Source organism: Neofelis nebulosa, chromosome 8, assembly GCF_028018385.1.
Source record: "Neofelis nebulosa isolate mNeoNeb1 chromosome 8, mNeoNeb1.pri, whole genome shotgun sequence".
NCBI lineage: Eukaryota > Metazoa > Chordata > Mammalia > Carnivora > Felidae > Neofelis > Neofelis nebulosa.
Genome location: NC_080789.1, coordinates 18,693,037 through 18,765,125, shown reverse-complemented (window position 1 = coordinate 18,765,125; position 72,089 = coordinate 18,693,037). Strand labels below are relative to the sequence as shown.

The following is a 72,089-nucleotide window of genomic DNA, read 5'->3' as shown; positions in this document are numbered from 1 at the left end:
TGGTTCAAAGATTGCCCTATGGCCGTCTGGCCAATACATCTTCCAACACACACAGTTTACAAGCATTTTTCTTCCCAATATGTTGTCTTTGGTTGGTGCGACATTGTTTGAGTGCAGGGCTATTTGGGTCATAGTGGTTTTCTCCCCTGCACAGCAGTGGTGCTGAGCACAGCACTTTGACCATACATCTTCCATGTCATTTCCATCAAAGGCACATGATACTTCCCAGTGACCAATCAGGAGTGGTCCAGCATCCTAACAGAGGGCATATTGGCAAACCAAGCTTTCTTAATGACAGCCATTGTTTGAGGCCAACAAAAGGGAGGTCCTGAATATTAACATGTGGCCCTGTGTAAAGGTCACCGGTATGGCACATCCATCATATCTCACAACCGAGAAAGAGAACTTTCTAAGTTCTGTCAGAACCCACTGTTGTCCAAATAAATGTATTAGCCTGATGGCTGACACCAGCAAGGCAAGTGATTTTGAGTGATGATCTCCTCTTTTAACAAGTATCCTTCCACTTCTTTGAATCAGCAGAAGATAATTATGGTGAGAGATCACGTTAAAGAAATATACCTTGAGGCCATAGGGGGTTAGAATAACCAGGCAACCCAATTAAAATATTAATTTAATAACATGTAATCATTAAGACCGAATGGCATCTCCTCCTGACAGGCATAACCTTCCACACTGAAAAGAGAAATCACTTATTTTAACATCTCAGGGTCTTGAATGGTCTTCTTAATAGTAAACACCAACAAGTCCATGAAATTTCTATCAGTGAGATTTGATAAAGTTGGCACAAAAGAACTCAAAGGTCTGGGTCATTGACAACACTGAGTCTTGGTTAAAGGTGATCCAAAGTGAAGCGTGATGGCAGAATTGAATAAAGCTAATTGCATCACATGCATTTATTACTAAACCCAAGAGCACATTGCTAGCTTTCTTATTTGACAGTCTGGTCAGAATCAGTTTTATGTTCAATATTAGAAATATGGGGTTCTGGTTATTAAGCTCCATCTTAGGAAGGAACTGGAATTTATTTCAAGAGATCTGAAAACAGTGTAAGAGAAAAAAATAGTGAATAAGCATATATCTCTCAGCTCTGTCTCTCTGACCTTAATCATAATCATGGTGGGAGTCAGAAAGGAGAGACAAGAAAGGGAAAGAGAAAGACGACAGAGAGTTCTTTTTAGTTCCTTGGATACATCATACTTCTGACACTGTCTCCTGACATTCAGACATTTTTTTTCTATCTGGCATTTCTTCCACAGACCCTGTTTCTCTGACCAATTTCTACTTCTCTCTTTCTTTTTTTTCTTTCCCCTAACTTCTGAACTGCTTAGCTCCTTCTTCTTATGTTCTCATAGTTCCTTGGACTAGCTTTATAATAACAATCAACACCTGAAATTGCTTATTGAATTATCTTGTCTTCAAAATTACTCCAACCTTCGTAAGGAGAGAGACTGGATATGTCAATTTCATCACTGTAGGTGCTCCATAAAACTTGTACGTAAATAGCAACTTTCAATAATAAAATAGGATCAAACTCTCAACATACCACCTCTTGGCTCATAAGTTTCTGTTAAATAAAAGAAATTTTCATGCTCATTAAGGAAGGAAGGATTCAGCACTGGAGCAATTCTCCTTTATTGTACTGTAGACAAGACACCCACTAACTGCAATACAGCTTCACAAATTCATCAGAACAGGGATAAGCAGATAAGGAATAAAAGGAAGTCAACTTTTGAACTATATTTATATGGGGCATTTTCTAAGCAAAATAACTGTGTACATAATATATCAGGTACAAAGTTATGCAGAATCATGGTGTTTCAAAACACTCAGCCCCTTGCCTTGGCATTGAGTCCTCCTTTCCACCCCTGTACATTGACTCCACTTAGAATGTCTTCCATTTGGAATACTGTCTACCTGTCTACATCCTATTAGTCTTCGAGGCCCAGGAGGAGTACCACTCCTTTTATGAAGCCTTCGCTTGCTGTGCAGGCTCACAGTCCTTTGCCAATACTCAGAGAAAGTGGTTCTAGTTTTTCCTGTATTCTCACTGGACACTAACCTCTTCCTGTATTCTCACCGGACACGAGCACATTGTAATTCAAAGTCTTAGGTGAGTATGCCATTTTTAACCAAAAAAAGTTGTAAATTATTTCAGGAAAGAATCTGCATATTTATGCTTCTCTGAGTCCAGCCCAGTGCCTAGCATGTTGCACTCTGTGAGGGTTCAAGAGGTGTTTTCTAAATAAATGCATTAACATACAAAAGTCATTGTTCTAAGTATTTAAGCAAATTCATAAAGAAGAATTTCTGTTGACGATGCGTTATTAAATTTATTTAGTAATCATGTTTTATTCTGTCTGCTCACACACACACACACACACACACACACTTGCTTTAGGCCAATGATCCTAGGAGTCAAAGCAGTTTAAAGAAGAGCTTCCTTATTTTTAGAATATTCCCTTCTTAACTACAATGGGAAAATCATCCAAGTTGGTGCCACACTCCCTGCACATGGTTTTGTGCAACTGACTCAAGCTTGGACAATCAGATTCTCTCAACAGAGTTTTGTTCTTAGGACCTAAAAGACCACATCTCTACTCCTTCCCAAAGAGAGATACTCTGAAATATGAGCTGTGAGTTATTAGAGACCATGTTTTCATCCTCATTGAAGAAGCTACTCTGAGGAAACAAAGGCAACATGCAGGAAAAATGACAGGTACATGATGGAGGGTCCTCGAGACTCTCAGATTCCCTGGTTCAGATCATCCCTGAGGCTTCACCCCAAATTCCATTTACTTTAGAAAAATAAGATCAATGTAATTCAGATTGATATCCATGTCTACTCAAAATACCTTGAATAAAACTAGCCAGTATAACCATATCACATTAATTATAACTGCACTTCTTTTTAAGTTTGAACTGGTCTCCATCACAAGTGTCTCAATTCATAAGAAAGCTAATAAGCTCATCTGATATTTCTCTTAAATAAGTGGAATGCTTACAAAAAGATAGATAAGTTATGAAGACTTTTCATACTCATAAATATAGTAAAATTTATTACCATCTCTTAATAAATTCAAAAGATCAGAGTGATATTGACAAGGTACCAGGTAATGATCTGCATAATTTCCCACTTCCCATTGGAAATACTGCCATGATGCACTATAAGAAAATTAAATTTGCTCTGTTCCACTCGAGGATGACAAAGAAAGAGTTTTAGAGAAGCTGAGAGACGTGTGCAAGGTTGTCCAATTCTTCACTGGTAGAAGAACCTTCTAGGCTCCATTTAAAGTGCCAAACGCCATGTCTAGCAACCCACAGGTGCACCTATCCATCAGTTCTTCTCCATCAATTTTCTTCCCAATTCTGGCCTTTCTCCACCACATCACTCCTGAAGACTGTAGGTATTCCTGAGGCTGACTTCTACAACCTCCCTTTCTGACTTAGGGCAACCTCTAATCCTCTCTGCCTCTGCTTCTCATCAGAGGGAAAGAAATAGTTACTATGTTCATCCAACAAAAAGGAAATTAATGGTTGATTAGATGCCTGTTCAACACACTGAGGATGAAAACCAGTCTTCATGGTGAATTATTGAATTAGGGGGCCAACTTACAGTGAGTCTGTGTCTACACAAAGCCAAACATCCAGTCAATTCAGCCCCCCCAAAAAAAATGGTTTAGCGGCAGGAAAAAAATGAAATTAGTTGATCAGGACTGTGCAGACAAAATAAAATGAGAAACGAATGGCCCTACAATAGCATGGTAAACGCCCTGGCAGAAGTAAGAGTGAGACTGCTGAAGCTGTCAGAAAAATGAAAAGGTCTTATTGAACAAACAAAAATAGACTCCTTAATTTTGTGTGGAGTTTTACGTTCCTCTGTTTCCTCTGTTATTTCTATTTCATTTTCCACATTCCAGTTGAAGATGGAAATCAAGAAAAATCCAAGCCAGTATCCACAGATCTGAGTCACATATTAGTCCAGGATATTAAAAAGAAGCGCTTTCCTACAGTAAGTCTGGCATATGACATATCATGATGCAATCACTCAATGTGATTCCGTTTCATATCTGGTGAAGTAAATATTCCCTTCATTTTCGACCAGGCAAGAAGTATACTGAGATGTATATTATCTGTGGAGAATTCTGAATAACAAAACTCATTTGATGTTCCCACACTGATTTTCCCAAGTCATTTTTAATACCATGGCAACAATCTGACAATCCTCGGTAAAGCGCGTAACTGTTTTGGTTGACTCTTTAGGTAGTAATTGTTGACTACTCAGTGTTAGTGTTGTATGCGGGCTGGGCTTTTAGGAGATGTCATTTTAATGTCCTGTGTCACTTTTAGAATGATGTTCCATTACGAGGACTGTGTTATCACTGTGCTCTAGTATCTACATCCCCTAAGCTCCAAACAGGCTCTAAAACTGCATGAAGTTTTCATAACTATTTCATAACTATTGATTATCACGTAAGGTAGAAAGAGACATAACATATGAGTAATTTCTCCCTTCGTCAAGAATGAAATACAATGAATTAAAATGGTAGGTCTTAATTAATAACTTACTGCATTTAACTCTCCCCCAAACCCTAAAAGAATTAGCCCCAGGAGTTAGACAAAGGAAGCATTCTTCAAGACAAATTGGAAAGTACAGTTTTGTGGACTGAGTCCTGAACCCCAGGAATGAACGCCAGCAGCTGCAACATGAGCTATTTTCTGTTACCTTAAATACTGCTGGGCCATATGGAGCATTTCTGAAGACCTTCTATTTTAAAACGTTCTGTTCATATTTTATGCTTTTCCATATGTCTCATCCTTACTTAGAGTTTCTATTCATTTCCATAAAAATAAGATCTTTGTTTTACAAGAGTTCATTTTTCCCTCTCCCCTCATCCCTATTATAGCCACGAACCTCTACTTGGGTTATTACAGCCACTCTAGGACCCGCTGATTGTGGCAAGATGAATAGAGAATTATTTGAAAGAAAAACAGCAGTAGCAGATGATCCATGGGGCTGCGGAACTCCTGTTTCTTTGCTCCTTCCAACCGACCCAGGACAGAGGATAATAGACCTGACGCTGGTGGTGAACTGCTTCGAAATGAATAAAATGTTTACAGAAATCGTCGCCGGAACCCTGAAGGCAGAGCTGAAGGAAGAGATCATTTGGTTAACCGAAAATTAACCAAAATGCGCTCTCTGAAAAAACCGAGCTCCCTGTAGTTTGGGGTTGACTTCGAGCAATTATCCAAACAAAACAGTTGGCGCCTGTGCTGGCGACAAAATAGTGTTTGCATAAAGTAGAGGGAGAAGACAAATATGCATGAAAATTAAATTTAGGCCTCTGGGACTCCCCTTTTCGGGCCATAGAAGAGCTGATTACATGTTCACAGCTGGAATTGGTGTTGGCAGGCAGGCCTTATTCATGGACAGAGGGAGGGACTCCCTTTTTGAGCGCCGCTCCTGTGGCAAAGCAAGAATGGCAGCGTTAAAAGCATCTGATGTTTACAGACCTCAAGGCCCCATGGCCCTGAGCCCTTGAGATCTGGCATCAAGCTGGAGGGTTCTCCACTGAGGAATCAGCTGGCCGAAGAGCAGGCAGCTGCTGGGACACAGGCTCTGTCTTCCACACCTCCCATCACGCTCTCATGCACCCACACTGCTGTCGACAACTTCTCCATCCAGAAGGTAGCGACTACAGCCAAGAGAATAGCCAGCATTCTGGACAGCAGGAAAGCTGAGTCTTGCCACGCCAAGGTTGAAGGTCACAACATGATGCTGAAACCGTCTTGAGGCAGGGTCCTTTGGGCACGTGAGTGACCAGAAGTGGGTGTCCTGGCAGCATTTGACAATAGTTCTCTCAGCATGTCTGGTGGTAGATTGCACAAATGGCCCTAATTCTCCACCCTTCCTCTGCAGCGTGACTTTGCCCCATGTCAGGATAGAGTGTGTTTCCCCACCCCTTATTCTGGGCTGGTCATGTGACTCATTTTGCCCACAAGGATGTGGTTAAAGTTAGGAAAGGCTTCCTGTGCCAACTCAAAGCATGATGGATGAGCAGAAATTAGCCTGATGGAGGGGAAATGGACAATAGTGTCCTACGGCAAAAAAGAGCATGTTATGCTCAATAATGGTCTCTAACATTTATTGGGCGCTCATGATGTGCCAGGAACTGTTCAAAACATTTTCCTTGTATCAACTAATTTAATTCCCCACAACAACTTAATGAGGTAGGTGTAATTATTGCCCTCATTTTATTCAAATTAAGAAAACAAGGCCCAGGGTAGTTAAAAATCTTGGCCAACATCCCACAGATAGTAATTGACCGAGTTGGGATTCAAACCCGAGGCCATTTGGCTTCGGAGCCCATATTCTTTCACCATTATACTGTGGTGCTCTTGAAAAAACTGGAGAAAGATCAGCAAGACAAGAAGAGGTTGTCAAAGGCAAGAACCAAAACTTTGCCAATAGCCTCGCAACCAGGGTCCAGTGTCCATTCTTGTGCTCTTCAGTTTATTCTCGTTAGAGCCACCAGAAGGATCCTTTGAAAAGTTAAATCAGATCCTGTTTTCCTCACTAAAACCCTTCCAATCGCATCCCATTGCACTTATCTAAAAAATCAAAATGTCTTATCACAGTCACAAAGCCTTACACAATCTAGGCCCCTCTCATCTCTCTGCCCACATACCTTGCTACTCTCCATCTTTTCAACTCCATTCCAGCTTCTTGACCACTCCAAACTCGTTCCCACCCAGGTTCCATGCCTTTGCTGGTGCCTGTCCTTTAGAATGTTATTTCTCTAGACCTTGGTATTGGCTCAACCTCTTGTCTCCTCCAGGCTCTCTGCCCCCTCTGAGAGGTCTTCTTGAATCATTTCCTCTAAAATGGCATCTCTTAATAATAAATAAATATAAATAAATAAATAAATAAATAAATAAATAAATAAATAAAATGGCGTCTCTTATTTCTACTGCTTTCATTTTTTCTTCACAGGACTTACCAGTTCCTGAAATTATGTGATGAAATATTTATTTGTTCGCTTGTTTGTAGTCTGGCTGTCCCACCAGAATGTACATTCTGTAAAGTAGGATCCTTAGTGTTGTTTATTGCCTAGACCAATGCTGCCATATAAAAAACACTCAATACATTCTACAAATTATCCCAGAGCCTTGATGTTGCTTAAGATGGCAAAAGTCTCTAAAATTTGGAACACTAGCCAACACAAGTATGCTCAAAGCAGGACAGGTAGGAGTGTAAGAAATGGCTAAAGAAGTGGTCCTCAAACTCCAGGGAAAAACAATGCACTTTAGTGTCAGAATCGCTAACGTGGGAAGCTCCTAGATGAATCTTATTCAGGTGATATGTGGATAAGGTTGTCAGATTTAGCAAATAACCCATAGGATGCCTAGTTAACCGATAAGCAATGTATTGCAGGGGACATGCTTATACTAAAAATTAATCTGGAGGATAAACTGAGTGTCCTACATTCTATCTGAAAACATTATGTGTCACACTTAGAGAAAAACCCTGTGGTAAAGGAAGTGATGATATTCAGTCTGGAGAAAATAATTTTGATTGAGAAAGAGATATGATTCGTAAGGATGTTCAAATATCTGAGGAGAAAAAGATCTTTAGTCTCTGTGACTCTAGAGGATAGAACTAAGACCAGATGTTGGCACCATCTTTTCAGTAAGTACAGGTGGGCAATGGTGGAACGGATTGCCTCTCATGGCAGTGGTTTTCCACCTCCAGGAGTGTGCAAGCCATACTGTTGAAAGACTTGAATGAATGTTGATAAAAGGAGTCTGTTCTGGGTGAGTGTGGATTGGTTCCAAAGTCTGCTCCAACACTAAGAATTCAGTAGGCCAGAAGGGATGAGACCAGACAGACTTCCTCTGTATTAGACGGGACTCCATTCATTGAAAGTAACCAAAATCCAACACAAATGAGCTTAAGCAAAAAACTGGGTTTGTTATTTTGCACTGAAAAAAAAAAAAAAAAGGACATTCTTGATTCAGGAATGAGTGAATTCAGGAGTGTAGGAATTATGTCATCAGGATTCAGATCCATGTCTCAGCACTATTTTTCCCTGCATTGGCTTCCTTCTCAGGCAATCTCCTCTTTCATGGTGATAAAATGATCACCTGTGTTCCAGGCCAACATCCTAGCATGTCAGCAATCTAATCAGGAGAAAAGGATTCTTCTTCTTAGTAATTTCAGCAAAATTGCAAGGACATCATCTCATGGCCTGCTTTGGGTCAGATGCCAACCCTCAAACCAATATTACTGTGCCCAGGAGAATCAAGTGCTCTGATGAGACTCTTGAGGTCATGTGCTCATGAAATTGGGAGTAGGGTCAGCCCCACCCAAAATATAGGGACTGAAAGTGGGGGAGAAGGGTGATGTTACCAGAAAAAAAAAGGGTATTGGATGCTGGGCAGATAAAATACCAGAGAGTCCCATATTTCAAGTTCAGTCTACATCGGTGATATTAATAGCATGACACATGCTAACACCCTTTTATTAAAGTCATCCTGCTCCAGCTACGCCTTCACAATTTCAACAAGTTCTTCCTTCACACTAGGAAGATGCATCTCCCCACCTCCCCAAATCGGTCCCCTTCCCACTGTTCAGTTCCACTGAGTGAAAACAGTTCTTGAACAGGAAACATTTCAATTCTTTAGAAAGACAACCTTTCTAATAAATACAGGTGGACGATGGTGGTATAGGTTGCCTCTAAGGGCAGTGGTTTCCCACCTCCAGGGTTGTGCAAGTCATAGAGGAAGGCAGCCTGTTCTAGGTGAGGGTGGGTCTGTTTCACAGACCAGTCCAACACTAGGAACTCAGTACCTTGGAAGGAGAGAGAGAGAGAGATGGACCTCCTTTGTATTTCTTGAAAATTTCTGAATTGAAAATGATTGTTGAGCAGCTAGTACGTCCCTGCTACTGTGTCCCCAAACCAGGAAGACAAAAGTAACTAAAGCATGGTTCATGTACTTCAGACTATCCTGACCTAGTAAGGGAGAGAAAACAAAATGCAGAGATGACAAAATGATGTGATGAGTATAGTGAGGCAGATATGCATTCAAGGCTATGGCAGCACAGGAGATGGTACTTAGCACAAGGGGACCACACGGAGGGCTCTCATCTCTATGCTTTTCATAATATAGGGGCCATATGTTTGTGTGCGAGGATTTGCAACATCTTTTAGTTTGTCACCTTGCCATTTCAATGGTTACTAAGATAGTCCAAAAGAGACTAAATGATGAGCCATCGCATCGCTCTTTATAAAACATAAAGGCTTTTAGTTTGCTAATAAAAGCATACATATTCATTGTACAAAATTTGGCAAATAAAGAAAAGACATGGGAAAAGGGGAAAAATACATAACCACTATTAGCACTCTTATGCTATTTTTATCCAATCTTCCTCCTTTCTCTGTCTAAAAATAGACCATTGTAATATACATGTATTAATGTGGTATATATAAAATGTATAATGGATGTGTATGTCCATGGAGATATATATGACACCAATAGTAATATAGATGATTTTATATTCTATTTTTAACTTAACCCTCCATCATTAGACACTTCCAATGCCAATAAATTTCCTTTGAAGACTTTTTTATGACTCTATAATATTGCTGTATGATAATATCACCATTCCTTTTGGACAGTCTTTTTGACAGAAGCAATAAAAAGAAATTGTCAAGTGAAATGACTCATTTTGGCAGGCAAAGATGTCAAATTCAAAACAGCCTGAGATTTACAACTCCAAAAAATTTAAGAAAATTGAAGTGCCATAAACTTTAAGAGAGATAAAAATGTCATTGGACTTCCTTTGCTCATTTACCTCTCCAAGTATAGAAGCAGTTATGAAATATAATTAACAAATAACTCTCATGTGATTTCATAATGTCTTCCTTCACATTTAGACCAGCATCAAAGCATTCTTTATTATATTTATAGTGGTGGGTTGGGATGAATATCAGTTACTTTTAATACTCCATTGAAAAGAATTTAATGAGTCAATCTTATTCCAGATGGACCTATATACAGAGGCTGTGGTTCTTGACTTCACAGATGTCCATGTGTGTTAAATATAAGTAATGATTTTCAGATTATCTTATCTTATTTTGTAAATTCAAAAATGAGGAGGTAGTTCCATTGGAGGTAAAGGAATTGCACCCAGGAGGGCACAGGGAGTTCTAATAGGATTAGACCCATTAGTTTCAATAAATCCCTTGGTGTCAAAGTGTGGATAATCTGTAACCATTAACTTTAAACTGATGTAGTTGGCTGCTCAGGCCACAACATAGAAACACTATTTGGATCTGAATTTATTTCAGACAGTTGGCCAAGACAAGCATGATTCTGTGGGGAAGGATGAAGGCCATTTGTCCACTGTCACCACTGTTCCCAAATCCTCATCTTCTGCTTTGCAATTGTATTTTTTTGTGATCTTTCTGTGCTCTAACTCCCCATGGGGCTTTATTTCTCATCACCTGTATTACCTTGAACTACAGGCATCGGTGTCCTTACCTGATTCTTTTGTTTGCAAGGATTATTTATGTCTTCCTCATCTATTTTGTTTCGTTGCGTCTAAACTTAAGTGTAGGAGGAACTCAATGTCAAGGTCTTACCAGTCCTCTCTCTTTCTCCCTTTTTCAACACTGGACAGATTATCAGCTATAGGGATCACTGTACCCCAAAGCAGGAAAATAGGATTTATGCCTCCTGCCACACTCCTATTTTCTTCTATGCCTGCTCATGTGTGCAGCAGGCTCACTGGTGCCTCCATTACCCATGCTATAAGCACACCAGGCCAAACTGCCACATTCTCCCACCCGGGTTTACCGTTCATTGATCAAACTGAGGCTTTGGTCCTATTCTGGCTCCTGTGTCAATTGCCAATTTGACGGGGAGAGATTAGTGACTGCCTACCTCCAAACCTCTATCACCCCCACTCTATGGAAATACACAAAGGCAGACATGGCTTCAGTGAGAGTGCAATCAGCTTCCTGTACCACACACACACATCACCTCATGGAAAGGCCTTGACCCCATGCCACACTCACTCACAAAGAGGACTTACAACTTTCAAAGTTCACCTAACAAGGCACTGTTGTCATCTACTACATGCAAGGCATTGTGCTACATGTTGGTCTTAAACCGATAAATAAATGAAGCCCAATCTCTACCCTCCAGAGGCTCCAGCCTAGAGACAGCAAGATAACTAAATAATCACCACATGGTGTGACAAAGGCTGTCATGGAAGCCTGCACCAGTAGGATAGGAGCCTCTCATTGTAGCCCTGGAATACAGAGTCAGCAGACATTAATATTCCCATTTTACAGATGAGATAACTGAAGCTCAGAAACACTAAGCTCCCCAAAGTTAAATGACACAAGATCATTACGCAGAGCTAGAGAAAGCTCTGGTCCACTGCATTTGCACTACGGAATGGTACCTCTGTGGAATCATAGGACTTCATTTATCCTGGAAAGGAAAGGAAGCTAAGATGATTGAGGACATCATCCATTATTACCTAAGGCCTCTGTCAGATTGCTTCACCCCATGTTGATACTATGATTCTCTGAACCTCTCTTCTAGACCTTATGGCTCATGGGAAATTACCTAGCATATGATTTCAGGTTCTATTTATCAGTCAGGTTAAGGCTAGGGTATGCTGCAATAACAACCCTCAAGTCTCAGTGCTTCACAGAAAAAAATTTATTCTCGTTAATTCACAATTCATGTTCATTAGCAAGTTGGCTTCAGCTCTGCTCCACATCAGTGTCATTCTGGTGTCATGTAGAAGGAGCAGTCTCTATGTGGGATACTGCTTGTATCATAACACAGGGAAAAGAGGCCGTGGCTCTCACAGCTTCTGCTCAGAAGTGACACACTTCTGTTCATACTTCACTGGAACAATCACATAGCCAATCCTGACGTCAATGAGGCAGAGAAGCATGAACCTCCCACAATTCAGGACAGTAAATGTTTTAAACAACAACCTACTACCTGTATTCAGGACTGTAGGGGTGCAACTAAACCTAGCAACAGAAGACCTGGAGGTGAATACTAGCTTATTCATGAAAGGTGAACTGAAACAAAACTCTCCTAACCTTAATAATATCACACATAAAACAAAAATAACTATTGCCATCTATCTCAGGAACTTGATGTGAGAAGGAGGTGACAATGTGTAAGAAAGTTTCTGGTAAACTATCAAACACATTGCTCTTGTTCTAACATATTGCTTCAATTCATGTTCATATTCATGTTCCTACCTATAGACAAGGAGTTACAAACAGAAACATGTAAGTATGGGGCCCCCGGGGGGCTCAGTGGGTTAAGCGTCCGACTTTGGCTCAGGTCATGATCTCGCAGTTCATGAGTTCCAGTCCCTCGTCGGGCCCTGTGATGGGAACCTGGAGCTTGGAGCCTGCTTCAGATTCTGTGTCTCCCCGTCTCTGCCCCTTCCCTGCTCATGCTCGCGCTCTCTCTCTCTCTCAAACATTTAAAAAAAAATTTTTTTTAACGTTTATTTATTTTTGAGACAGAGAGAGACAAAGCATGAACGGGGGAGGGTCAGAGAGAGAGGGAGACACAGAATCCGAAACAGGCTCCAGGTTCTGAGCTGTCAGCACAGAGCCCGACGCGGGGCTCGAACTCACGGACCGCGAGATCATGACCTGAGCCGAAGTCGGCTGCTTAACCGACTGAGCCACCCAGGCGCCCCTCTCAAACATTTTTTAAAAAAAGAATAGAAACATGTAAGTTACTTGTTCTGAAAACAAAAACTAAAAAACCTTAATATCCTCCTAGTTACACTTTCTTTCCGGTATTGTTCTCTTTCTTCCTTTCTTTTCTTTTTTCTTTTCTTTTCTTTTTTCTTTTCTTTCCCTTTTCTTTTCTTTTCCTTTCCTTTCCTTCCCTCTCTTTCCCTTTCCTTCCGTCTCTTCTTTCTTTCCTTCTATTTTAAGCTGCTTTACAAGGAAAACCAGACATATCTATTGGCCAAATTTGGCCTGTAGAACCACTGCCATCAACTGTATATTTTTTATGGAAACAGAATCAGACTAATATATCCAATCCACAGCTTCAAGTAAAGTTACTTTTTTAATATTTATTTATTTATTTATTTTGAGAGAGAGAGAAAGAAAGAGAGAGCACAAGCATGCAAGGGGTAGAGAGAGGGAGAGAGAGAAATGAAAGCAGACTCCACACTGTCAGAGCAGAGCCCGATGTGGGGCTCAGTCTTACAAACCATGAGATCATGACCTGAGTCAAAATTAAGAGTCAGATGCTTAACTGACTGAGCCACCCAGGCATCCCCTCAACAGTTCTAACTTTCAGAAAATCCCTTATGACATTCATGATGTTCAAGTCCATTATCAAATAAGTACTATTTATCTTATAAAAAAGTATGGGCAACAACCAAGTATAATATATATAAGACTCACATCTGCTAACTAGTGGGTCTTTGTTAAAAAACAAGCAAATTGTCAACACGTAAGATGTAATATATGTTATATGACATAAGAGTTCATGATAACCCTGATGAAAGCATTAGCTACTTCAACAGCAAGGAAGTAATCACTCATTTCTTCATAAAATGTTTGAGCAATTGTTATATGGAAGGAGACTATGGAAGGCTATTTCTTCTTTATGTGTGGTGGAAATACAGCAATTCTCATACAATGTAGAAAGTATGAAGATAAGGTAAGCCCAGGGAGCCAAAGGGGAACATAGGAGGAGCATGTGGCCCAGTTCACTGATTGTAAAGGGGTGGAAGCCGTCACATTACAGAGGGAACTGCACTGTGAAAGATGGAAGGCAAGAGATAATGTAGGAGTGAAAAACAGGGCCGTGAGGGGAGCCCAGTATGGGAGTACACCGTGAAGAACAAGGATGCTGAGGAGGTGAGCAGGGCTAAGTCGTGTAGGGTCTTGGCAAATGCGTCACTAGCCTAGACATTTAGAATTAAATACATGAGTTGGAGGTAGAGATAGTTCTTGCCCACAGAGGAAGGCAGGTTAAGATACCATGTAGCAGGATAGGCTATGAGGCATGCAGTCCTATGGAGAGTTAGAATAGAGAAGGGTTCTGACTCCCCACAGTGGGGAGTACAGAAAAAGATGCTCAGCATTTGAGATGGGCTCTGGAAAATGGAGAGGATTTCAGTTAATAGAAATTGGGAGGGGAGAATTCTAGGAAAGACATACAGATACAGAAATTAAGAGAATGACAATGAAAGCAATTTGTGCAAAAGGCAGTATAAAGGAGAGGTAAAAGAAGAAAATGAAAATTCGTACCCTGTGGAGAAATTGTTTATCAAGCTCCTGAGAGCTAGGCTCTGGGCTTGGTACCATATGCAAGCTGACTCATTTAACTTTCACAATATTACCATTTCACTGATAACAGTACTGAAGCTTTCTTCAAAAGTTACTTTAAGGTCATAAAGTAAGTGGTGACCTCTCTGGCTCATTCACCACACCAATTTATTCCAGACGTAATAAGTCAGAATGGTGAAATCAGTGTTTTGGGGCAAATTCCCTGAGCAATGAAGTGCAAGGTGAATTTGAAGTGTGAGATGAAGGACAGTATGGGGAGGTTGCTGACATTTAAGAGTCCTTAACTATCAAAAATCTCTCCCCTCTCCCCGAAAAAAAAAGAGCCCAGGACCAGATGATTTTGGTCCTGGTGAACTCTACCAAACATTTAAAGAAGAGTCAATACCAGTACTCAAAATTTTCAAAACAACTTAAGAGGAGGGAACACTTCAAAACTCATTTTACAAGTCCAGCATACCCTTATACAAAACCAGACAAGGACACTACAAGAAAATGAAATCACAGGCCAATATCCCTGAAGAACATAGATGCAAAACCCTCAACGAAGTACTAGCAAACTGAAAGGATCATGAAGCATAGGAAACAAAAGCAAAAATAAACGAAGGAGACTACATTAAACTAAAAGCATCTGCACAGCAAAAGAAACAGTCAACGAAAGGCAATCTATGGAATAATAGAAAATATTTGCAAACCATGTATCCGATAAGGAGTTAACATTCAAAGTATAAAAGGGAATCCATACAACCCAACAGCACAAAAACAAACTGAAACAAACTGATTAAAAATTGAGCACAGGACCTGAATAATCATTTTTCCAAAGAAGACCTACAAATAGCCAACAGGTGCTCACGAAAAGGTGCTCAGTATTACTAATCGCCAGGGAGATGCAAATCAAAACCACAATGAGATACCATCCCACACCTGTTACAATGCCTATTCTCAAAAAGTCGTACGATCACAAACGTTGGCAAGGACGTAGAGACGAGGGAACCCCTCTACGCTGTTGGTGGGAATATATATTGGTACACTCATGGAAAACAATATACATGTTCTTCAAAACATTTAAAATGAGATACCATATGGTCCAGCCATCCCACTTCTGAGGATATTTCCAAAAAATGAAGATGGAGTGAAGATGTCTGAGAAGATACCTGCACTCCGATGCGCCCTGCAACCTTATTCAGAACGGCTAAGGTACGGATGCAACGTGTGCATTGGTGGATGAATGGATAATGAAAATGGGCTATGTATGTACAACCACCTTCTGTCTTAAAAAGAAGGAAGTCTGTCATCTGCAACAACATGGATACACCTGGCAGTGTGGAGAACATCATGCCGGGTAACATGAGCCAGACACAGAAAGGCAAATAATGTGCAATCTCACTCATATGTAGAATCTCAAAAGCTGAACTCATAGAAACAGAGTAGAAAAGCGCTTCCCAGGGGCCCGGGGCGGGGGGTAGAAGAAATGGGGAGGCCTTGGTCCAAGGGTACTAACTTTCAATTACAACATTAAAAGTTCTGGAGATTTCACGTACAGCATGGCCACTAGAGTGGATAATACTGCATTGCATCCTTGAAATTTGCTACAAGAGTATGATTTAAGTGTCCTCACCACACATACACACACAAAACCACAACTAGATAGATAGATAGATAAATAGATCGATCGATGATAGTTAGATACATAGATACAGAGATAGAAGCTATGTGAAATGATAGCTGTGTTAAGTAGCTAGATTTCGGTAATCATTTCACAGTGTATACATATATCAAAACAGCATCTTATACTGTAAGTATATATACGTATATATATATATATATATATATATATATATATATATACCTTAAATATATATAATTTTTGTCAATCATACCTCAATAAATCTGGGGGAACAAAGGAGGCCTTAACTGACTTCCCCAACTAAAAAAAGTCACTTGAGTTCTTATATTTGTCTGATTTTCTTTATTTCTTTTTTAATGTTTATTTATTTTTGAGAGAGTGCAAGCAGGGGAGAGGCAGAGAGGAGAGACAGAGGATCTGAAGTGGGCTCTGTGCTGATAGCAGCAAGCCTGACGTGGGGCTCGAACTCACGAACCATGAGATTCTGACCTGAGCCAAAGTCAGCCACTCAACCAACTGAGCCACCCAGGTGCCTCCCCTGTTTGATTTTCTAAATAGCACTCATCCCTATCTGAAAATATTTTACGTGCTTATCTTTCTAGTTCATGGAGCGTCCTTAAAGGCAGGACTCTGTGTGGCTGATTTGTCACTTATCCTCAGTAATGCCTGTCCCATGGTGGGCACTTGTGGTTTGAATTGTGTCCCCAGAAAGCAGATGTTGAAGTCCTAACCACTGGCACCTGGGAATGTGACTTTATTTGAAAAGAGTCTTTAGGGGTCCCTGGGTGGCTCAGTTGGTTAAGTGTCCGACTTTTGATTTCAGGTCATGTCATGATCTCACGGTTTGTGAGTTTAAGCCCCACATTGGGCACAGAGCCAGACTGGGATCCTCTCTCCCTCTCTCTCTGACCCTCCCCTGCTTATGCGTGCATGCACACTCTGTCTCACTCTCTCTCTAAAAATAAATTAATTACCTTAAAAGAAAGGAGTTGGGACACCTGGGTGGCTCAGTAGGTTAAACATCCAACTTCAGCTCAGGTCATGATCTCGCGGTCTGTGGGTTTGAGCCCCACATCGGGCTCTGTGCTGACAGCTAAGAGTCTGGAGCCTGCTTCATATTCTGTGTCTCCCTCTCTGCCCCTCCCCCTGTTCACACACACACACACACACACACACACACACACTCTCTCTCTCTCTCTCTCTCTCTCTCTCTCTCTCGAAAATAAATAAACATTAAAAAAAAAAACACAACTAAAACAAATGAGTCAGGGAGCCTGGGTGGCTCAGTTGGTTAAGCGTCCCACTCTTGGTTTCTGCTCAAGTCATGATCTCATGGGCATGAGATCAAGCATCACATTGGGCTCTTCACTGACAGCACAGAGCCTGCTTGGGATTCTCTCTCTCCCTCTCTCTCTGCCCCTCCTCCTCTGCTCATGAAAGTACATACTCTCTTGCTCTCTCTCTCAAAATGGATAAATAAAACTTAAAAAAAAAGTCTCTAGAGATGTAATCAAGATGTAAGTTAAGATGAGCTCACACTGGGGACGCCTGAGTGGCTCAGTCGGTTAGGCGGCCAACTTCAGCTCGGGTCATGGTCTCTCGGTCCGTGAGTTCGAGCCCCGTGTCGGGCTCTGTGCTGACAGCTCGGAGCCTGGAGCCTGTTTCGGATTCTGTGTTTCCGTGTCTCTAACCCTCCCCTGTTCATGCTCTGTCTCTGTCTCAAAAATAAATGAAACGTTAAAAAAAAAAATTAAAAAAAAAAAGATGAGCTCACACTGAAATAGGGAGGGCTTTTAATTTACAATGACCAGTGTCCTTCTAAGACAGGGAGAAGAGACCCAGAGACACACAGACAGAAGGTGGTTTGATGACAGAGGAAGATTAGAGCCACTCACCTGCAAATAAAGGAGTGAACACCTAGGACTGCTAGAGAGCACCAGACACCAGAGCCTGGTGCGAGCGCAATGCCCTGTGACACCTTGACCTCAAGCTTCCAGCCTCCAGAACTGTGAGGGAATGAACTTTGGGTAAGTCACCTGGTTTGGGCTACTTTTTTATTGCAGCCCTAGGAAATGAATACAGCACTTGACAACTGTCTTCGAAATGAATAGGGGCGCCTGGGTGGCTCAGTCAGTTAAGCATCCAGGTTAAGCATCTGACTTCTGCTCAGGTCATGATCTCATGGTTTGTGAGTTCAAGCCCCGCATCAGGCTCTATGCTGACAGCTCAGAGCCTGGAGCCTGCTTTGGAATCTATGACTCCTTCTCTCTCTGTCCCTTTCCTGCTCTCTCTCTGTCTCTCAATAAATAAATAAATGTTAAAAAAAAATTTTAATTTAAATGAATGAACTGTGAGGTGATACAAGTTGAAAGAATTGAGAGTTGAATGCAGGAATGGATGGAAAGAATGGGAAGGAGGTACATTGGAAGCATCAACAGGACTCGTTATGAAGGAACGAGTCTGAGTTTCTGTTTCAAAGTTGAAAAGTCATTCTTGAAAGGATTCACTCCAATTTGGGAAGATTCCCATTGTGGATCCTCAACTTCAAGAGTTTTAGATCTGTAGGCAGTATACCAGAATGGTTAAAAGTAAAACATTGAATGAGACAGGCCTAAGAAAAATCTGGGCTTGGTTTCTTATTGGCTGTGTGACTTTGGGTAGTTATTTGACATCTCTGAGCAGGCCCTGTTGTCTACCAGTGCTTCCTCTTACCTTTAAAAAGCAGACTCTGTTTCAGGAGATCTGGGTAAGAGGCTGCATTTCCAACAAGCTCCTGAGTGGTGATGCCCAAGCTGCTGGTCCTCAGACCATACTTTGAGCAGTGAGGGAGGGGCTAGAAAACATTTGTTTTTAAGGCAATCTCAAGGATGGATTCAGCAAGCAAAAGAAGCCCGAAATGAAAAATGACCTGGCTGAAAATATGTCAATACTTGAGCGAAGCAGAACCCTTGGCCAGCAACAGTGCATAAATCCACAATCTATGGCCCACGGACCAAATCTGGCCCACCTGTGTCCTGCAGATCTCAAATTGCTTCCTATCTTGACCTTCACAGAAAAATTTGCTGACCTTGGATTAAAAGGTCTGCTTCTGTTTTGAGAATCAAATAGTCAGGAAGCCACTCCAAACTGCATAACACGGAGCTTGAAGACAACAAAGAGAGGGATTTCGGATGGCAAGAAACGAAACCGTAAAATGCTTGTCTCATTGGGCCACAAAGGAAAAGTACACAAATTTGAGAACAGAGTAATGGCCTTTTGCCCAAACCTTACCAAAGGTTAAAAATAAATTTCGGAAACAGGGAAGAAACGTAAGGAAGAACAAAACCCATTTTTCCTTGTTCAGCTCTAAGCAGGTACACTGTGCTCTCACTGTAAGAACTCAGAACAACTTCCCAGATGAGTTGAAAAACTCCCAGTGTCCTCTTTCCCTATTATCTTGTTGTCTTAGAGCCAAACGTGCCATGCTAGACATTCAAAATGTTAAAAAGTCAAAAGAAAAAAACAAACAAACAAAAAGACCTATAATTCTTCCATTTCAAATCACCAAGTGATTTTGCTCACAAATTGTAAACCACTGTAGTTGACAATCAGGATGTGTCTCTGAGGAATTCGCTTGGGAAGTCAATCTCCAGAATTAAGACCAAGAATAATTCCTCATATTTAGGAGATAGCAGGGCTATAACTGAAAATAAGAATAGCAGTAAATACTTTCCTGGGGCCGTAACTTTGCTGCTCTAACCGCAAGTGTCTCTTAATTAAAATTTCAGTTGCTGAGTGAACAGTTTTAGGTAAAGCTGTTTTTACGCATGTAAATGCCCAGTTAATCTCTAACTGGCAACATCTTCTCCTTCTCCCGTCTGGTTTGTTTTGGACAATGTAAAATCCAGAAAGCACCCAAGCTGTGCCTGCACGATGTCCACATTACCCCTGGCTTTCCTGCTGCACTCGATCCTCAGGAGAGGGGAAAAAAAAAAAAAAAAATAGCCCACACTAACTCCTTTCAGGAGGTTTGAGTATCCCGAATCTAAACCAGCTCTTATCTTAACTTGCCTATGTGAGATTTACAAACGGGAAGAGAACAAATAAAGAGTAATTTAAATTTTAATTTAAAAAACCCTCTATTTTCTTATCCCTTATCAAACTGCCAGCATTTTTCCTGCTGACAATGAGCAAGTGTCATTGGCATAGGCCAGACCCTACCCACAACCAAGGAATCTCTTTCATCTAAAACCCTGATCCCTTTAATAAACAAAATACGAAAAGGCAGTCAAAATTACGCTGTGGCTTTATAAAAGAAGGCAGGGAAATCCTCTGAGTACAATCCCCTGCTTGTTATTTTCACATGCCATGTGACTCCAAGTCATTCTGAAGGATAAAGAGACAGGGGCTGCCACCAGATCCCAGCCATGATTTCCCCTCCGTTCCCAGCCCTGGTCCATCTGTTCTCCAGAGGCCACATGAATGGCATATGTCAAGAGAGTCAGAGCTGTGCAAACTGCCCAAAGAAATCGCTCGGCCAACTTCCCTTTGCTTCCACGGCTTCAGCAATTGTTGCTGGCCAACCACCATATGGCGAATAATGAGTTTTTCGACCCCACTCAAGAAAAATGTCCGCTTCATTGCCAAGCATTAGCAATATGTGTGTTAATGAACAGTGGGAGCTGAATGCCTATACATTAACAAAAGTTGGGTTTTTTTTTTCTTTTCCAGCTTCAAGCTCTGTCTCTTTTGCTCTGCTTCCTTTCAAGTAGGTGACAGTCTAGGAGCAAACTGTAATTTTTTTTTTTTTTTTTAATGAGACTCCACAACCCAATGGGAGAAGCCTAGATTTCAAAACCAAAAATCTTTCTTTTAATCAAATGGCTTTCTACTTTTTTAAAAAGTGACAAATGCAATCCATATAAAGATTGGGACGTCAAAGCCGAGTACCCGCATGCTTTTTGCCCTTGATGCATAAGAGGTTGAATGCCATTAGTGCTGTCTCAAGCAGGATGCACTTTTTGGCCTCTTTAAATAAACACCTACCTCCTTACTCCAACAGAAAATGCACTTGATGTTCTTTAGCGGGAAGATTTAAGAACCCAGTTAAGATTTCAAGTTCACTACCTCAAGAGTAAAAGCCTGAGTAGGCAGATAATTTCTCTCAAGAGAAAAAGATCTTTGTACAGTGAAAAATAAACATGCATTTAGTATAGATGCTGCAAGACAAAAATACCTAAGTTTGCACCCATTTTTGCATTTTCTAGAGCAACAACATGGATTTACCCCTGACAAGTTGTGTTTTTTTTCCTTTTGAATCTGACTGCTTTCTGACCTTGGCCTTCACATTCTCTGCATGCAAACATTACAAACCCTGAGAAAAAAGAAGATAGGCAATTGACATGTTCTCTAATGCAATTCTCAGAGTCCGGCTATAGGTCAGTGGTTCTCAAATATCTTCAGTTTGCAGACCATTGTACCATGGCAGAAGTTCCAAAAGATCCTCCCTCTTATTTGCAGGTAAAAAAAGAAAGGCCTTGCTGGAATAAATCACCAGAGGGGTACTGACTTAATGAGACAGTTGAGAGGAATCTCACAAGCAAACTGTGAATCAGTGCCAGACACAGTGAATGACTACTGTCATTCTCTTTTTATGTTTGTGATCTCTTAGAATAATATCTGCACCCTCTTCTAAACTATAAACTTATTGGAGACATAGATTGCTTCTTTTTGCTCATTGCTGTATTCTTAGTAGCTAGAGCTCAGTACCAGCTAGATGGTTGGGGTTACGATGGATACGTTTTCAATAAGCAATCGTTGAATAAACACTTTCAATATTTTAAATCATCTTTTTTTTTAATGTTTATTTATTTTTGAGAGAGAGAGGCAGAGCATGAGCAGGGGAGGGGCAGAGAGAGAAAGAGACACAGAATCTGAAGCAGGCTCCAGGTTCTGAGCTGTCAGCACAGAGCCCGAGGCAGGGTTTGAACCCACGAACCATGAGATCATGACCTGAGCCAAAGTCGGACACTTAACTGACTGAGCCACCCAGGCGCCCCAATACTTTAAATCATCTTGAATATGACACCAGACGAGTCTAGGACCCATGAGCATTTTATAGATCACAGTTGGAACTCTGCCAGTGGGCACGGTAAGTTGATACTGAACATTACATCTATTTAATGGTATCGTCCTTCTGACTGCCACTGGCCTATAATTATAGTCTTCCTGTGTTTCTGCTCTAAAACTCTAATTGTAAAAAAAATAAATAAATAAATAAAATAAAAAAAAATGCTCTATTTTGGTCAGAGAGCAGCTGATATAGTGTTTTCTATACATTTTTTGGCCAGAAAATCTAGGGTCAACAGCATAATTTGAAAGTCATATATCTCACGCTTCACTCCACACTTCACCTTTGACTAACTCCCTCTTGATTCCTCCAAGCCTCAGTTTCTCTATCTGTTGATAAAAGGTGGTAGGAAACAAATAAAATAATACCTCCTTTGTGGCATTTTGTGGATTAAAATGTAAGTTATGCAAACTACTTAGGGTGGTGCTGAACATATAGATTACAAAGCTTGGCTATTTTTGAGTTCACAATCAATGAATTTATTCTCAAAACATCAAATCTGTCTGATCCCAGAGTTTCTTATTTGAAGGAACCGCTAATAAATGCTAACTTGGAACATGAAAGGAGTTTATTATGGGTCTACTCTCTTATTTTGAGCCAAGCCTCCCCCCGCCCACCCCCGCCCGTAAGTTATCAACTCATAAAACACTAAAAATGCATCACTGGGGAAAGAAACAGCTTAAAGTAGCCCTCTTCATGGCTCACACAGGGCATTAGAAACAAGCCCCCTTCTGCTTCCATCTTGAAGAGAATTCGCAAAACCTTGGTCAGACAAAGGATTCTCAAATCTCTGACATCCTACCTTCATCCTGCTGGTGGGCATCAAACCTGGTTCAAAGTTCAGCCCTTGAGGGAAAGTTGGGGTGCTTCGCCAATGAAACTGCTCTTAATGGAAATACTTCTGCTGCATAACCAAAAACGTGATCCTGCAAAGTTACAGTGAAATGAGCTGGAAACTTATTAAAGCAGAGTTGCTGTTCTGATCGGTCTACAGCCGAGAAAGGTATTCAAGGAGAAACCAAAGCCAAAAGTGTCAAGTCCACTGTAACTGAGAAGATCACTGCTGGCAGACCTCCTCTGTCCTGGTGCTGTCTGCTCCTTTGTGCACAGCTGAAAAGTTTGTTCCGAGCCGGCAGCTTAGGAGTCCCTGGTGTAGGGCTGGGGACGAGGGTCTGGGACCATGCAGAGGAGCAGACAGGAAAGTGGGAGGGCCAGGGAATTTTAATGTAAGATGTGGTTTCTCCCTTGGACTGTGTCCCCCTAGCTGGGTCGCCTCTAGTAAGCCACACGCACCATGCCCCCGCCCCCGACCAGTCCAAGCCCAGTCTGTTCTTCCCTCTCCATGCTCATGCTACCCAGCCTCCCTAATCCATGGTTAAATGACTGCTGTGTAAAAATGATTCTCTGAATATTCCCCTGAGGAAGACTGCCCTGCTTCGAACGAGCTGATTGGGTACATGGGAGGTGACAATCGGGGTTAATACTACAGAGTTCGGAGTGGGTCCCGACCCACATGCGGTGAGCTGACCTGTGCTCTAAGGTCCCCTTGCCCTTCCCAACATGTGTCTTTACTTGGGCTCACTAGGTTACCCTGGAATTCTTACTCTTAAATACTCATGGTCTTGGGGCTAAGATATTGCCTCTAGAAGTTCTCCATTAGAAAGCCAACATTTTATTTGGAAGGGGATGCTGCATGGGTTCCTTCTCACTCTACTTCATCTCTGTGGACTTGCCATGGTAGCCATGCAAACTTCCTCTGCTTTCCTCAAACCCAGAACCTCATCCCCAGCCTGAGCCTTACCCCACCCAGTAGACTAAGCCTTCTACCATGAACCCCTTTATGGACTTCCTCTGTCTGCCTCTACCCAGTCCACTCTTTGTCCTCTCCTCCTTGTCAGGACACAGGTGAGCCTCTACCTGGCCTCTTCCTTTCATCCCCTGCTACCTCTCCCATCACCTCATTGTGTGGACTGTCCCCATTCCTGTTGGAAATCTCCATCTCTTCTGTACCTATAGACAACTCAGATCTTTTAGCTCTGATACTGCTATCTGACCTTTCTTTTTTCCTGTATTACCAAAACTTTTGGGGAAAGGGCGTCCTCTCCATTCCGAATGCCTCCATTTTCTCACCCCCAACTTAGTCCTTAATCCTTCTATTTGAATTCTGCCTCCACTCCTGACACTGTTCTCCTGATGTCCATCACCACACCACAGTCCCCCAGCCCAGCAACCACTTCTCTGTCCTCTTCCTTCTTGTCCACCAGGCAGCATTTCACTGTATTTTTTTTTTTGCAGCATTTTGCCATTTTGTATGTTTCTTGCTTCCACGACTGTCCTTTCTCTATAGACATTGCCTTCTCTGCTTCACCCTCCATATTTCTGATTTTCTCATTTTCTGTCTACTGGCTCTCCTTCCATCTCTGTCTAACCCTCCACCTGTCTAAAACATAAGCATCTCCTAAAGCAGCACTGTATGAGAACTTTCTGCACAGATGGAAATATTCTGTCCAATGCAGCAGCCACTAGCCAGATGTGGCTGATAATACAGGACATGTGGTTAGTGCAACTGAAGAACTAAATTTTACATCTTATTTTACTTAAGTTGCATTTAAATTGCTAGATGTTACTAGTGGCTAGTATCTTAAGCAGCACAGCCACAAAGTTCTGTCTCTTCTTTGGTATATCCTTCCTTAGAGACTTTACCCTCCCTTGTATCTTGCCCTATCTCTTCTCTTCAGAGGACAACCATACTCTCTAACAGGACAAAGAAACAGCCCCATGTTTCCTGGTTGCCTTTGAAAATCTATTAACAACTCTCTGACCAACACCTGGAACTCGACACTTCAGATTCTGTGTTTTACTGCTATACTGACGCACTTGAAACTGATGTCATCCTGGCAAAGTTCAGAGTAGCATCTGGCTTCTGTACAGCAAGCTGTTCTAATGAGGACTGAAGCAGTGTTTCCTGGTCACTTGGGATTGCTCTGTTGCATTTAATCTTTAGAATCCTGTCCTTCCAGATTGTACAGCTTCATAAAGCCCTTTCTCAAGGTAAGAGCTTCTTCATGTGTTTCTATTTTCTTCCAACACTTTACTCCTTTCAGTTTTCAGACCACAGCTTCACCTCGTTGCCTATAGTTCTTGGGTCCCTGGCACGTGTCCAAAAACAGAGGTGCTTGGTGGATCCTCTGGCTGATTCTCAGTTCATGAAGGCTGGTGATATATCCATTTGCAGACAGAGAGGTTGGAATGGGAAGCAGGGTGGCAGGAGTGGGGACCAGAGAGGAGGACAATGACAGGAGACATTGTGACTAACTGTTCAACACTTTTACCAAATTATTAGCTGAATCCAATTCTGTTAAGCCACCTAGTCTCAGGGCACGACCTTCTGTCTCTTTTACGGTAAAGATTGATATAAAAGCACGTTTTAAATTTTTTTTAATGTTTTATGTATTTTTAAGACAGAGAGAGACAGAGCATGAGCAGGGGAGGGGCAGAGAGAGGGAGACACAGAATCTGAAGCAGACTCCAGGCTCCGAGGTGTCAGCACAGAGCCCGACGTGGGGCTCGAACTCACAAACCTCAAGATTATGACCTGAGCCGAAGTCGGACGCTTAACCCACTGAGCCACCCAGGCGCCCCAGAAAAGCACATTTTTAGAAGAGCCATCTGGAATATTTGTTTGAATTAATTAATGTAAATATGCCCAAGTTTCATCATTTTCCTGATTTTTATTTTTATTTTTTTTTTATTTTTTTATTTTTATTTTTTTTTTTTAAATAGAACATTTATTTTTTTTTTTTCAACGTTTTTTATTATTTTTATTTTTGGGACAGAGAGAGACAGAGCATGAACGGGGGAGGGGCAGAGAGAGAGGGAGACACAGAATCGGAAACAGGCTCCAGGCTCGGAGCCATCAGCCCAGAGCCTGACGCGGGGCTCGAACTCACGGACCGCGAGATCGTGACCTGGCTGAAGTCGGACGCTCAACCGACTGCGCCACCCAGGCGCCCCATTTTCCTGATTTTTAAACTCCAAACAGATTACATTTAGAAGACTTCTCTTTTCTTAACTTTCACAATAAGAATAATTTAAGACATAAATATTTTTTTCCATTTTGGGTCTCTCAGGTAGGATGACATACTGAGATCCATATATTATTGGGTAAATTCAAATATACATAGTATTTGACTTTGCATTTCATCTTCGTGCTTCTCTAGCAAGGATATTTATTTCAGAACTGCAAGTGATATTCAAAAGATCTACTGCACTCAAATAATTCCATCGGAATTTAAGTAAAATAAACTATCATCACATTATAAAATGCATTGAACAGTGTTTCTTGGGAAGTGGAGAAGACTTCTTAAAAGCTGTTGGGAAAAAAATTTACAAGTAAATCAGAAAGCACAGTGACACTGGAGGGGTGACAGAGACGGAGGTGATCCTTGAGACTGTCCAGCTTACCACCTGCATAGAGCCCTGAGCCTTGGCACCCTGGTGGCACCCAATAGGGGAACCTTGGCAAACAATTTGAACAGTCAATTCACCCAAGAAGATCTGTGGATAACAAATTAGCATGTGAAAAGATTCTCAACATTAGTCATTAACATGCAAATCTAAGCCATTACTCACCTGTGTGAATGGGAATCAAAACCAGTGAACCCTTGGGTGAGATTATGGAGCAACTGGAACTTTCACCACTGCTGCTAGAACTTTACAAAGATCAACGTGAAGAAATAAAGTTAAACTACCAGACAATCGAACCATTCCCCTAATAGGTATTTACCCAGGAGAAATGAAAACATATGTCCACATGAAGGTTTGTGTACAAACGTTTGCACTAACTTTATTTGTAATAGTTCTGAACTGGAAACAACCCAATCCCTTTCAACAGGTGAATGAATAAACCGTGGGTACTACAAAACGCTACACTCCTGAGCAAGGATGAGGAACAAACCCCCGGTATGTGCGACACCATGGATGAGTCTCAAAATAATGACGCTGAAAGACAACAGGTCCTCTCCCCTGCAAAAAAACCAACCAACCAAACAAACAAACAAACAAACAAAAAAACACAGCACATACTGCTGTCATAAAATTCTAGAAAATGCAAACTAGCCTTTAGTGACAGAAAACAGACCAATGAGTGGTTGCCTGGGGAAGGAAAGCATGGAGGGATGGGAAGGAGGGATTACAAAAGAAAAATGAGGAAATTTGGGGGGTGATGGATATGTTCACTGTCATGAAGTGAGCTGGAGGTTTCACAGGTGTATACATAGGTCAAAATTTATTATATTTGTGTACCTTAAATATGTGCAGTTTATTTTATGCCAATTATGCCTTGATTAAAAGATTGCCTAGCTTAAGTCCGTTTTACATTTTAAAAAGAAAGAGAGAAAAGTTCCCGTAACTAGAGGGAATGTACTTTGGTGTTATAGGCCCATCATCTTTCAGTTTCTTCCTAGTCTATGATATTCACTACCTACCATGCTAGTATAATCAATACTTCAAATAAATAAATAGATGATGATGATAAAGAAGAAGAGGAAGAGGAGAAAGAATAAAAACTAGAAGAAAGAAAGAAAGAAAGAAAGAAAGAAAGAAAGAAAGAAAGAGAGGAAGAAAGAAAGAAAGAAAGAAAGAAAGAAAGAAAGAAAGAAAGAAAGAGAGAGAAAGAGAGAAAGAGAGGAAGGAAGGAAGGAAAGAAGGAAGGAAGGAAGGAAGGAAGGAAGGAAGGAAGGAAGGATGAAAGGAAGGGAGAAAGAAAAAAAGGAAGAAGATAAAGGAAGAAATGGCTGGCTGGCTGGCTGGACAGATGGATAAAACATCTACACCAAACTGATCAATTTGCAAGCATGTTTGCATTTCTACAGATCTCCCGGCTAGAAGGGTACTCGGTTGGATACCTCTGGCACATGATGAACCTCAAGACTCAGTCGATACTCAAAACACTTATGGGCCTTCTCAACCTTTTAACAGAAGAAAAAATCTCCTAAGACTGAAAAGCTTGTAAAGAGATCAAGCAGCAGTGTCACACTTCATCTCTCATCCCGTGTAGTCTGGGATTATAGAGATCTAGACAAGGAAGGATGCCTTACCGGATCCCATTACAAATGATGCTCAAATACAGAGGTGACAGAGAAAAATGAATATATATTGAGAACCTACTGTACTGGGCACCGAACTAGGTATTCTATATATACAATCTCCAGTCCTCAAATGTACCTGAGTATTATTACCTCATAATACATGCTCCTTAAGAAACTTGAGCGAAGTTAATCTGAAAACTTGTTAACTAGAAAACACCCTTGCTCTTTGAAGATAAAAAAAAATGCAAATTCAAAGACCACATACGCATTTTCCTCTATCTTTCTATAAAAACAAGCCCACTCTTGAACAAAACTCCACGATAGAGGCTACAGAATGCAGAGACAGCTGGATGAATTAAATTACAGAGATGACGTCAGTTTCTGAGGGTCAGCATTGATAGGAAAACTTCATTGTCCTGTTACCAGGTCTCTGCCACCCTTCCAGATGCCAGAAAGAAAATAACCAGACAAGCACCAGGGACAGATTCAAGGGCACTGCTTGAGAACACTTTGCCTGCTCCCCTGTTTACAACTCCTACTCTGCGTCCAGAGGGCAGAGAGCTTTAAAAACCTGTCAGAGATGTTGTAATATTGAAAAAAATAAAAGGAAAATACATAACTGTTAGAATTTTAGTACAAATCCAAATACAGTGATCCACTTTCAAAATTGCAATGTTTGTGGCCAACGTTATATAACAAAATGAAGTTCTAATGCTCATGAATGAAAGCAAAGCTCTTCTATATTCCAGCAGACACACAATGATTCCCCCAAATAACTTCCTGTAAAAAAAAGGAGATATTTAATATCTTCTTTTAATTTGTTTCCATATAGGCATTTGAAGCACAAAATCAATTCGAGTTGACTTCTTTTTACCCTGTGAGGGGTTGGGGGAAGATTCAGTGCCGCAAAATTAAAACTTTGCTTTAAAAAGGGAAAAATCAAAGATCTTTCTCAAATCAGACTGTGGACAAAGTTCTCCATTTGAAACAGAATATTTATAAAAGTCATCATGTAGTTGAACATCTTAACAGAAGCAGTAGGGTCAGCTAAGGAATACTTCCTGAGATGCGTTTTAACGGCATTTCAGAAACCAGAATTGTAGTAATGCTTGAATAGAATCATGGGGAGAAAGTCCAACATTTTTCTCCGGGGCTGCTAGTTTTAATGGTACAAACTTATTGAACTGGCACCACAATAAGCACTACCAATTAGTATATCTATGTGCCCTGAATGTACATATCCAGAAGGAAATGTTTTTATCTTTTTCATCTTTAAATCTGGACAAGAAGTAGTGGCCAAGTTCAAGCATGTTACCAGCTGATGTGACCACAATAGAGAAAGGCCATGCATCTGCAGCCTCTCCTTCAGTCAGTTAAGCGTCGGACTCTTGATATCAGCTCAGATCGTGATCCCAGGGTCATGAGATCAAACCCCACACTGGGCTCTGTGCTGAGTGTAGAGGCTGCTTAATATTCTGTTTCTCACCCTTCCTCTGCTCCTCCCCCGCTTGTACTCTCTCTCTCTTTCTCTCTCTAAAAAAACTAAATTGTTTTTCGGTGGTTTTCATCTTTGTTACACAAATAAATAGGGAAGGTGGAGCAGCCGGGTCTTGGATCAAAATAAAGAAATCTGCCGGACCTCATCCACAAAGGCGAAAATTAATCTAATCAAATATCCCCAAGCTGTGTTCTCATGGCACAAAGGGGGCCACTGCTGAAATGGTCGTGATGATGCCAGAGCGTGGCCAATGGACACTGAAGTCTTCCAGGAGTCTTCACTGTGTGTGACAACTCTGGGGGCTGATCAACAAAAGCACCAGTAGGTGGCAAGGCAGTCCTTGTCATCTCCTTGGGAAGGTCTCAGTTTTGCCTACCTGATTCCAATCAGTAACAAATATGTCACCCTCTGCTTTGCTGCCCGTACCCCTCCTGAGAGAAACAGGCCCACCACAGCCTTGTACCATGTGACCCACACTCACCCAGCGTGGGATAATCCTGGGCCAGATTGGACCAAACAGACCCTCCAGTCTCAGAAATCTGAAATCCAGACCCAGGGACTAAATCAACTGGCCAAAAAGTCTGGTAGACCTGGGGACAAGGGCACACTTGGGGCTGCCTGTGATAGTTCAAGTATAAGTGCAGCAGAGGAAGGTGGTCTACAGAAGCAGAGTGAAGCAGGTGTGCGTGGAGTAAGAAGGAGAGAGAGAGAGAGAGAGAGAGAGAGAAAGCGAGTGCACGTGAGCAACCCCGGAAAAGGGGATGAGAAAAGACAACAGAAATCACAACAGGGTGCGGGAAAGGGCATTTGCCTAGGAGAAAGCAGATGCCTTCCAACCCAGGATCTTCTGCTGTTCATGAGGTAGCTCCGTATAAATCATTTGACTTTGCTCAATTCTGGTTCCGTGCTGACAGTATAGCTCACAGCTAAGCTCTCTTCAGCAACTTTGGGGTCTGGCAAAGTTGGGTTTAAATCTGTGCATTGATCTTCACAAGCACTGTGACCTCAGTCACCTGACTTGTCCTCTTTGACTTCAAATACTTCACATGGAAAATTGAAATTTTACCCCTAATAAGGATTTGGGGAGGAATAAATAAAAGGTTACATGTAAAGCAGTTAGTAGAGTCAATGACATAAGGTATCCAAGAACTACCAGCTCTACAATAATAAGGAATTATTAACCTCTCTATGTATGTTTCCACTTCTACAAAATAAAAATAATAACGATATCTAACTCACAGCGTTGCTGTAAGAACACAGAAAGCACAGAGAAGAGCGCCTGGCATAAAGTGAAGGCTCATAAATTTTATTTGTCATTATTAGCATTGTTGACATTGTTGTTAATTACTACTGCTATTATTACTGTCATCCCAGTGCTTTGCAGAACCCGGCAGTGCTTTCAACATCACCATTTTTGCAGATTAAGCTGGTTCATCAGCAAATGATAGAATTATTCTTGCCTCCGTTCAGGACTTTGTAAATCTTGGATGCTTCATTAGGGCTATTCTTGCTGACACTCCTATTAAATATGCTGACACAGAGCAATAGTTTATGTTAATGTGGTTCTTGAATTCTATCCAGGCAAGCATTTCAAAGTTATTCATGAAAGGAAAAAAATGAATAAAAGCAACCTGTTTGTCCCATAAGGGAGAGATGCTTAATTCAATGATGGAAAGCCAACTGGGTATAGCATTGTTGAACCATTAAAAGAATGGGTAAAAATGGGGGCGCATGGGTGGCTCAGTTGGCTGAGCATCCGACTCTTGATTTCGGCTCAGATCATGATCTCAAGGTTCATGGGATTGAGTCCTGCATCAGGCTCTGTGCTGACAGCATGGAGCCTGCTTGGGATTCTCTCTGCCCTTCTCTCTCTCCTTCCTCCGCTTGTTCTCTCTCTCTCTCTCAAAATAAATATTTTTTTTAAAAAATATGAAAAAATGTTTGTTGGACAACACGATGAGGCATTAGAGAAAAATGATGTGATGGTAAATTAGGGCAGAATATATACAGCTTTACATTTTCTATGATTGAAGTTCTGGTAATACCTACACATATGGGGAAAGTCTAAATAAGTCTTTGAAACAATGATAAGTTTTGTCAAGTCAGGAGGATCTGAAAACTCACTGCTTTGGCCATACTTTCTGCAATGACTTTTTCATAATAATATAAATAATTATATTGTGATCTATTAATTAGATTCTTCCAACATTTAATGATGAAAAAGTCATAGAAAACAAGTCCTGTTGTTTTCAAATATAGAGGAAGCTTATGATAATCCTCCATAGTTTTTTTTTAATGTGTTGCTTTTTTTGAATTTTTTTTAACTTTACTATTTTGAGAGAGAGAGAGAGAGCACAAGCAGGAGAAGGGCAGAGAGAAGGAGAGACAGAATCCCAAGCAGACTCCATGCCATCACCACAGAGCCTGATGTGGGGCTTGAATCCACAAACTGTGAGATCATGACCTGCATTTAGATCAAGAGTTGGATGTTTAACTTAAATGTGCCACCCAGGTACCCATTCCTCCATAGTTTTGACAGTGATCACTTTCCTTAATTACACTCCATTAAATGTTAAATTAAAATTTGTCAAAGTTTAAATCTTTAAATAAATAATATGTTATTGCTGATGTAACTGTGGGCTAACTCACCTTAATTCATTGCAGCATATAACTGTGGTGCATGAGTGGATAAACATTATAAACACTAGCACTTAACTATATACAGTTAACCCTCGGACAACTTGGGGTTAAGAGCACCAGCCCTTGAGCAGTAACTTTTGACTCCCCAAAAACTTAAATGTTGATAGCTTACTGTTGGCCAGAAGTCTTACCAATAACATAAGCAGCCGATTAGCACATATTTTGTATGTTATATGTATTATATACTACATTCTTACAATAAAATAAACTAGTGCAAAGAAAATGTTATTAAGGAAATCATAAGGCAGAGAAAATATTTTTACAGTACTGTATATTATGTTTTTAAAAATCACATATAAGTGGACCTATGTGGTTTAAACTTATGTTGCTCAAGACTCAAATGTACAAAAGAGCTTTCTTTTTATAAATCATCTCAGTGCCATGCTAGAAAATGTTGAAACCAAGTAAGCCTCTAACAGATGTAGTTAGCAAAGAAGAATTTTCATTCCTTCTAGAAGCCTCCGTGTGACTTCAGGAGGCACTCCTACACAAATGCATCGGTTTCCAGTGGCTTGGCCATCCTGGGCAGAATCCCTCAGCAATTGACATGATTTCACTAAGTAGGCCTCCTGTGTCCAGATGCTCTGTGACATTGCTCCTGTGAGATCTGTTGTCATGTCAGGTAGAATCTTGGTAGAGTCACAGGTTGAAGCGAAGACTAGCTCACAAGGTATTTATGAATGAAGACAACTTTCACTACATAACGTCAAAAATGCATTCTTGGTTATCTGTGTAGTCTCATTCCAAGCCTTAATGGTGAGAGAAAGGGGCGAGAAGCTCAGTGTGAAAAATGAAGTGATTTACCAAGCCATGAGAAGTATGGAGGAGCTGTTGTCAGCCCATCTCAGAGCTGACATCACGGAGTCACAGATAGCCTGTGCCATGTAATTACCACTTTTGTGGATGCTATAAAATGAGGTTACACAGCAAAAGTTCCATCATCTCAACATTTCCGAGTAAAAATCCATTATTGGAAGAACAGTGTGAACTTCTGGCCATCATTCCCCGGTACAGCCTCTCCTCACATTTTATGAAAAGCTAAGCCTGTGAGACACTCTATGATGAATTCTAAGAGCATTTTTATGAAGAATGAGATGGAGGAAAGAGAGCAACTGCCAATGCCATAGCCTTACTTTGGAAGATTAACAAAGGAGCCCCAGCTAATGGGAAAATAGGAGGGAGATATTTCCCCCACCCAGTTGTCCACCCAGCCCAGCCCAGATAACAAGGGTCTGTGGGCCAGAAAAAAAATAAAAACAAATAGTCACCTCCATGTACTGCACACCGAGATTTTGAGGCAGGCCATGTATTTCTCTGATCCATGCCCTAACACCGTGCTTGAATCTATGAGGGACAGAGGAGAGTAGCAGATGCACAGCCTATCCCAAAAGATATAGATCCTATATGTCAAGTGTTAGGACAGAGGCTAGCTTCGTGGTAACGATGCTTGCTGGAGTTGTAATCCCTCTTACAATCTAGGAGTACCAGAAAAGCAGGCAGTGGGTGGGAGGTCCCACCTCACCTTGGGAAAGCAACACCAGGTGGAGGTGTGGTTAGGGGTAGGATGGAGGCTAAACCCTGGGAACAGGTCCAGCCCTGTACCATCAACCTACTTGTCAGCAGTAGGCCTGAAAAAGATTCTAACAGCTTCCGGGTGGATAATGAACAGAGGCAAATGGCACTTGTACATCATGTCTTCTAGAAAGCATCAAGGACCCCAGACGGCTGCTCACTCAAAGATGAAAAAATATGACTTTATATACTGCTGTATAAAATGGAAATGTAGTTACATACGGCAAAAAGAAGGCGAGAATGAATCATCCTGAAGGCTCACAAAAACACCTCCTGCAACCAATCATTTGGGGAATTTGAAAAAACAGAGCTTGGAGATGTAGACACAGACTGGTCTTCGTGGCCGGCGAGAGGCAGAGTCCTGCAAGCAGGACATCCTTTCACAAACTGGAACGTGAGACTGGAAGTCACCGAGAGACCTTGAGGAAGAGAGAGATGACATGAAGGGTTTCGAAGGCTCTATGGAGGCGGGCTTTCAGGGCTGGCTGGAAGACGTCTGCGCTTGCCCAGTTCAACGACGGAAGATGAGATGGTACATCGCTGTCAAACTGCTTGGACGGTCTTAGGCTCAGGGCAGGAAATGAACGTGAAGGGAGGCACCGTTGCGCTGGAGAGCGGAAGAGATTTCCAGAGAGGGGAGCTGCGAATTCGGAAGGAAAATAAAAGTGTCTGATGGAGAAAGATTAAGTAGGGTTTGAGTCAGGAAAAAAACAAATGAACAAACCAACAAAACAGAGCTCAGCATCCTTAATGGGAAGAACATAGCCTTACTGAATAAGATCAGAAACCTGCAAAAGACCAGGATGAGACGAAAGCACAGGAGCACTCGGTGACTAAAAAACAACAGGATGCCAGGCAAAGCTAGTAAGCAGAGACAAGACAGAGCAGGCTGAGATAAGGACCACTTCCAAGTAAATTAAGTGTCCAATAACAACATCAAGATCTTCTTGGGACGACTAAACGGAATCACCAACATTACAAAAACAAAACAAAACAAAACCCCCAAATTAATAGTAAGGAAAATGCAGCAGACGCTGTTGTGAAAACAGCTACAGCATGACACCAGGTTGTCTGCAAACAGAAGCCACCTTTCTTTCGGGTAGCCACACCTCTGAGAAGTAGCCTGACCCCGAGTTTGAGGAAAAATCTCTGTTAATGATAATCTCATTCTGTTCACCGTGATTGGCTTAGAGGAGGACACGTGACTTAGTTAAATGTGATGAGACCTGCAGGCAAGTCGGCTGGCGGCTCCGTAGAGGAGTTTGCTCGGGAAGATGACCGCACCCGGAAGACAGCTCTTCTTCTAGAAGGTAAGTCTGTCTTACTAGTGGGAGGGGAACTAATTTGAAAGCAGGCCCCCACACTGCGCTTGGCAGGCTTCTGCTGGTTGGATTTAAAAGAATTCTGGTATGGAGGACAAACAGGAAGCTCACGCCTTGTGAAATAAAAAAAGAACAAACCAGGGGCACCTGGGTAGCTCAGTCCGTTAAACATCCAACTTTGGCTCAGGTCAGGATCTCATGGCTCGTGAGTTCAAGCCCCGTGTCGGGCTTTGTGCTGACAGCTCAGAGCCTCGAACCTGCTTCGGATTCTGTGTCTCCCTCTCTCTCTGCCCCTCCCCTGCTTGCACACTCTCTTTCAAAAATAAATAAATATTTTAAAAAAATTTTAAAAGAACAAACCAAATAAGTATACTCCTTTAAAATTTTACTTGATAGTGTCCTAATAACCTGAAAAGTTAATCAAGACTAAGAATTAAAAATGAAAGGTGGGGCGCTGGGGTGGCTCAGTATGTTAAGCTTCCAACTTTGGCTCAGGTCATGATCTCACAGTTTGTGGGTTCAAGCCTGGTGTAGGGCTCTGTGTTGACAGCTCAGAGCCTGGAGCCTGCTTTGGATTTTCTGTGTCTCTTCTCTCTCTCTCTCTCTCTCTCTCTCTCCCCCTCTCTGCCCCTCCCCTGCCCATGCTCTGTCTGTCTGTCTCTCTCTGTCAAAAATGAATAAACTTTAAAAAAAATTAAAAATCAGAGTTAGCAGAAGGCTGAGGGTGAACACAGAAAACAAAATGTAAGCATAAAAATTGGTTTTAAATGATTATGGTAAATAATATGGTTCAAACACATCAGGGGAGCTATATAGTTGAATTAAAATCAATGTACTTATAATTAATTAAATGAAAGATTTACTTTAGTAGATAGTAATCCAAGTTCTAAATGACATAACTACAGACTGGGAAGTTAAGGGGCACTGGGAATAAGCATGGCTTGCTAAATTCCTTGCTTATGAAGGAAAAGTCAAAATACACTTTTTGCATACATTTTCCATCCTAGAAATACATATCGAAGAATATTTCATAAAATATTAAAGATTGCCGCTAACATAAGACCCTATTATAATCTGAGTGTTACAGTAGGAGGAAAAGGTACAGACAGATTAAAATCTTCCCTCAGGGGCATCTAGGGGGCTCAGTCGGTTAAGCGTCCGACTTCAGCTCAGGTCATAATCTCACAGTTTGTGAGTTTGAGCCCCGCATCAGGCTCTGTGCTGACAGTTCAGAGCCTGGAGCCTGCTTCAGATTCTGTGTCTCCCTCTCTCTCTGCCCCTCCCCTGCTCATGCTCTGTCTCTCTCTCTAAGATAAACATTAAAAAAATTGTTTTAAATTAAAAATAAATGAATAAAATCTTCCCTCAGAAGAAAGGATAAATGAATGTGCCATTCCTCTCAAGATGGGCAAGACCCCTCTCTGCCTATTGTCCCTTTCACTGAATTATTATCTGTGAAACCCTTGAATGTGTGCCAAATACTTCTTGCTGTGCCCTTACTAATACAACCAGTTATCACTTTTTCTGTGCCCTTAAAACACTAACTTTTCACTTCTTAAAAAATTATTTATTTATTTATTTATTTATTTATTTATTTATTTTGAGAGAGAGAGAGAGAGAGAGAGAGAGAAAGAGAGAGAGAGAGGCAGAGAGAATCCTAAGCAGGCTCCCCACTGTCAGCCTGGTGCAGGGCTCAAACTCACAAACCATGAGACCATGACCTGAGCAGAAATGAAGAGCCAGATGCTTAACTGACTGAGCCACCCAGGTGCCCCCAAATCTGTAAATTTTAAAAATTTACACCAGGCATTTAAGGGTAACAGATCATGGTGATTTTATCTTTAGTTTTCAGAAGTTGAATTTGGATGTGTCTTTATGTGGATTTCTTTGAGTTTATCTATTTGCAATTCTCATAGCTTCTTGAATGTGTGTGTTTACATTTTTCACCAAATTTAGCACATTTCCAGACATTATTGCTTCAAATTATTCTTCAGCCTCACTTCCTCCCCCCTTTCTGGGCTTCCAACAATAAACACTTTGGTACCTGTTCCACATAACCACTAGAACGTTCTTTTCTTTGCAGTCTGTTTTCTCTCTTCTGTTCAACTTGGATACATTCTATTGATCTTTCCGAAGACTTTATTTTTTTTTAAAGAGAGATGTGAGGAAATCCTATTAAAAATATACTTCCTAGGTCTTGCCCTAAAAATTAGTAACATACTTTTCTTCCCCAAGCTCTTCATGTAACTAGGTCCTCCTTATTTTTCTGATCCAGACTTAACTGTCACTTTTGCAGGGAGTTGTGCCAAGTTTACTCCTACTGTGTGTTTTTGCACAATCCCTAATTATGTTGCTTATACATTTTAGTGGCTTCATTTGCTGCATCCTCTCCTACAAAGCCAGTTCTGAAATGTCAAAGACCGTGTCTTGCTGGCTACTGGTTGGCACAGAGTGGGCACTCGGCAAATACGATTTTGAATCAAAAGTAAAGAGACCAGCTACCCCATATATGCACAAAGAGAGACAACGGGCATGCCCCCCGTATCTTAGTGAGGGCGCTGAAGCTGGACCAAGAAAAAGATGGCGCATGTACCCACCACCCGGAGATTCTAAGATGGGTAGCAGGTAGCTCCTAAAGGGGGAGCCCACCTGTGGCCCCCTCTTGCTTCGGTGTGCCTAGATGACTCAATAAAATAAATTTATAAAACATTTAAAAAATTTTTTTAAAAAGGGAGCACCTGGGTGGCTCAGTTGGTTAAGCTTTGGACTTCAGCTCAGGTCATGATCTCACCATTTGTGGGTTTGGGCCCTGCATCGGGCTCTGTGCTGACAGCTCAGAGCCTGGAACCTGCTTCAGATTCTGTGTCTCCCGCTCTCTCTCTCTGCCCTCCCCCACTCATGCGTGTGTGTGTGTGTGTGTGTGTGTGTGTGTGCGCACATGCGCGCTCTCTTTCTCTGTCTCTCTCAAAAATAAAAATAAACATTAAAAAAATTTTTTTAAAGAAATGTTCAGACGAAGCATAGAAATCTATCTACTGGATGAAGGCACCATTAAACAAGGCTTAAACGAACCAGCTCTAGGCAAGGAAGTACCACTGGTTAGGATCTCAGCTTGGGAGAATGCTGGATCTCAGCCTTCTCTCAGTTCCACCCCGCAGCAGTGGCATGAACTCCAGTCAGATACTGGACATTGCTGGTCCCAATTACTGTTTCAGAATATAGAAATAATACCATGGCACCTCATAAGGTCTCTGAGGATTAAATGAATACTTCAGGTATAGGCGTAAAACAACGTCTGGTACCACAGTCCCACTCATCGAAAATTAGTTGTTGTTCATTTAGACCTGGGCTGAATGATCTTATCCCAGAAAACAAGGCGGCTTGGGTTTATGAAAGTTAAATAGGTTAAAACAGAGTCGAGACCAGCATACACATTCCTAACCGAGCCCTTATCTAGTATCCTTCACCATGCACTACATGCCTTTAATTTAGTCATTGTTCTGTAATGTGCTACTCTTCACTCACAGCAAACTATGCAAAGTGTAGGGTCCAAAAGACACCCTGGGTTTTCCCCAAGGCACAGAGGTTGGTATACAAGCTCAAACAAGGGTTCTGCACACTGAGAAACTCAGAGAGCCTACCTTCTAGGCGGGTTGAACCGATGGACCAATGGCCAGCATAGAAAATGCCTCATAGAAAATGAGAAATTTACTCATAGAAAATGACTTTTGTTCCTTCAAAGTTCCATAGGATTTTTTTTTTCCATAGAATTTTAGAAAGCAAGGCGGTGGGGGAAAGGCAAGTACAAAGGCCAGGAGGCACCAGTGAGTGGAGGCGTCTGTGTTTTATTAATCCATGCGATTAATCCAGCATGCTAAGGAAGACTCTTTAGAGAATCAAAATTTGTGTGATTTTCATCCACACAGATTAGAAAACACTGTTGCATTCACTTGCCAGTGCCTCCTTTGCTTTGTGCTTGAGTTGTATTCTTCAGAGTCCGGTAGGAACAAAGGAGAGAGAGCATTTATATGAGGACTAGCAGCACAGGCACTTTGACAAATGTCCTTCTCTCCCTCCCTTTCTGCAAAACACTTCCTGAATTTCCCAAGAACTAATCCCTGGATTTGTATTTGCACCGTTTCCTCTCAAAAGCCAAATGACTGGAAATTGCCCCCAAATGCAGATTTCTGTCAACCCATGAAAAGTGGTTTTCACCAAGGGATGGGTGGATGGCAAGTCTCACCCCAAGCTCTTTGCAAGAAAGTGGTGAGAACCGTACACTTAAGGTTCCAGTGGGAGCCACCATTTCCTCACGAGGGCAAGTGACCTGAAAGAGTCCTGTCAGAATCGGAGAGTTTTCTCACAAGTTTTAGTAGGAGAGGAATGAGAGCCTCTGGATATGACAAAGAAAGAGCAAGAGAGCTTCAGGGACACAGACCTGCAAGACCCAATCAGCTTCATCCACCCTTAGTCGGCTATAATGTGATTCTGAGAACTGGCAGGAGATATGTCTCCTTATTTTGAAGCCATTTCCTCTCTTATGGGAAGAGCAGAAATGAGTCTTCCCCAGGAAGCTTCTGTGGTCTCCAACACAGGGGTCTCCAAACTTGGTGAGACTTTTCCAGACAGTGAATTGTGCTGAGGCTGATATCAGTGCCAACAGAATAGTGGAGCAGGGTAGTGATCACAGAAACCTTCCCAAAGCACACTTACGGATGTGGGAAGTGCTACCCTCTCAGTTCTGAAAAGAGAATGGTGGCTTCCCAGTGAAACTGGGTGAGTGTAGGAAAGCAAGATCCCAGCTTGTTCCCCCCATCCCAACCCCCATCTTCCCATGGTTCCCTTACTCTACTGCAAAGACTGAGGCCAGCAGCAGACCTCCCAGGTGACATGTTGAGATCACCTGGTGACTATCAATCAACGTACCTCATAGAAAAAAAAAAACAACAGAAAGTTTATGAGACTTCTGATTAGAAATAATTTTACACTCTCCTTATTTTTCTCAGGCCTCTCTCCCCAGTACCCAGCACAGTTGTTGACAGAGCATTCAATAAATATTTGTTGAATTGTATCATAGATCTTATTACCAGTCAGCTACCTTGTCTTTGGTAAATTCCTAATCATCCCATTAAATTATAAGCTCTTCAGTGACAACCATCCTAATGGATTTATCCATGTGTCCCCCAATATCTAGCAGAAAACCCAGAACATGGTAGGTTTTTAGTAGGTGGAGGGTCGAATCTGTGGTCTGTGACATAATCTGCTTATGTATAGTCTTGTTGTATGGGTCTCAGGACCACAATTTGTGTTTGTTGGTGCACACCTACATGAACGCACTCTCGTCTGCATTTATTACTATACTGGCATGTATGTCTGGCTCTGAAAGGAGCAGCACCAAGGAAAATGAGAAGTGGGGAGCCATAAACTTTGGCTGGTCATCGACCCTCCCATCTGAAAAATTTTTTAAAAATCACTTCTAGAACATTTTGCTGACTGACCATCTGAATTCCCATTGGTTGGCTGACAACATTTCAAAATGGAGAACAGATCACCAAGTCTCCTCCTCCTCCTGCTTTATAGCAGAGAAGACTGATCCAGAGAGTTTAGGAAGCTTGTGCAAGGTCACACAGCCAACGATGGAGCCAAGCCTGGATCACCAGAAGTCTCATTTCCTCCTTGAGCCTCAAGTCTCAGCAACCTACTTTGAGCTCTATGACTCTGGGAAAACTATTCTTGCCAGTGTTCCCAACACATCTAGTTATTAGATCAAATAAACATTCTTCGTGTGTTTCTTACTCGTCTTTCCTTAGTATTTGATGACAGATAGTTTCTCACTCCTTGTTGAAACCCATTGCCTCCTTTAAGCGTCATAACAATAATGCTAATGATTACTGGGTATGTACTATGGGCCAGACACTGTTCCGAAAACTCTAACTATATTGTGATATTTATCCCACACAATAAACCTTAGGAATAAACCTTAGGAGTTAAATATATTAGTATCCCCCCATTTTAACTTAGGAAAGTTAAAGAAAAGAGAGGTTAAGAAACTTGCCCAACATTACACAGCTAGTCATTGGTTACTCTGGAATTCAAACTCAAAAATCTAAATATCAATTGGGTACTTCAAATCGCCATGCCTCTTGTTGGCTTCTGCTTCTTCCTCACCGTTCTAGATCTTGCCTTCTCAATTCCCCTCCCGTGCATACTCCTTAAATACTATTTCTTTGAGTTCTGATCTCAGCCCCCAGATTTTCTTCCCTTTCTTATTCAGGTCATCTGCTCCCAAGACTTCCTTACAACCTTCTCAGGACTTCACAATATTTTCCTCGAGTTCAGAGCTTTATTCTAAGTCACAAACAAATAAAACATCTATAAATACGCCCATTTGAATGTGTCTGTTCAGTTCCATTAGATAGAATGGTCTCCTTCGCTAACTTCTGCTCAGCTGATAAGAAAATAGGTTTAGCTTCCTTTTTCTCTTCATGCCACTTGGGTTTGGTTCATTTAGAGCAAAAATAGCACTCTACTTCCTTCTTGTTATTTAAGTAAATGTGCATTTGTTGCTTTTAACCAAAAGGTTAGGTGTGTTACAAGAGGCACATTCCATCTGTCTGCTGAAGGGAAGATCCTGGTTGCTTAGTAGGCCAATTGGGACTCCAAACACTCCTTCTTTGACCATTGCCACCATCCTGGGCCTGGCATCTGACATTGTGATCATAGCCCAGAAAGGAAAGTCCAAGGCTAATGTTCTATTGATAACGTTAGCTGGAGTGACAACTTCAAGTTTCGCATCATCCAGGAAGTTAGGCTGAACTCATTCATGGAAAGATGGAGGAGTTTCCTTCAGTAAGACAGACAAGCCTCGATGTACAAGTACTTTTCAACATTCTCTTTATGTCATGTTTTCTAAGGTTCCAATGGCCAGAATAAGTCATTTGGCCAAGCACAGATTCAAGGAGTGGAGAAATGAGCTTTACCTCTTGATAGGAGGATTGAAAAAAAGAAGCCATTTTAAAGAGGCATACTTTTGGGGGTGCAATGAATTATTGTAGCCATTTTTGTAATTTTGTGGGTTGTCCTTAGTCCACAAGAATAGAAACTTGAAAGATCCAGGGATGTGAGATTACTGGGGTTATTCAAGGAACAGTGCGTTGAGAGGCAAAATCTGGGAGAAGCCATTTCAAGGGTGAATGTGATTGATCTAGACTAATCAAGATGGCAATCTCCAAAATCTCCCAAACTTTGTGACTCTCTTTGTGTCTATGAGGGAAATAATCTTTACTCTCCTCCCTAAAATGAATCCTCACTAATTCTCCAACCAGGTAAGTGACAGAACCATCATCCAGTTGGCTCAAACCAAAGAAATAAGAATCACTCTGGATCCCCTTATCCTCATATCCTAACCATCAGCAGGATTATTGGTTTCATCCATCTACAACTTATTTCTAACTCCCACCCACCTGCTCCCATCTTACTGCCATAGTGGCCATCTGGTTCCCCTTCATCTTTCACTTGGACTTTTACTGTAGTCTCCTAATTGGTCTCCCTGCTTTCGCACTTGTTCCCTTTATAGTTAATTACCCAAATGACAACACGGAGATCATTTAAAAAAGGAAATCAGAAGGTGGTACAGCTCCACCCAAAATCTTCAATGGCCTCCCATTACATTTAGGATAATATCCAAAGCTCCTCACTGCGACCTAAAAAGCTCTTCACAATCTGCACTTTGCTTGCCTCTTAATCTCAGTTTATGCAACTCTCTTCTTTATTAACTATATTCTAGCCACAATGGTCTCTTTTTCTTTTTCCCCCCACGAACACGTGAAATATACAAATCGTGGGCAGAATGTAAACTCTTCATAGACAGCTTTCCTGACCTCCATATTTTAAATACCCCCAGCCCTCTGCCATGCCGGTTATTCTTATCCATTAATCCATTTTTCCTTATCTTTTTCTTATTTTTTTACATTTTTGGTATACAAGCTTTTTTCATGTGGGTTTTACTGAGGCGTGATTTATATAGAGTAGACCTCATTCTTTTTAGTGTCCAGCTGTATGAGTTTCATCAAACACATACACATTTGTAACCATTTTCACAGTTATGCACATGGCATTCTAGAAAAGGCAAAACTATAGGAACATTAAATAAATCAGTGGTTGTCTCAGACTGGGGTAGAGGAGAAGCTGATTGTGAAGAGGCATGAGGCAACTCACCCGTCTTGCTTCTTTGTTTACTTGGTAATTTCTGCCTTTCTGAAAAGACACATCCCAACAGGACGGAAACTTTGTATGTCTCCAGAAGCTAGCATGGGGCCAGTCACCAAATAGGTGCTCAATCTTCCTTTGTTGAAAGGCTTAATGAATACATAACCCTCCCCCACTTGGCCCTCTCCCTCAGTCTTCATCTGTAATCCATGGTCACGTCCTATGGATGTTACCTCTTAAATGTCTCTCTTGGTCACTCCCTTTCCTCTAACTCCCCTGCTGTGTTTCTGCTCTCCTTGTTTCTCACTTAGATGATTGTAGTCGCCTCAAAAATGGTTTTCCTGGCTGCAAGCTCGCCCCCTCAATCATTGCCTATGGCTGCTGCTAGGTACAATTGAATGACATCACCCCTTTGTTTAAGAAAGAAAAAAGAAATGTTTCCCCATTGCCTCGCAACCGCAACCGAACCAAACTAGCTCAACCCTCCTCTGCTCCCAGGTGCCTAACACTAACTGCCCTCCTTGCTACTTAGAGGGCTCTGCTCCTATCTAGATATGGTTCCCAGTACCAAAGGCTGCTGCTCATCTGTGCTGTTTACAGCCAAGTAAGCCCCTCATCTCTGCAGAGTCCCTGCTGTCTTCATATACCCCTCAAGGGGGTGCCCCTTCAATCCCAGCATGCCTGAAGACTTCATGTCCCCAAATTTAAGACAAATATCAACATGGCAAGGAATTTAGAGCTTTCAGAGCAAGCCATGTAATTGTTAACCATGATGTTTCTCAAAGGTATGGTTGCCCATCAAAACCATCCAATTCTAGTATACCAACTCTTGAAGCCACACACTTTTCAGAGACCAGTAGTGGCAATTATTTTCCATCCTTTCATTGTATTTTGAAAATAATTAAGAGGTTGGAATTGAATTACATCAGTTGGCTGGCACTAAGCCCAAATTACTCTCTATAAAACTAACAAAAGTGGACTGGGTCAAAAATCTAAATAATTTTTAATTTTATTTTATATTTTATTTTTTTATAAATTTTAATACATGCCATCAAGGCTCCAAAATATGAAATCCTAATTATTTCATTGGGATTGGGGAATTGGGGAGGGGAGAGAATGAGGGGGAATCACCAGGGTCCATCAAGGAGACTGGCTAAATTAAGGTATATTCTTCAAATATGTTACTCTGAAATTGTAAGAAAAAGAAAAAGTAAACTCTCAGTGTACTGCTATGTATAGAGCCCCCAAGTTATTATGTTAAGTGAAGGCAGCAAAGTCCAGACTGCTGCAGCTTACCTGCACGCTTTTATTTGCTCATATATACACGTTTATTTGCTTAGAGAAAATGTGGAAGGATTCCCAAGAAACCAGGAAAAGTGGCTTCCTGTGGGGGAAGGGGAATGAGGCAGACTGCAGCAAAGGGGAACAATACCTTTTTATATTTGGGGTTTTGAACCAGGTGAATATATGTCTGCCTTCCACTCAGTTTCCTAACATGTTGTTAAAAAAAAAAAAAAAAAGAGTTTGAGTGGGCATCACAGTGTGATTCTCAACAGATCTCATTCAAATTGCATTACTCCGGGTCTTTGAAACTATCATTAAATAAACAAAACCTTTCAAATAATCCTGGTATCTACACATAAGCAACAGACTTGTTGCTATATAAATACAAGTAAATAAATAAATACATTCTAAAATGATACATTGTCCAAATGAGAGTGTAACAATTATCAGCCTTATCAATTTCCCTAAAAACTTATTTTCTCTTAGGTAGGAAACTGGACATGTAAATTCATTTATCTTTTCAGGTCAGCGAAATGGTCCAAAGTTGTCATAATACTTCAGGTGGCCGCATTGTATAGAATATAATTAATGCATGTATGTATCATTTTGGCTTGACACAAAATGTCAAAGTAAAATGTCCTGTATCAATTTATTTGGGGGAAACTATGCCTCCCACTGTCCTCTCCACCCACCCACCCCTCACACACACATGTATTTTGTGTAATTAATGCAGCCGTCAAGGTTAAATGCCAAAGTACCAAAAGTTGACCGGTGTGCTCTATTCTCCCACAAACCTCATTGCTCCAGAAATGAACATGAGACTCAAGTCTGGCCAAGCAGAATCACTGGGTGGGAGGTGGGGATTGTTAAAGATGCAGAGCAAAAGAAGGTTTCTCTGCTTTTCAAATTAGAAGCTCTAAGGATTTTATAAGCCTGTAGCTGCCAGGACCCATTATTGCTATCCATTCTGAAAATAAACCCAAAGTGAGAATTATATCAAATGGAGATTTAAAAAAGAAAGAAAGAAAGAAAATTATGATAATATCAGTGAAGAGTGGATCCAGCCATGCTTTGAGCCAGTCCGTCCCGTGGATTTACCAACTTCATAAGCCAATGAATTCTTCATTGTTGCTATTTGAAACATTTCAAATGCTCCTCAACAAAGTCTTTATGCTTTTATTTGTACATATTCTAGAGTTTCTAAAGAAACTCTGGTCTTTCTTGGGATTGTTTCTTAATTTACCGGAAAATGCAGAAAACATAAACTTCTAAGTTTAAGAGATTCAGAGAAATTCTTCATGTGATCAGTGAATCTGAAGGAAGGTAAGCAAGTTCTCTCATGAGAAGTGCTGGGCTATAAGGTAGAGGGGAAATATACAAAATAAAATTAGGTCTCTGGTTCCTAAAATAATCCATGCCATCTGCCATTCTTACTTCCATAAGTAAGTGATATTTTAATTTTTTTTTTGCTTCTTTATCCTTTAAATAAGATGATCCTGAAAGCAATGAACTTCCATTACCTATACATGCACATCCTTCCCATATATTTTATTCATGCAGCTAATTAACTTACTTATCTGTCCATTCAACACATTTTTACTGAGTTATACTACATACTAGACATTATTCTAGAAACTGGTAATAGATGAAGTCTCTGTCCTCATAAAAGTGACATTCTAGTGGAGATGACATAAAAATAAATACATGTATAATATATCTGATGACAATTGTTTTATTGCTAAGAAGAAAAGCAAGACAAGGTAAGGGGGATGGAAAAATGTTAAGGATAGTGTACTAATTTATATACAGAAATAAGAGATGCTTTCTTGGACAAGGGGGCTTTAAAGCAAAGATTCGAAAGCAGAGACGGGGTAGCCATGTGATTTCTTGATGGGGGTAATTCCAACTACAGTCACAGGGCACAGGGAGACACAGGCCATAGGGAAGGAAAACAGAAGATTGAAGCAAAAGGAGGTTTCAGGTTGGGCTTTGCCATCTTGAAATAATATTATAAAAAATAAAAATGGAAAATAAAGAGGAGAAAGGTATCAGATAATTAACATGAATAAGGTCATAAATTAGGACAATCTGATTCAATTTTAAATAAAACAATTCAGCGAACATGTAGTCAGTTCTAACTTCCTATTAATGTTTGTGTGTGAGATTGGTTGCTTGGATATGATTGGGTATTATTGCTTGGATGCTGTATGTTTAAGGTGGTGTTAACCCAGTGGATCTATGAGTCCAAACCACTCTTGCATGAGGAATAGGATCTTACCTGAAAGGTGAAGTTTTCACCCCACACCCATACTCCCCCAGCCCATCCATTCCCTGAGGAAAAGGCTTGTATTGCAAGCCAGAACCTTTACACCGAGAAGGAGGATCTTAGGAAGAAATGAGTAAGAACTCTCCCTTGGCCATGACGACAAACCAAGGAGCAGGACAGACCTGCAGGGATGAAACTTAAGAGGACACATAATCTGTTAAAAGGTGGGAAGAGGGCCAGGAACCGAGTACCCCAGGCCAGCTGCCCCAGCAACTGGGTGTGAGAGATTAACTGAGGCAAGCTCAGAAACCTGTAGCTTATAAATTTCCTCCACTGCCAGCATTTTTTCTAGCAGTATTTGTTCCATCTTAAGTCAAGTCTTTCTGAAAATCATCTTAGATGAGCTAAGGGAAATGAAAGGGAAGGGCTTTCTACAGTTGTAGAGAGGCAGGGGTAGCTCAGGGGTGAAGTAAGAAACCTCGAGAGAACGTGAAATGAGAAGGAACTTTTCATAGCTGGGTGAGTACCTCTGACTACCTGAGAGCATCTCTCCGTGGACAAACCTTGGAGCTAAACGTTCAGAGCGGGGACTGCGAAACAGTGAAGGTCCATATGGAAACCTCACCTCCACTCCTCTCCACCCAGGGGAGCTGGGACAACTCACCCTCCCCACTCCTCCATTTCTACCTTTGCAAAATGGGCCTAATATTACCTCACAAACACCATCGTCCATGTTTTGCTGATGAAAAATGAACTTGCCAAGTCTGTGTAAGTGGTCAGCGTTAAAGACAGCATCAAATCTACTCTTTCCCACTCCCCAGCCCGTGTTCTTAACCCCGCACCCCATTGCTTCCCCATCTTATTGGCACAACCAGCAATTTAGACATCCAAACCAGAACCTAGAAGGTCACTGTGGCCTCCCCCAACTTTCTTGACCCGTAGATCCACTCATAACTGAATCCTGTCAGCCTCATCGCTTCTCGGCCTTTTGGCTAAGATCAAGCGTGAATCCTGTCAGCCTTACACTCTCAGTATCCTTCAGACCCATCCCCCCCTACAGTCCTGTCTTAGCTTCTCCACCCATTTCCTGCCTGTGGTTCACCTCACTGGGATTCCCTTTACACCTTCTCTTTCTACAATCCAACATAATAAATACAATAATAAACAAAGCACTCAACTTCTTAACTGTTCAATGGTTTCCCATCAACTAATTGATGATCAACTAAGTTTAGTATGCATAAATATCATCTGGAGAACATGTTAATGCAGATTTTGATCAGGGTGCCTGGGTGGCTCAGTCGGTTAAGCCTCTGACTCTTGATCTTAGCGCAGGTCATGATCACACAGTTTGTGAGATCAAGCCCCGCATCAGGCTCTGTGCTGACAGCTCAAAGTCTGCTTGGGATTCTCTTTCTCCCTCTCTCTCTGTCTCTGTCTCTGTCTCTGTCTCTCTCTCTCTCTCTCTCTCTCAAAATAAATAAACTTAAAAGTAAATAAGGTGCAGATTTTGATTCAAAAAGTTGAGAAGGGGGCCCAGGAATGTACATGGCTAACAGGTGTCACACAGGTGATTGGTACAATAATATGTGGATTCTTCTTACTCAAAGTGTGTCCATGGACCAGCATTATTAACATCATCTGGGAGCTTGTTAGAAATGGAGACTCTAGGGGCGCCTGGGTGGCTCAGTCGGTTAAGCGTCCGACTTCAGCTCAGGTCACGATCTCGCGGTCCGTGAGTTCGAGCCCCGCGTCAGGCTCTGGGCTGATGGCTCAGAGCCTGGAGCCTGCTTCCGATTCTGTGTCTCCCTCTCTCTCTGCCCCTCCCCAGTTCATGCTCTGTCTCTCTCTGTCCCAAAAATAAATAAACGTTAAAAAAAAAAAAAAAGAAAGAAAGAAATGGAGACTCTGTGGCCTGGCCTTAGAATCAGAATCTGAATTTTAACAAAGTTCCCAGCTGATTTGTATGCATGGTTTTTTTTTTTTTATGTTTTATTTTGTTTATTTTTGAGAGAGAGAGAAGGAGACAGAGGGGGAGGTGCAGAGAGAGGGGGGGAAAGAGGATCCGAAGTGAGCTCCACGCTGACAGCAGGGAGCCCAATGTGGGGCTTGAAACCACGAACCTTGAGATCACGATCTGAGCTGAAGTCAGACGCTCAACTGACTAAGCCATCTAGGCAGCCCTGATTTGTATGCATATTAAAGAAGTAGACTACACGTTGATCTAAAGAATCAAATATAAAATCTTTTCCATGGTATGAGAGGCCAGTCATGACCAGCATTCTTGCTGTGATCTAAGTTTGACACACTGGGGAAACTGAGGCACCAAAAGCAGTTGTCTTCTTCACCTTGGTCACCCCAGTGCATAGCACACTACCTGCGGCAAAAGACATGCTGCTTTATTGGTACACATGGAGTCAAAGTGAACTACATTAACGCATATTTTTAAACAGATTTTGAAGTACAGTATTACAGCCGTATTGTATCTTCGTCAAGGTCTGATTTAACTGGAGTGAAAAAGAATGGAGGGAGCAAAGAAGATCAGTGTCACGAGCCAGATACATTTTATTCCTTAAAACGCTGAACGTGTCGTCACTGGGCGGGGGAGGGGAGTACTCAGTTCCACCTCTGAAGTCCTTGCTATTCGCAGTTGATTTACTGCCTGAAGTCAAATCCATGCTCTATATATTAAGGCACAGCCCCCGCTTTTTTTGTGTTTTGTTTTGTTTAAGAAGAGCAAACTTTCCCCACAAAGATACAAGAACAGTCAATATTGATCTTCTTGACGGATGGTGCACCTCACGCCACAGGCCTCTCAAGCATCTGCTCATTACCACCCAGCCCTCCCCTTTGTGGGGGAGTAATGCCAAGTGGCCTCCTGTGCTATCGGCCGCAGATTGCAAATATTTAAAAGAAATAAATTTCTCTGAATGAAAAGCACCTTTCATTGTTCTCCAACCCCCTCTCCTCCCAAGTCATGTTGATTTTGGGGCAGTGCCTACTGCCAGCACCTGTACTGTTCAATTGTTTGCTTGCCAACATCACTGTGGTTTTCTTGCTTGGGCTTAGGAACCATTCTAAGTACAGTAGCCAATGACGGTGACTTTTCTTTCTCTCCCGGCAAAATCTATAGGGGAAGCATCAACTTCAGGACACCTAGCAGCAATTGTAATTAGAGACACGGGAAGAGAGGAACAGAAATTGGGGCTTCTCTGTCTGAGTATGTGTCCCCACATGATAATGAAAATGGACCACCGCTGCAGTCCGGAAAGAAAGGTTTGGATTTCCTCAATACCGTAGTATTTGGCAGAGAGTGCTTAAACTTGATTTTGGGAAATCCAAAACCTTCCTTTAACTGAACGTGAAGACCCACAGTAAGAAATAAGGATGGGATTTCAGCAAGAGGAAATTCGAATTGTGATTGAAAATAGCCACTTAGAATATTACCCCGGGGGTCTAAATATAAATATAGAATAAAAAGATTATTTCTTCTATGTGAAGCATTACCCACCATTTGGTGAAGTAGGATCATGCCCTGTGTGGTCTTAATCACTGCTCTTAATCTCTTCCCACTCAGCATTAGAGTAAAATGCACTGCAGCCAGTCACTGTGACGGGCCAACGCCGATGAAAAACTGAGTGTAAGGACAGTCTACGTTTAAAACTTTAGCCCTTTCTCTAGCCCAAAGCTGACTTCTCACTCAATGAGAGGGGTACAGCCTCCATTACCATCACCCCTGGGGAAGGCATTTGTTACTTTTCAGACTCTACATACTTTTTTTCTACTTCTAGGAACAAGTATTTAGGCATCCATGTGACTCCAAATTTTTTTTTTTAAGTTTATTTATTTATTTTGAGAGATAAAGAGAGCAAGCGGAGGCAGAAAGAGAGGGAGAGAGAAACCCAGCCCAATGCAGGGCTTGAACTCACAAACCATGAGATCATGACCTGAGCCAAAACCAAGAATGGGATGCTGAACCCACTGAGCCACCTGACTGAGCCACCCAGGCACCTCTACATGACTTCAAATCTTGATCCGTGTGGTTTACTTTGAGTGATTCCCCCCAGACTTCAGGGATAAAGCAAATGTCCACATCTGATTACAATAGCCCGTTACATTTTGTTGGCTGCAGGGATTGAAATTCAGAACCAGTGGGATATCATGAGGTTTTGTTGAGACTTCCAGTATCAAGGTTTGACAGTGGGACACTACAGACTCCGGGGCCACCACCGCCACCTTACCAATGAGGCAAGCACATGTTGGCTTTGAATTGCTTTTTGCATAGGACGGCTTGAGTTGGGTGAAGTGCACTCTCTTGACTGTTCTGCCTGGTGCCCAGGGACCTGTTTGTGATATGAGGATTCTGTGGTCATGGAATGGTTTATTTCACTCTTGGTAAAACTGATCAATTCTGATAAAGACAGTACTGATACTGATAAGGATGAGGCCCACTTTGCCTTAGTTGACATCATTCTCCAATTAGCTGGGCCCAAAAATCCTAGATCATTTCCTTAGCCCCCAAATGAAAAAGATGATATTTGCTACAAACCCTTACAACTAAAATAAAGGGGTATTTTTCTGTTGTCAATATATGGACTGAACCACAGTGTAAGGAGCTAAAACCAGCCTCCTTATGTGCAGTGAGGTAGGAAGATCTACATGGACTTGCATAACAAGTGTTTTGAATTATATGAAAAACATCAAGCCACTTTTAGTTTCTTGTAAGACCTTCACAAATTACAGAAATGTCCAGAGGAAACCTGAAAATACCATTGTATAAATTTAAATTTAAAATTAAATTCAGATTTACACAAAACAGATTTGTATGAAGAGTTAAATATTTTTAGAAAAATTGTCTGCAAAAATCAACTCTAGACATACTAAAATTTATATTTCAAAACAATTTATCATAAATGTGTCCCAATGTTGTCACCATCTCTAAAAATACTCTTAACAGCTTGAGTAACAGTTGCATCAGCATAAAAATTCTTCTGAAAATTAAAAATTATAAAAACTTATTTGCAATTTTGGCTATCCATTGATATTTAATAGTAAGGCACTACAAGCTATCTGCAAACTCTAGATTCACTTGTTGATTACCCAGCTTCACTGTTGCATCACAAGCAGTGAGCTTGACTTTCCCATGACAGATCCCTCAAGGTCAGAATGTGAAGGGCATTTCTCTGGTTTCTCCACAGAAGAATGCTCCAGGAAATATTTGTCTGGTTGATCGAATTCTGGGGATAGACCAGGAAAAAGGGTCTGAAGGTCCCACAGACTACCACCTAAAATTTCAAGAAACCCCTATTTGGAGAGTCCACCTCATCTCTGAGCCCACTGTCCCTGGGTTGAGAGCCACTCTACCTTAATTTTGCCAGAGAATAAATCCTTGTCTGATTCTGCAAGGGTGAGCAAAGGAAAAATGGAGTTCTGGATCCAGACTGCCACCAGCCCCTTGTTTTAAGCCCCTTGCTCCTTTCCTGCTTTAGACGCTATGTGAAACCTTCAAGTCCCAGGTTTCTTGGTGGTAGAATGAATTGATTCACCTCTCCTTGTAGGACCCCCATGTAGACTTGTGTTGGGAATCACTCCATTCTCTTAGGTCAGCGACCACATTTTAGCCAACTTCACAGCTTTCAAAAGAATTGTTCAAATTGTTCACTTGATGTTATCTCCTCTCTTTGTTTTTCTTTCTGGTGAGTGAATGCATTTTGTTTAAAAGCAGTGGTTCCCAATTATTTTCAAAATCACATAAGACAAAAACTAGATGGCATTTGTAGGGTACACTGGGGTAAATGGATAAGACTATTCAAGGCCAAGGCCAACTGGTCTGACTTTACTTGCTATCCCAGCCCTCATAACACTATCAAGAAGACTAAATAGATTAATATCTCTGCCCACGTGTGACCCATTTGCAGCATACCATCTGAGAGGCTTTGTTCTGTTGCTAATTCTGCGGCGTTTGGAGAGAGGGAGAGGAGATAAGTAGATGTGGTCAGTCTACCGTGTTTAACCAGCCACCCCTCACTGCTCAGTCTCCTATATTATCCAGGTTAGATGGTATTTTTCCCCCTGTGGTCATCCATTTCATAGTCCTGGAGGATCCATCTAGCTTTTCCAAATGGCATCTTCCTGATACTTCCTGCCAGGAGCGCCATAGGCACTTAGGATTGCTATCCCAGGAAGTAGTAAAAGCGATGCTTCTTACCCCAATACCTCCATCTAAAGCAAATACCTAGCTCCATGATAACTCTTAAATCACAGGAGCCTGAACTCCAGACAAATCCAATCCAGTCTGGTCCCTGGTAACTGGAGAAAGAGGGCATCTAGCCCAGCCAATGAAATAGAACTGCAATGAAGACAAAGGAAATAAACCAAAAGAAACTAACATACATACCATTTGGTGGGACAGTACAACAGAGTACTCAAGATCATGGGATTTGGAATTAATGGTATCTGTGTCGGAATCCTGCCTCCACCATCTACTGGATATGTGATCCTAGGAAAATTATTCTATCTTTCTAAGCTTCAATATCTTCCTCTGGAAAACAGATGGAAAAGTAATTCCTGCTGCCATGAATGTTTAGGTGATGAAGCAACTACAAAGCACCTATAGCACAGAGGTCATGAAGGAATGAGTGGGGAGAAAATATTAATGAGGGGTTGAAAGGAAAAGCATAATATTCACAAAGAAGAAAAGATAGGGTCTTGGAAAAAAATACCATTAAACGGAGAATGAAAGGGATCAAGGCCACAGTCTACAAACACGCTGATACTTAGGACCCCACCAGCCACAGAGAAGCAGGATATAGAGAGATATGCTATGTATAAAATAGGACATATGTGTATATATGTGCGTGGGATGTGTATGTGTGTACACATTTGTCAACAGCACTGAGGTCCTTCTATGCAATAGAAGTTCTGGGAATTAGCTTCCCGGTGCTGTTTTCCAGGAAACTAACAAAGTCATCATCTTCACTTAGTTACTGATTAGCCCTTCAAACAGGGTCAGGCATCCTTGCCTTCTTTTTACATGACCATAAATAAAAATACAACCGATCTCTCATTTTATCCTCAGATGCCAGCCCACACACTATTCTACGTAGCACAAAGGGCCCAACATGAATATTTAAAACTAATACATTGAGGGAGGTATGTGTATGTGTACAAGGCCAGACCATCACACACTTACAACTATGTGCCCTAACTTGTCAAACAAAACCTACTAAAGTGGAAGAAAATACATAAAAGGTCAACACCTCCTTGACAGCTATGGGTACATACATTATTAAGCCTAAAGGTGTCACATCTCAAGGAAACGTAAACTGAAGTTCCTTTCAGGTTCTCCTTAGGCTTGGCCCTAAGGAGCCAAGCGGGAAGCTAATTCCTAGAACTTCTATTGCATAGAAGGACCTCAGTGCTGTTTTAGATTGTACTCGGACAAAGGAATCATAATTCAATTATCCAAAGATTTATTACAAAACACTTTGCCCACACTGGATATTTTGATGTGTAAACATCAGAGTATTACACTCCCTGTATCCCAGGCTTCACATTTCAGATTTCATTAGCCAATAAAGCCAGGTTTATTGATAATAAAGTTAAGCCCTTCAAACCACTGACCATGGAAACCAGATTTTGAAATAATTCAGATTTGTGTTTCTGTTCTTTCTAATTAAGGGTAATATCGGGAAGCACAGACAGTGGGTAGCATTGTTCGAGCACCATGGATTTAAGCAAGAAAATCTGATTATCAGCTCATGTCAGAAGCCAAGCGATAATGCAGCTTAGCATTCGTTTGGGCTTTTTCTTTGGCCAAAAGATAATTACCGTTCGTGAGGCCTTACGTAAGTGTATCTAATATCTAAGGCCCTAAAATTTATGAATAGCAAAGACACACAATAGGCAAAGAAGAATTACTGTATTTATTATTTCTATGGCTTGTTCCACCATGATAATTTCATTATCTAGCAAAGTCAAACCTCGAAAATCAAAGTATAATTTCTTAAAGGACAAGAGTTAAATACGCTGGCAAGGTTTTTGGCCCAATTTCCTCTGGTGAAAGTTATTTCTAACAAATAAGAAGTAGACCAGCCAGAATTCTAATAGGAAGTTTACCAAAGGGGATTCAGAGTTACCTATTGAGGTCATTGCACAAACAGATGGTAAGCTTCTGCCGTGAGATATTTTTTTTTCTTTCGTAAGGTGTTATTTCTTAATCCTGTGCTGTTGAAAATAAATGCAATGCTTCCTACCAAACAATACCAAAAACCTGAAGACTGAAAAGCACTTCTTGGCAAAGCTGATCGTGTCAGAGTGAGCATTGCTGTAATACAAGCAAGCAACCTGAGCATATATCATGCAGAATAAATTTGGGGAACTCAGAGGGAAATAGTTATTTGAAATAGGGGTTAGAGGTTTGATATATAAACCCATATCTAATGAAGAGGATGAAAAGAAAATCAAGTTGTGAAATTTCGGAAATTTCAAAAATTTCTAAATTTCTAAAATTTCAGACAAGAATGTTGAGATCCTCCAAAACATGAAGAGTCACCTGCTTTTTAGAAGAAAAAGCATGCTTGTCCTTCTCTATAGATTTTTATTTTTTTAGGAGTAGCTTTTATTAATGATCTACTACTCATTATAAACCAGTAGCAACAAACATTTTATTGAGTACCTGGTATAGACCAGGCATTGCTTTAAATACTTTAGACATAGGAATTCATCAAATCCTTATGGCAACCCAATGAAGCCAGTACTTTCCTCTCCCCATTTCACAGAGGAGGAAAATGAATCACACAGAGGTGCAATAACTGCCCAAATGGCTCCCACTGTTCCAAACACACACATACAAGTATATCTAACAAAATGGCAATTTTAGTCATCTTCATAATTGGATTTGGTTTTAGATATTAAACTTCTAAACTTTAGCTCAAATAATTTTTCCCCTGGGGCTTCCAGAATTTATTCTGTGTGATTTATACCCAGGCTACTTGTATTACAGCAGTGCTCTCTCTGACACCATCCTGAAGCCAAAGCTTCCTTAGGACTGACTGGTCAGGGTAGTTCTGCGGGCTCAGGCCCTAACAATGAGCGCTCCGACCTGGGGCGGATCACTAAGCTCTCTGTTAAACAGAAGTCAAATGGGAACAATGGAAGTAGGAGAGGGGATGATAAGAAAACTTGACGGAAGGAGACAAGTGTCAGGAGACAAGTGTCGGTACCTGGGCCTGGCGGCCCTACAGCCTCCTGCTGCCAGACTCACAGATCCACCAGTAAGGAATCATTGGTGCTTCAGGCTGGGTCCACCCTGTGGACTTCCTATTTTCTTATGTTTGCTTTGATCACTTTTTGATTGATTCCCCATGCCTTAACTTTTCCTCTTGAATTTTTCTTATTTTTTTCTTTTTGCCTTACACTCTGGGAAATATTTTGCAACTTCTTCTTGCAGTCTTCTGTTAAACTACTTCCTTTTAGCCGGCATATATTTGATTCCATGAGCTCTTTCTACTTGCTCCGTGCTTCTTTTTCAAGGACAGAGCTGTTCTTATTTTATAGATTTCCTCAGCATTCCCCAGAAGGCGCTAATTAGGTATCTCCTAAAGTGAAAAGTTTCTTCTGGCTTCTCAATTATGTCAGTTTCTTCGAATGTCAATTTCTGTATTGGGTCTTCTTGGTCCTTTTTGTGCAATTGGCTTTCCTTAAATTCTGGTAGTTCTTGGTAAAGGCATACCTCACTTTATAGCATTTTGCTTTATTATGCTTCACAAATATTATATTTTTTACAAATTGAAGTTTTGTGGAAACTCTGCATACAACAATCTATGGGCACCATTTTTCCAACAGCATTTGCTCACTTCCTGTGTTTGTGTCACATTTTGGCAATTCTCATAATATTTCAAACTTTTTAATTATTCTTATGTTTGTTATAGTGATCTGTGACTGACGATTACAACTCACTGAAAGCTCAGATGGTTAGCATTTTGTAGCAATAAAGTATTAATTAAGGTATAAACATAGGGTTTTTTTTAGACATAATGCTTTTGCACACTTAACATAGTATAGTGTAAACATAACTTTTATATGCACTGTAAACAAAAAAATTCATTTGACTTTCTTTATTGTGATATTCACTTTATTACAGTGGTCTCGGACTGAACCCTCAATATCTGCAAGGTATGCCTATATTGTGAATAAAAGCCTAGTTGATGAATTTCCTTTCTGTTTATGCAAATGTGCTTCTCTTATTAGAGAATTCGGGGTTTCTTCCCATGACCATGAGCTTGGTAGAGGCAGCCAAGACATGTGAACTGACTGGCTTCACTTCTGGGTGGGTGGGTGGGCTGGCTGGGGCTCCTCCAAACAGAATGAGAGGGTTTCATTCTTTTTTTTTTTAAGTTTATTTATTTTTGAGAGAGAGAGAGAGAGTGAGAGAGAGAGCAAGTGTAGGAGGGGCAGAGAGAGAGGGAGACAGAGGATCAGAAGTAAGCACTGTGCTGACAGCAGACAGCCTAATGTGGGGTTCAAACCCATGAACCATGAGATCATGACCTGAGCCAAAGCCAGTCGCTTAACCAACGGAGTCACCCAGGTGCCCCAAGAGGGCTTCATGCTAAGACACCAGTTCTTATATGAAGAGTCCAGGTCCTCCCCCATTAAACCCTCAGGATTTTTTTTTTAGAAAAAAATATGCTTCAGTTTTATACTGGAGAGAAGACTCTGCCTGAAAAATCACCCCTGCCTTTTCATCACTCTCTACAGGTGCAGTGACCTACTTGATGGAGGAGTTTGGAGGAAAGAATTGAGCATGGTTGACTCCATTCACTCTCCTTCGTCTCTGGGGTCTACAGAAATCGGTTGACTCCAGTCTGCCTTTAGTCATGAGTGAAGCTTGTCAGGAAGTGTCTGTTGTCTCCCACCCTTCAGGGGAGTGCTGCCATTTCTGAGAGCTATCATCTTGGTTCAGGCAAGGCTGCCATTCTGGGGGTCTGAATAGAAAGCCCATTTTGGCCACACACCTAAATCACATTCCTAACCTATTTGATATTTCGATGTCTATCAGCCAGCTACTCTGTCTCTCCCTGGTTCAAAATTATGCAAAGAAAAAATGAGAGCTGTGTATTGATCCCAATATAAACATGTGTCTGGTTTGTTGTTGTTGTTGTTGTTGGTGGTGGTGGTGGTGGTGGTGGTGGTGGTGGTTTTGTTTTCTGGTCTATTCAGCATCAAACCAATTCTTCGCTATGTCAGGAGGCAGCACCCAGCAGAAATTGAAGAGACAGACCTTCCATCATCTCCTCAACCCTTGGCAAATATCTTTGTTTCTCAACCTATAGAAATGCCTTCATGCTGTTTTCCAAACTCAGCTTCTAGATCCACTTAGATGTTATGAACCCCTCAGGTCCTTTCTGCAATTTGAAAATATAAAGATTCTCCCTGATACACTCCCTAGAGCCATTGTGAGGAATTAAACCCTTAGTGGTTTAGCTACATCTTCCTTTTGGTCTGTGCACTGCTCCCCTTCCAATAAGTCTTGGCGCAATTATTTAAACTTAAGATAGGCATCAGAAGCAGTTTTCTCCACAATCTTACATATTTAAAGCCTTTAGAGGCAAGAAATATAGCTGTTGCTTGGGGCAGCGCCTCCTCTTAATATTGCTATTCCATTTACCAGAAATAAAATGGTATCACTAAAATACACATATTTTTTAAAATTATAAAAGTAATGAGTGCTCCCTCTAAAAATCTTAAACAGTATAGATGAGTATGACGATCCCTCTACTCTCAAGAAGTCATTAAAATTACAAAAATGTTCTTGGGTTGCTTTCAGAAAGTTTTGATGCATATAGAGTGCCATTATACACATACATTTTTTTTTTACACAAATGAGAGCACGATGGAACCCAGATAAATCTGTTTTGTCGTGGTCGATCCACTTCAGCATGGGTGCCACACTCAAAAGAAAGCAAGGCCAGGCCCTACATCCAAAAACTAGTAGGAAAGCAAGTTAAAATCTTCACATCAGTATTATAAACAATCAGTAAATAAAAGAAGTATTGCCTTGCATGGCAAATAGCAATGTGTTCTGAAATTGTGTCTCACATCTTCCCCTTTCTCCCTAAGGTCCTGCTCTTCACACCATGATAGCTTTCTCTTTCTCTCTCCCTCTCTCTCTCTCTCTCTCTCTCTCTATTTCTCTCTCCCTCCTTCCCACCCACCCCCTCTGCCTTTTCCCCTCTCTCACACCCTTTGTCCTCCCTACTCAAAACAAAATCAAAAAACAAAAAACAAAAACAGAAACTCTTCAAATTTTAATCCATGCTAGCTTTAGTTTTTCCCCCTTTCCTCCTTCCTCTCCTGAATATACTTTTATCCCTTCATAGCTTTAGCTCATTCCAAAATTGATAGTCTTCCTAGGATTCTTTTAGTTCTTCTCTAGAGCCAATACTGGATGAATCCAATGAAAAGTTGGACATGGCTAGTGGGCCCAAGCAGCAAAGGCACTTTTCTCTTCCAAAAGCCAGTGGAGAGGTCAAGGTTGTGAATACACACACACATCTTGCCCTTGTCCCCCTTGTCACGATATGATACTGTCTACAGTTTGCTTCTTCGACTTATGAATTCATCACAGGCATGTTTTCTCTTCAGCCCATGGTGTTCTGCCTCATTCTTTTTCAAAGGACATGGTATCATATAGTGTTGAGAATGCATTTAACCAGTCCCTGCTGGTAAATATATATGCTGTTTCTGATTTGAGACTACCTTAAGGAATACTGCAATGAATAATTGTTCACATATTTCTTGTTCACATATTTCTTGATACATGAGGGAGTGTAGATGTGCTCTTGACAACAATTTGACTTGTGTTTCTCTGGCTCCACTTCCTATGATGTAATAACAACTAATACTCATTCTTTAAATGAATGAGTGAATGAATTAATTAATTAATAAGTCAGCAAATAGCTAGGAATGTGATAATAAACCACAACCAAGGTAAATGACATACCAGTGGGCTTATACAATAGGATTTAATCTCTACTTAGCCATTCTTGAATGCAACTTTCTTCACCTGTAAAATGGGGACATGCTTTTAAATACTATTGAATGATTAGATTAAATGACATCAAAAAGCTGCTGAACCCAGGCCAATGTAAGCTATTATTGAACTAACATCATATGTCCACATAAAATGTTTAAGTGGAGTCTGGCTGCTGTGACCCTTTCATGGATACGGAAAATCACCAGAAGTGTTTGGTGCAGAAAGAGCTGCCTCAATCCCTGGAGGACATGTTCATGCCTCCAGGATTTTGAGTAGTATTCACAGCCCTGTTATGGCCATTGTTATGTCCTTTGATCTTCCAATGACAATTTCAAAAATTAATTTTTTTAGGTGCATAGTTTCTATTCTTAGAAGAAATCTATAATGACAGCTATAAAGTATTTTAAGCCTTAGGGAATTGATATGCCATCATAAGCAAAAACATATATTAAACCATTGCTTATATGCTAGCTGATATTTAAGCCATTGCGTTCTTGACCTTAGGGGATACAAAGAAGGCAACTAAATATTGTGGAAAGATCTTTGGAGCCACATAGACCTGAGTTCAAAGCCCAGCATTCAATCGTTCATTCAATCATTCATTCATTCAACAAAATTTAAGTGGTTTGAATGGCAGACACTTATCCTAACTTTTAAGTAAACAAATCTCTTTCATTGTCACTTAAAAGATATTTAAACCTTATCAAATGACTTAGCTTCCCAGGATGCCTGGGTGGCTCAGTCAGTTAAGGATCCAACTTCCGCTCAGGTCATGATCTCACAGTTCATGGGTTCGAGCCCGGCCTTGGGCTCTGTGCTGACAACTCAGAGCCTGGAGCCTGCTTTGGATCCTGTGTCTCCCTTTCTCTCTGCTCCTCCCCCACTCACGCTCTGTCTCTGTCTCTCTCTCTCTCAAAAATAAATAAACATTAAGAAAAAAGGTTTTTAAAAAATGACTTAGCGTCTCTTTTTCTAGGGTGCAATGTCAACTTTGTAAGTTTTTCATAAAAGTAACACATATCAAGTGTAAAGCACCGTGTAGTAAGTGTTGGTTTCTTCTATTCCTTCCCAATTAAGGGCTAAAGATTCAAGACAAGCCAAAAACATATTAACACCCTCACAGAACTTAATGAAGAAAATATTAGCACATAAGAAAATAAAGAGCAAAATAGTTACATCAAAACCAAGTCTGAGAATTTCAGAGATCCCAGAGCCTCAATTAGGCACATAGTGAATACTTAAAAATGTCTATCGATCGGGTGTACTAATCAAGAATTCAAATAATTAGAGTCTCACGTTTGACAAGAGGCAACATAGCACACTAGGAAAAGTTCTGGCACAACAATTCAAAGCTCCGGTTTGAGTCTACAAAGTGTGGTCCGCCAGCCGTGTTTCCTTGGACAAATCATGACCTTTTCCAGACTCGGTCTTCTCACTTGGAGAGCTAGAAGGTGAAGCTGCATCCTTTCTAAGGTACCAATAATTCCAGGTAAATAGTACTTGTCAAAACTTCAGAACACCACTTTGGAGTTTATTTGCTCAGTCTGAGGGTGAACTGCACGTGGGTCCTCCAACCTCCCAACACCTTCCAGATATGATTGGAAGGGCCCAGAGAAGTGGCCTTTATCATTATAGCTCTGTTTTGTTTTTTACTCTGAATTTTAAAGTATAGACCAGCGAGTTAAGAAACAAGTATCACTGAAAAAAAAATCCATTTTAAAATCTAAAGACTAAAACTTAACCAGTCACGTCATGTTTTTAGCAAACACACTTACCATTGTGTGGAATTTTATTGTCCCCCCTGGTGAATAGGAGCCTTTAAAAATGTATATGCCTAGAACTGAATACCGTGTCAAATCTATTGGCACTGCGTGTTTAAACACCTGCATCTCATCATTAGCCCTCCATAATATTGTTAAACAATAATTATACTTATGATGAGTAATGGATCCAAATACATCTTTCCTCGAGATGTACTCTTTCTTGTGTGATAAGTAACCCATTAACAGAACATGCAAACTACTCAGACGAAACAGGATTCATAAATACATCCAGATCATACTCAATAAAGTTTTTAAATGATTATAATGAACTGTAATGATGTCACCTTCTATATTAGAGAAACTTTGCCTTATTTTTCTTAGGATAATTGATGTCATCATTTCTGTTTACCGAGGTTCTAAATTTTACCTGTCTCAGATTTAAAAAAAAAAAAAGTTTTACCTTGAAATTTGACAAGTTTAGTTTTATTTTCCTCAAATGTGAAATGAAAATGAAAATTTGAGACAAAGGCTAAGCTTGGCTTTATTCAAAACCAACAGTGTTGGCTGATAGACGTGCAGAGCCCTCCCCAGGAAACAACCCACCTACTTCCCCAAACAGAAAGACGACAGCAACCCCCATCACAGTGATCAAAATGGGCCAGTCTCAAAAAACCAGCCTTCAATACATTAGTCTATAAGACTCGATATCAGTTAGCGTGAGTCAAAAAACAAAAGGACAACAGGTTTATTTATTTATTTTTTAACATTGATTTTGAGAGATACGTTGAACTCAATTCCCACAACAACATTCGAGGTCGGTGCTAATATCATCCCATCTTGCAGATGAGGAAGCTAAGACATAGGAAGGCAAGACCTACCTCACAGAGCAGAAAGCAGCAAAGCCAAGACTGACCCCAGGGTTTGCTTGTATAATCACCACCCTTCACCATTTTTTCCATTTGCCACCCAGTCTAGCAATAGCCATCTGAAAGCAGGTGTCAGCATCCTCAGCATCACATTGCTAAGGAACCTGGAATACAGGCAAGAGCTCGATGGTAATTCCAAACTCTACTCTGGAACTGAATTGGCCTTTTGGAAACCCATCTTGTCCTGCCCCCTGGTTATCTCTGGCTTATTTCATCCTTTCTCAACACTCTGAAACCCCAAAATCATCTGAACAATATGACATCCACCATTAGTGAGGGAGGCTGCCACTCACAGTCTTCCTGAAACTGTTGTTAATGTGGGCCCTTGATCCTCAGGCATAAAGTGTATCACGAAAGAGAGTTGACATGATCCCAATTATAGCAACCCATCCTGTACTATGGGATTGCTTAAAAGACACAGAGCTGACTGAAGTCACCCTCCCTCCCTCAAAAGCAACTCATCTTTGAAGTGGGTTGAACACCCTCAAGTAGGTACCCTGGAGTGTTGACTGAGGCTCCAGGTATTAGACCTGGGAGGATGTCTTGAGAGTCTGGACAGCTCCCTGGGAATGCTTCCTGCAGAAGCCCCCTCTCTTGGGGGGAAATCCACACCTGCTAGTTTGTCTGTCACCTCCAGAAGTCAGATGAACGGTCCTGTTAAAGGGAAATCATATCCTGCCACTCACAGCCCCCCAGCGGCTCCTCACCTCATTCAGAGTACAATCCCCAATGGCTTCTTACTGAACTTACTAGGACTGGTACCTGAACACACACATACAGACAATCTGAACAGGATCTGGCGCACACGTAATGGCTTTGACCAATTCAGTGTATTTTTTAGCATAAAAAGGGAGCCTACTAATAATTATCCTGAAACAACAGGCATAAACCTGGACTCTGCCGGGCAAAGAGTGAAGTCCCTGTTACCTCTCTTACTTCATCTACTACTCTCCCCTCGGGACTCTACCCCAGATGCTTTGCTATTCCCTCAATATCCTAGACTTGTTATTGTCTCAGGACTTTACACTTGTCATTCTTTCTGCCTGGAACATGCTTACTCTTTATGTAGTGACCTTCTTAACTTGACTGTCCAAGGACCTGTTTACCAGCTCCATTCTTTCTTTTTCCATGAGTGAAAACCACAGAACTGCCCTTGAGTTCCCCTCTTCTTTCTACCCAATGTTTATGCATTCATTCAACAAGCCACCCAATTAGTTCCTGACCTTGGGGCAATGTGTTGCATGTAAGTGTAATCATACAATAATTTTCACTCAGGGGATGCATGGGTGGCTCAGTCAGTTGAACACCCAACTCTTGATTTGGCTCAGGTCATGATCGTATGGTTCATGGGATCGAGCCCCACATTAAGCTCTGCACTGGCAGCATGGAGCCTATTTGGGATTCTCTTTCTCCCTCTCTCTCTGCCCCTCCCCTTACTCACCCTCTCTCTCTCTCTCTCTCTCTGTCTCAAAATAAATAAATTAAAACAAAAACTTTTCACTTAGCATAATGCTTCCAAGTTTCATCTGTGTGTTAGCATGTATCAAAACTTCATTCCTTTTAATGGTTGAATAATATTCCATTGTTTGTATACATCACAGTATGTTTATTCCTTTATCTGTTGATGATCCTGAGTTGCTTCTATGTTTTGGCTATTGTGAATGGGCTGCTTTGATTGTCACACACATATCTGTTTGAATCTCTGTTTTCAGTTCATTTGGACATATTCCCACAACAGCTATACCATTTTACATTCCTGCCAGCAATGCACAGGGGGTTCCAATTTTTTTGTATTCTTGCCAACATTTGATATTTTCTGTTTTTCTAATAATGGTCATCTAATGGGTATAAAGTAATATCTTACTGTGGTTTTGTTTTTGCATTTCCCTAATGGCTAATGGTGTTGAATATCTTTTTTATATGTTTATTAGCCATTTGTATAAGTTCTTCAGAGAAGTGTTTATTCAAGTCCTTTGCCGATTTTTTAATCAGATTATTTGTTTTTTGTAGTTGAGTTGTAGGAATTCTTTATATATTCTGGATATTAATCCCTTATCAGATAAAAATTTGCAAATATGTTCTCCTATTTTGTGGGTTGTCTTTTCATTCTCTTGATAGTGTCCTTTGATGCATAAAGTATTTAATCTGATGAAGTCCAACTCATTTTTTCTTTTGTCGCCTGTCATAATATCGTATTTAAGAAGTCATGGCCATAAATATGGCAATGAGGGTGAATAATGAGGATTTTTCCCTGTTTTATCCTAAGAGCTTTACCTTTTTAGCTCTTACGTTTAGGTCTTTGATCCACTCTGAGCTAATTTTTATATATTGTGTAAGGTCCAATTGCATTCTTTTGCATGTGAATATCCAGTTATTCTAGCACAATTTCTTGAAAAGACTGACCTTTCCACATTGAATGGTCTTAGCATACTTGTCAAATATCAATTGACCATATCTGGGAGGGTTTATTTCTGGGCTGTCAGTTCTATTCCTTTGGTCTTTATGTCTGTCTTTATGACAGTACCACACTGTTTAGATTATTGTAGCTTTGTAGTAAGTTTTGAAATCAAGAAGTGTGAGCTCTCCTAATTTGTACTTTTTCAACATTGTTTTGGCTATTTGGGGTCCCTTGAGATTCCATGGATTTTAGGATGACTTTTTTCTATTTCTTAAAAGAAAAAGTTGAGATTTTGATAGGGTCGCATTACATTTCTCGATCACTTTGGATAGTGGTATCATATTAGTAATGCTAAGCCTTTTGATCTATGAATGCAGATGCCTCTCCATTTATTTGGGTCTTCTTTAATTTCTTTCAGCATTTTTTAATAATTTTCAACATATAAAACCTAAGTTTCCTTGGTTAAACTTATTCCTAAGTATGTAAATGGATACATATGTAAATAGAATTGTTTTAATTTCCTTTTCAGATTGTTTATTGCTAGCGTGCAAAAACACCACCGGTTTTTTGGTTGATTTTGTGTCCTGCAGCCTGGCTGAAGTTGTTTATTAACCCTAACTTATTTGATCCTTTTTTTTTTTTAACGTACAACATAAACACCTTATTAACAATCACAGATCATCCCTGTGAGCCAAGTGGTCAACCCAGACATCCAGGACCCAGCCACAGGTTCGTGCAACCTCTGAGCTGCTCACTCTGGCTCCAAAAGGGTGAGCCCATATCCCTCACACATGGGGCCTTTCATGTTGCAGATGATGGAGTGTCTCCTGTCGTCCATGAACTGCATGTGCACCTGCGTGCACTGCCCCTGGAAGCCGGTCCTGCCACACATCCTTGGTGACCCAGGCCAACTTGATAGGCTGCACACGGCTCGTGACCCTGATGGCGGTGCAGCGGCAGTCGGGCAGAGAAAGCCCTAACTCTTTTGATCTTGAAATAAATCTGACTAACCGACACTGTCAAGGCACAGACACTGACAGCAGCAGCCAGACTCATGAGCTAGTAACATGCAAGGAAAGGGCAGGAAGCTCTTTCTCTTTCTGCTGCAAGTTAGAGTGTTGCATGGAAGTGACGGCAGTGCGGTCTGGGCATCTGGTTCTCAGCTGTGGAGGTGTGGAGGTGACAGCAGATTATCAGCTCAGTTCTGCAGTGGACTTGGAGTCACTGTTCCTGGAAGCTCACCCTTGGATCTGGTTCCGTAGCCCTCCTGAAGATCCTGTAAACCACCCAGTTTCATTTTGCTCACTCCCTTTTCTGATTAAGTGACCAGAGTTAGCTTTTCTTGAGTGCAAATAAGAATCCTATCTGATACACTATCAACAGTGGCCCATGCACCCATTCTCTGGTCCTACTTTTTCTCTATAGTACTTACCACTGTCTGACCTGTTGATGTACTATCTGACTTTCACACTGAAATGGAATCTCCATGAGGTCAAAGTCTTTTATTTTGTTCACTGCTAGCTGCCTAAAACCATGCCTGGTACATATTTCACTTAATGCAATTTGTTGGATGAATGAAACATCTAACTCTTGTCAACTCATTTAACACTGACAACAACTCAGGTCTGTTAAAAGGCAAAACTGAGGGTGTTCATTCGGTTTCTATGCCAATGATTCCACCCTGCAACGCAACTCGTACCCTATGAATCCAGGCAGAGACAATTCCTGGACACCAGCAGAGTCTCTAGTGGGACCTTCTCCAGGGATGCAGATAAGCTCCTTGTGTCATTTCTGTAGGGCACTGACTTGCCAGTTATCATCTGGGCCAATTACTATTGGTTTTGGGTCTAAGTGAATGGACATTCCTCTCTTTTTCTTTCAGACTTTCATAGTGGATATTAGAAAAGCCAAACATTTTGGGGCGCCTGGGTGGCGCAGTCGGTTAAGTGTCCGACTTCAGCCAGGTCACGATCTCGCGGTCCGTGAGTTCGAGCCCCGCGTCAGGCTCTGGGCTGATGGCTCGGGGCCTGGAGCCTGTTTCCGATTCTGTGTCTCCCTCTCTCTCTCTGCCCCTCCCCCGTTCATGCTCTGTCTCTCTCTGTCCCAAAAATAAAAATTAAAAAAAAAAAAAAAAAAAAAAGAAAAGCCAAACATTTCTAAAATCATCCAGGGGCCACACTTAAACGTCTGGAGAAGCACTTAGTTGAATATAAAAGGTGTCCCCAGACCATCTCAGTCACAGCAGGATTAATTTCCTGCCGAAATCACACAGGAGATAGAGAACAAGCTTGCTACCATGGCATGCTGAGATGAAGACACTCCACTTCTCAAATTACTCATTCACAGAAGATCTGAAAATGTCTTCCTGTGCAAATCTGACTCACACCTGCTGAGAAACTGATGCTTTTTTCTAGGTCACAAGTGTCATGACCTGCCCTACATTTACCTTACTTCTCGCAGCCCTCAGTTCATCCACGGCATACCTACTTCCTGGCTCATTACTAATACTTGCAATGGAAACGATGCATTCCAAGTTACTAACCTGTTTATGACCAACTCTCCTCCATGTTTTCCCATTTGAAACCACCACAGCTTGTATTCAAGCCTTGAATTGCACATAACTTTAAAATATGTGCTTAGCGTGCAATCACTGATTTGGCTAAATGTTGAAAATGTGGAATCACTTGAAACCATACTTTCCAGAAGGCAATGCAATTTTTTCCACAAGTACCAACAGTTGTATCCCAACAATGCTATGAGGAAAAGCAAGCATTGGAAGGATGGAGTTGGTGGGAAGCTCTTTGGATGGAATCCCCTTTCCATCCCCATGCCTTGAGGAGGGACGCAACAACTGAAGCTGACTCCAAATCCTGTAGAACAATCCCATCCAGTGTGGGGTTACATGCTGGGAAACAAGACCAGTGGAAGTGGTGGTACAGATGGGGGAGCTTGCAAAGCAAAGCAAGGTCATGCTAGAAACAACAGCTAAACACAGCAGTAGAAAATCAGGGACCAAGGCTCACCAGACTATCTCTAGCACCAGCAGAGTGCCCAGCTCATTCACTCATTTATTCGGCAAATACCAACTGAGCATCTAATATGTATCAGGCGTCCAACCAAAAGTAAGGAGATACAACCAAAAGTAAAACAAATAGCCTACACCCTGCCCTTACAAAGTTTACATTCTAGCACATAGCAGGCCTTGAATCAATATTTGTTGAATTAATCAGTTGAAGAAAATGGCTGTGTTAGCACTTCTCTTTTTTCTAGTATAATGTCTTCATCCACCACATTACAGGGTAAAAAAAAATGATGATCTCAAATGGGTTGTCAAGAAGTTGGCCAAAATATTTGAAATTTAGTAAGAAGACTTACTGAAGACTTTATATAAAGATTTTATATCCTGTTTTAACAATGACCCTTGTGTATAATATTTCTTGGCATATTAATTAAAAGTAGTATGAAATGATCATGATCAGACATGAAAAAATAATATTCGCTTTGACTTTGGTCCCATTTATTTTTAAATTTGATGGGATATGTATTTTATAATATATTTATAATATAGTTATAACATTCCAATGAATGGAGTAGAATATGTTACATAAATAAATATAAATATATTGGAAATGGGAACTTTTCTTTCATTGCTAAGAGTTTGCAATTAAAATTTGGACACAGTTATTTTATTTATTTTTTTTTTTTTTCAACATTTTTTATTTATTTTTTTGGGACAGAGAGAGACAGAGCATGAACGGGGGAGGGGCAGAGAGAGAGGGAGACACAGAATCGGAAACAGGCTCCAGGCTCCGAGCCATCGGCCCAGAGCCTGACGCGGGGCTCGAACTCACGGACCGCGAGATCGTGACCTGGCTGAAGTCGGACGCTTAACCGACTGCGCCACCCAGGCGCCCCGGACACAGTTATTTTAGATCCTTGGGCACAGACTAGCAGGTGAGTAATTTCAAGTCCATTCACCGAGGAGAGCACCAGCCCTGCATGTCCCTCCAGACCAGGCTCTGCTGGTTCTGAGGCAAGTGGGGCCAAGCCCTGAAAGAAGGGAGGGAGCAAAGTGCATTCCAGGTAGACAGAATAATAAGTGCAAAGGGACTAGGAGGGAAGTATCCATGAAGGGCTGAAGTCGTGAATGGCTGGAGAGAAAAGGGTAAGTGACAAGGTCAGAAGGGTAGTGGGTCCCAGACTGCATAGCGTCTTGGAGTCATAATAAAGACTTTGGATTTTATTGGAAGTGAAATCGAAGACCATTTGCCATTTGTGAACAGAAGATGATATGATCTGTTTATATTTTGGGAAACATTAATAAGTCCTTAAGTCCATCTTTGACCTGGAATATATTTTTACCACCATCTGTCTGATTTGTGAGTCTACATCTCAAATGACTCTGAACTGGGAAGGGACAGCAAAGACGTATAAATTTATCCCCTAAATGACAGTATCTATCACACTAAACATGGAGTTAATTCTATAACTTGATTTTTCCACTCAGCATTAGGTTATTGAGATTTATCCTTGATAATATATGTAGTTTTCATTCATTCCTCTAAGCTACTTGCAATAGTCTACTGTATAAATAGACCACAATGTATTTATCCATTCTCCTGTTAATGGACATGTATGTCCTTTCAATCTTCTATTATCAAAAATCCCAAGAGAATCCCAAACAAGCTTCATGTTCAGTACGGAGCCCTACACAGGGCTCGATCTCATGACCCTGGGGTAATGACCTGAGCCGAAATCAAGAGTCAGATGCTCAACTGACTGAGTCACCCAGGAACCCTCCAGATTTACTTTGCTATATAGTGTGAAGTAGGCATTTAATTTCACTTTTTTTGTGTAGGAATGGTAAGTTGTCCAGATCCATTAATTAGGTAGTACTTCCATTCTCCATTAGTCTCTAATGTCCCTTCTTTCACACATCAGATATATGCATTCTATTATATTCCATCAACTTATTCTTGAGCCAATAGTTCATTGTCTTATTGTAGCTTTATAAAAAATTTTGATATCTGGTCAGATAAGCTCCCATATCTTATTCTTTATAATTCTTTCTTCTCTTAGTCTTTTATCTTTCATGTAACTTGTAGGATCAGCTCTTTAACTTCATCAAAGTACCGTGATAATCTTTTCATTCATTAGCATAGCATCCCTTCCTGTATTCAGACCCTCCATTGTATATCCTTAAGTAATGCTTTGTACTTTCATCCTTGTATGTCTTACAAACATTTTGTTAGGTTTTTTCCAAAGTAATTTATACTTTTGGTTTTAATAATTTATAAGTTTTAGTAATATGAGTATAATTTTAGATTTTGAAGGTACATAATAGATATTATCTTTTTTTCCAAAAGAGTCTTACACCTCTTTTTTTTTTTCTTGTATTTCATTGCCGTGGGCCCCCAGGACATTTTTGAATAGAAGCAAAGATAGTAAACATTCTTGTTTTCCCTTACTTTTTTTTAATTAAATTTTTTTAACGTTTATTTATTTTTGAGAGAAAGAGACAGAGCCCGAGAGGGAGAGGGAGACACAGAATCAGAAGCAGGCTTCAGGCTCTGAGCTGTCAACACAGAGTCTGACAAGGGGCTCAAATTCACGATCAGTGAAATCATGACCTGAGCTGAAGTTGGATGCTTAACCAACTGAGCCACCCAGGAGCCCCTTGTTTTCCCTTACTTTAATGTAGATGTTTCCAAAAACACACCATTAAATCTAATTATTTTTTCTGTAGATTTTTATAGATTTTTTTCGAGTTAGGGAGGTTCCCTTCTATTTCCAGTATTCTAAAAAGATTTTTTTTCCTCTCATAAATTAATGCTGAAGTATCTACTGGGATGGTTCTATGACTTTACTCTGTAAATCTATTAATCTATATTTCACGAATTGATGCTTTGACATGAAACTATTCTTGCATCCCTAGAATAAATTCTACTTGGTATTTTATTGTATACATTGCTGAATATAATTTGGCTAGTTCTCAATTTAATATTCTTCATAAATGAGATTGAGCCATAGTTTATCCCATTTTATTTTAAATGTTTTGCTAACTTCAAAAATTAACTTAGGGGCTTTTTCTCTTTCTCCAAATAAGGATGATCTCACATTTGAAATTTTAATAAAACTCGGCTACAAAACTCTTAGCATGCTATTTTTGAGGGTATGGAAATTTATGAATATTGACTCAGTAGTGTGTTTTTAATTGTTGACACAAGTTATTTATATAGTATTGACTCTGGATTTTATAAGTCTCCATTGTATTTGTACTTATATCTGCCTTTTCATTCATAATATTGTTTCTCTTTTTTTTCTAGACCAGTCTTGCTTGGATTATCTCATTTATACACCCCTTCCAATAAATAACAGTCTTTTGGCTTTTTAAATTATCTTTAGTTGCATTTGTTTTCTATTTTGGTGATTTTTTCTTCTTACTTTGATTAGTTCCTTCTTTTCTGCTCCCTTTGAATTCATTTTGTTGTCTGAGTAACTCTTAAGTTGAATGCCTCACTCTTTAATTTTCAACCTCCATTCTTCTCTAATATGACATTTAAGGCATAAATCTATCCCCTAAGAACCACTTTAGCTACATCTCACGTTTTTAAAATTATTATCATCCAATCCTGAGTAGTTTCCTTCTTTTCCGTCATTATTTCTTCTTTGACCTATGAATCATTCCAACGTAATTATTTTTGGAAGCCATATTGTGGGTCATATTTTTATTATTTATTTCTGGGGCAGATACTGTTAGGCACCTACCCTCACATTCTTTCTCTGCTCTCCCTCTGTAATAGAGCACTAGTTTGAAGCCACAATGTGCCCAGTGAGTGGACATTCCCTCACCTCTCTTGCAGTGAGGTCTGACCATGAGACTAAGTTCTAACTAATATGACATTAACTACTA

The 72,089-nt window shown here is 40.9% G+C and overlaps 1 long non-coding RNA gene across 1 annotated transcript; it reads left to right on the top strand.

Moving 5' to 3' along the window:
• Nucleotides 1–34,139: 34,139 nt before the first annotated feature.
• On the top strand, nucleotides 34,140–58,204 carry LOC131518996 (uncharacterized). The gene is made up of 3 exons (XR_009265399.1): nucleotides 34,140–35,283; nucleotides 57,195–57,226; nucleotides 57,812–58,204. It is a non-coding gene; the product is annotated as an uncharacterized LOC131518996 (long non-coding RNA).
• Nucleotides 58,205–72,089: the final 13,885 nt, after the last annotated feature.